This window comes from Sphaeramia orbicularis, chromosome 15, assembly GCF_902148855.1.
Source record: "Sphaeramia orbicularis chromosome 15, fSphaOr1.1, whole genome shotgun sequence".
Lineage (NCBI taxonomy): Eukaryota > Metazoa > Chordata > Actinopteri > Kurtiformes > Apogonidae > Sphaeramia > Sphaeramia orbicularis.
The window spans coordinates 18182654-18246818 of record NC_043971.1 but is presented as its reverse complement, the minus strand read 5'-3'; the positions used below and the strand labels follow the sequence as shown (position 1 = coordinate 18246818).

The 64165-nt window shown below is 38.3% G+C and overlaps 1 protein-coding gene and 1 long non-coding RNA gene across 2 annotated transcripts; both read left to right on the top strand.

The window, feature by feature from the left end:
- The first annotated feature begins 22315 nt into the window (after positions 1-22315).
- On the top strand, positions 22316-33220 carry LOC115434728 (uncharacterized). The gene is made up of 3 exons (XR_003937586.1): positions 22316-22326; positions 24090-24095; positions 33162-33220. It is a non-coding gene; the product is annotated as an uncharacterized LOC115434728 (long non-coding RNA).
- Positions 33221-42902: 9682 nt separating this feature from the next.
- Positions 42903-56465, top strand: sfrp5 (secreted frizzled-related protein 5). The gene is made up of 3 exons (XM_030156749.1): positions 42903-43896; positions 50269-50346; positions 54890-56465. Exons 1-3 carry the CDS (start codon positions 43338-43340, stop codon positions 55216-55218), a joined length of 966 nt encoding a protein of 321 aa, XP_030012609.1. The 5' UTR covers positions 42903-43337; the 3' UTR covers positions 55219-56465.
- Positions 56466-64165: the final 7700 nt, after the last annotated feature.

The following is a 64165-nucleotide window of genomic DNA, read 5'->3' as shown; positions in this document are numbered from 1 at the left end:
AAGTGGTCATCCTGTGGTGACTCATAGCCCATATGTTGTTGCACTATTAGGAGGGGCTCGCATTAAACATTTACCAGAGCCCACTTGGATGCACTATCCTACCATTTTATTCCTTTCAAGGGGAGCAAATTCTCCCAGTTCACGAACAGATCAAGGACCAACTCAGTGTTAAATTTTTTACAAGGTTGCCTTAAAATTCAGAAATATGACACACACACACACATTAAATAAAGAATGCGTCTGCCAGATAAAAGCTTGCATATCTGCGCTCCTGACACTCCCAAGGACAGCAAGATGTTTTTGATTAGATACAAAAGAGTTGAAACATAGCAAGTGATGATGCTATTTCTGGGTGACACTTTTACTTCCCTTTACAGGCTTGACAACATGAGTCATGACATGCACTGAAATTAGTTGCTTTCTCTATCACTACAATACAGATTCCCTGAGGTATGCTTAGATCACACTGCTGGCAAAGACATTTGTATCCACAGTCACGTAAACAAACAAATATATCCACAAAGACACAGCAGCCTCCAACTCTTATGAATGGAAACAGAATCCAAAAATAAGATGGAAGAGCTTTAACAAAACGAGAATTATGCAGAACTAATGCTATTTGCCAAGATCCTGCTGCTTTGCTCCAGATTGCTAGAAAAGATGCGTATCTAATCACACACTGGCACAGATTCCTTTAGGGTGTGCGTATTCACGTTTGTGTGTACGTTTTATGCATGCTGTTATATGTGTGTGAGCGTGTGTGTGTGTGTGTGTGTGTGTGTGTGTGTGTTTCCCCCATGGCTTTCTCTCTAGCACATCGCATAAACCTCAGCCTATGGAACCAATCAGCCGATAAAAAAAAAACAACAACATAGTGTGCAGTGAATGTTACATGTGCAGGACTGTAACTGTGCAATAAGACTATATATAGAGTATGAACACGATGTGAGCACTTTATGGTCTAATGGTTGTCAAAGCCTTATTTGTCACTGTTTCATTCCAGAACAACCCTGTTATGGTCAAACTTAAAGACTGTGACACTCAAAAAAATGTGTTTCCATGTTCTCTATATTGTGCAGAGTTTGATACCGTCAGGATGGTTTTACAGTCTTCTGCTGAAGGTTTAAAATGTTTGAACTTGAAACCTCTGGAGAATTGTCATCATATGCAGCTTTACAAATGCAACGTGGAAACCAGAAAGTATCACTGCTCATAAACTGAAAACTGACTTGAGAAGAGAACCTCTTATGTACTAAAGGTAGCCTCGAAATGAACAATATCTGGAGATTTGGAAGTTCTCATTCCTGGTGTTTGAGGAGATGTCACTTCGTTATTTAATATAGCATGTTTTATTATGTCTTAACCCATAAAGACCCAAACATCCACCAACGACAAAAACTATCTACTGATCTAAAATATTTAATAACTTCTGATTGACTAATCCTATCAATACATGTAAATATTTGTTGTAAAATACAGTTTTTCATCTTTTCATGGTCATCAGATATGACCCATTTGGACGTTCAGAGGCTCTGTAGTGAATGTTGAAACACCATCATCTTCTACAATATTGATTCCCCAGTATAACCCACAGAGTTGGATCAATGACAGTGGATGGAGACACTTGATTTTATGTTCAGTTAATGATATCTTAGCTGAAAAAGTCACTTTTCTTGAGTTTTTGCTGTTTTTGATATAATAACCCTCAACTTTTCTCTGATCTTTAATGAACAGCTACATGGGAAGTAAATTAATAATAGGAAAATATATGATTTACATGGAAAAAATGCAAAATAAGGAGGATAATATCACAATCAATGTTAATAAATCACTTAAGAAAGGTTAAATATACAGGGTGTCCCATAAGTCTCCATACATAGGAGACATAATACACTCCATATGGTTCTAACATGTATTTCTTTATATTTCTTCTTTATAGTTCTTCAGCAGACACGCATTGAAATGTGTTCCCGACAAAATGGCAGTCATATAGAGCATATTATATAAATAAAAATGGTTTATGTCAAGAAACATTTATTTTTCCTATGTATGGAGACTTACGGGACACCCTGTAGACAAAAAATTTATTTGGGAACTGCCACAAAAGTAGCACTGGTTCTTTATGGGTTAAACGTGTTTACAGTGGTGGGTGGGGTTAAAGTAAAGCTTTTTTGTTGTGATCGAATGATATTCTTGGTTAAACTTTGGAAAAACACTTAGATGATAATAATAGAAGACGTTTGCGCCTAATCCTAACCAAAAGTTCCATGAAAAGACTGGATATTGAAAAATTACCTGAAGCACTCAAGAAGGTGTCAGAAAATATCAATACATTTAACTGTAGTAATAATAATGGATTTATATAGTGCTTTTCCTTTATTCATTTACTCACACATTCACACTCTAATAGTGCTACATCTGTAGCTGGGGCAGGCTGACAGAAGCATGGTTACCAATCTGCACCAACGGCCCCTAACATTTAACTCTTTGTTCAGACAATAAAGGATTTACTTTGTTAATTTTCTTGTGTTTTACACCAGGTTTCATTCAACATGTCAGATGTTTCATGTTGCGTGGACTACTTTTTGTTAAGTGAATACAGATCAAATTAAACACTGACTGTAATCTGTAGAAACCATTTAGTTCTGATTTGTGTGTGTTTTGTATGCTGTGCACAAATTTCCAGTATTTGACAAAAAGAAACTGAGAATTAAATTTGTATGATCATTACAACCCTGTAAGAACAACAAAACTAAGGGTGGCTTAAGAGTTTAGCATCTGAAAGTACCTGTTAATAATAGATATTTTTTGGTAGATGAGTTAATGTGTTTTATTTATTGTTGGAAAACTCTTGAGAATAGACTGCAGCGTTATAATTTATCTCCTGCCATTGTACTTAAGTATTGCTACATATCACAGTATATTTAATTGTAACCATTGCGGCATGATATTTCTCTTCAAATTCTTAAAAATAGTTTATATTTACTCAGAGGCATCAGTGTCTGTATAGTATAGTTTAAAGCCTTTGCAGATTAATGCCATAAATGTCTGTATTTACATTCATAGCAGCATTCAATATGTGTAGATATATTTGATTCTGAGCAAACAGATGAACATTTGTAACTATAAACCTATGTTTAAAGTGGAATAATGTACACAGTGGTGTAGGAGTGGTACGACAAAGATTCAATTCAATTCAGTTCAATTCAATTTTATTTGTAGAGCCTTATATCACATCAAGGTTGCCTCACAGGGCTTTACAGAATTAGTTGGATATGAAACGAAACAACAGTCAAATAAACGCTAGATGAAGGAAATGGATTAATGTCCCAGCATCCCCCATCCTTAGACCGTCCTTTTCAGCAAAGAAAAACTCCAAAAGCCCAGTGGGAAAAGAGAAACCTCAGAGAAACACAGTGAAGGAGAGATCCACTCCCATCAACAGACAGGCTGTAGATGAAACCAGGACTGATGGACGTCCTGTAGTTCCAGTGTGTAAAGATGCAAGATTTAAATGGGGGCTAGCTAATTTTGTGCTTGTTAGTTAAAATATGTAGATTTATGAAGACTATGTCTTCGTGTGTGGGTGAGTGGTAAAAAATGTCACAAGATTGACACAGAAATCTATATTTGGTTATATGTTGACTGACGTAAGACAAAATTTTGGTTTGGATATAATTTCTGTTAGGAAACGGATTTAAACAGACACCATTTGGACTAGATTTGTAAGAAGACTGAAGAAAATTGTTGGGTTATTACATTAACATTTCCATCGTGGCTGAACATATGCATTCCTATTCATATTGAGGATGTAATAAAAGGAGATGCTTTCATATTACATCTCATTCTGGTCTTGCAGTGCGACTGAATCTGCTCTTCAGCAGAAAATAATAACTTCACCACAGGCTTAAATTATCATAATAACACGTAGCACTGTCCGGACACATACACACACCACATGAATATTGCCTTTTTCACGTTTCATACTTCATAAAATATTTATTTCATGAAACATTATTGGTTTCCGCTTCACTCCAAAACTGCCAGTTTCTATTTGAAGCCTGTGCTGTGAAATGTTGAAGATGGTATTACTGACCCTGCAATGATTAGGAAAAAAAGAACTAAAGAAAACAGTAACTATTACTGTGGCTTCTTTTCTCTCATGTCCTTAGACTTCAGAATCTTGAGGTAGCATTTAACACTTTTTCCGGACTCCTTGGTTTGGGATTTAACTTGGCAGGTTTATCAAATCATCACCTGAGCTGTGAAAGAGCGTCCACTTTAACAGTCCTTACACTTCATAAAACACATAATACATCATACTACAGTTCCATTTATCAGTTATGTAATGGGGATTCTGTAAAAATAAAATACACCAATGCCTAAAAAGTCAAAAAATCAGCAATATTTGCAGCAATAAGATCAAATTCCCAAACTCAAGGACTTTGGCTCGTGCTTCACCACAAACCTTTGTATGCTGGAAACTGGCATAAACACGTGTGGAAATAATTTATTCCTGTTCAATGTCAATGTAGTTTTGTATTTGCTGTTTGTGATTTTAAACAACAGATCCCAGACTCTTTGGCCCCTTGCAAAGTGGAAAAATTGCTGTCATAACCACAGTTTGGATGTTTCTACACCTACAGTATGCTAACGGTCTGTGAATATGTGTGTGTGATTGCATGTTGGAATGTTGATCTTTGCCCTTTTTCTTCACGAACAAACCAGAAATGAAAACTTTTTGAGTGCTTTGCATTCCCTTAGTAACTAAACTGTCCTCTTGCTGGTAAAATCTGAGTTGAATTGTTTGTGCAGTGCATGGATCGTATGCGACTTTTAGCATTGTTAGCGTCTGCTTGCACATGCTACCTGTAGAAACGGGCAGTGCATGAGATTTTTTCATGTTCATGTTCATGTTCGGCACTGAATCTACAAGTCGTCTGGGCATTGTGCCACGGCAAACACTCCCTCTCCTATTGACTTAACCACAAGTTGAGAATCTCTTTTACACACAACTACACAGATACTGTCAGAGGAGCACACTGAGAGAGATCTTATTTCTCTCCAACATGACAGGAAATGAGAACTCTTAAACCAAAAAAATATATTAACTTGGAATCTTTAAAAGCAAATAAACATCTCCTCAAATGCCTTCAATGTATTGGATACCGGAGTCGAACTAAATAAAACTCCAACTTATTTTCAGCGAGTCTGGACTTGAATGTCTGTAACACATCCACCATGTTTTAAAGGCCGGTGTGTGTGTGTGTTTGTGTGTCTGTGTGTCCCTTGCATGGTCAGGCAGGAATGCGCTGTGATCTTTCCCTTTTGTGGGCAATCAAATCTGAATGAAAGACTTCATTTTAGAACTGCAGATGTTCTGATATTTGATATCAATGCCAGCTAAATACTGTATACCAGCTGGGATGTTGGTTAAGTTTGCACAAGAAACTGTCAAGGCGGCTTCATTATCTTGATTCAGACGTCACCGTAGGAACAAAGTCACCTCGCAGAACAAATGAGAGGAAGATGTTTTGAGGATGAAAAAAAAAAAAAAAACTCATTATGACTGAGGTGTTACATCCACAGCTGTGCAAAAAAAAAGCTCCAGAAAGAAAAAAAACAAAGGAGCTGATGAAATGGATGAATAAATAACGAGAAATAAAGATTCTAATTATAGGATATTTGGATGAGACAGGCTCACAAAGAGCAACAAGGCGGGTGTTTAGGAAGCAAAACTTAACTCATTAAAGGAGTGATATTTAGCTTTTTTAGATGGAATTATTATTATTATTATTTTAATTATTTTAAAACATTTCCCTGTGGTCTACATAAACTGTAAATGCTATGCTTGGGTCTGAATTCTTCATTAATTCAACTCCACAGGTCCATCTTCAACCTTATTTGAATTTCCCTCGAGATTCTTTAATTTCCCTTGGGATTAATAAAGTATCTATCTATCTATCTATCTATCTATCTATCTATCTATCTATCTATCTATCTATCTATCTATCTATCTATCTATCTATCTATCTATCTATCTATCTATCTATCTATCTATCTATCTATCTATCTATCTATCTATCTATCTATCTATCTATCTATCTATCTATTTATTTCTGACAAATGACACAACAAAGCTCGTTTTGAGCACTGGCCCTTTAAATACAAATGAGCCACTTCAGCTCTGTCCCCTCCAGGTTATTGACTGTGCTTTCTGTCCTGTTTACCCACTTGTGTTTGTTAACACAGCCAACAACTGAACATTTTAGGTAATCATCTCCAAGTTCGGACATATTTTCAGTTTTTACTACAACCACTGTTGCTCATAAATGGTTATGTCGTACTTGGAGAAATGTTCATCAGAAGTCTTGACCTTATATGTGCAAATTTTGTGACGTAACTAGGTATAAAACGTAACAATTTAAGCAGGAATTGAAAGAGTTTGTAGAAATTCACTCGCTTTTTGCCAAAATGAATATAAAGATAGCTTGGCGGCACCTGGAGGGTTGAAATTCAAACTTTTTGAACTATTAGGGTCCAGATACACAAACAAATGTACTAAAGACTAATAAAAGTGGGTTTAGCAAAATATGACCCCTTTAAAACCTGATGTGTTATCGCTGACACACTGTGTGCATATGCATTTTGGATGACTCTAGCTGTTTCACTGTTTGTGCAATTGGAAAAATTCCAATAGTTTCTGAAAATACTCTGGAAAAATGGGCAAAAGGATTCACTCACAGCATATTTTTTAACCTTTTTATGATCAAAATACAAAAACTAGTCCAGATGGACCATTTTAGGCTTAGGGCTTAAAGGGTTAACATTTGAGTGCTTGTTTGGGAAGATCCAACTGCAGCTAAAGAAGACATATAACATTAAAAAAAAGGGTCTGACATTGTGTATGTTTCCTATTATGTCTTCCACAGGCCAAAACACAATCAGAACTGATGAAAACCTTCCTCTTTGTAAAACCCAACACACAATTTCATGGCCAGAAATCGAAAAGAGATCACTTCTTAGAGATAAAAACCAACTTAAATGCCAATTAGCTGCACTGAGAATATGCGTTCGTTTCATGTGATGCTAAAAATATGAGAACTGTATTGAGTAGTCCAGCTGGAATGGCAGAGTGACACACCGGAGGCAAAAACAGACATTCCTCTAATAAATTTCAGATCATAGGAGAGACATCAGCAGGATTATTTCCTTTGAGCTATCAGAGGATGGGGTTGAAGAAGACGAAGAGGAGAGGGGGGAGGGGGGAGCAAGATATAAACAGGAATACAGAAAGACGGAGAGGATATGATTCGTGCGTGCTTAATCCCCTGTGAATGACAATATTGTTAATTTAGCAGTGCGCAGCTTTAATATGCAACAAATGAAAATCCCATGCCAGTTTGAGGTAGACTGTGGCTTCAAGAAGAATTGATATTATGCAAATTTTATGGATGTAAATGCATTAAATTAAATGGAACGCATGACACTGACTTCTATTCTTTGTTGAAAACTGACCTCAGTTATGAGCGTAGAAGTGTCAAGAAAGAACATGATTGGTCCCTGCTGCAGCACGAGGGTATAATTTATAAGCCTGACATTCTAGCTTTAATAATGACAAATGACAAGCGATGGTTAAGACTGAATATTTTGATGAAGACTGACACAAACATCTATCTTGCTCCACTTTCAAATGCCATCCTTTGTGTTTTTGCAGCCCCATTAAAGTGATGCTTCACAGGCTTTTCACTATCTAACAAACTAGTAATATTTTCACTGTACGCTATCGTGTGGCGACAAATGTGGTTGTATACCCACTGCCAGAGGGAAGAGGATGAGAGAAATGAGATGAGCCAACAGATTCCTGCCTAGATTGTTCATGTGCACACTGCTGCACTGCCATATAAAGACACATCTAGCTTTGTTTAAAGAGACTCACAGGAAGAAGAGCTGTCCCTCCCTGCTGAAACACACACTTACAATGTTAACATGTCTGTTTTGTGCTTTTAATCTACAGCTACATCTGTAAACTGGCTTTCAAGTGCAGTAAAAACCCAAAACCACAGGACTTGTCTTCTCACTTTTGCTTCCAATTGAAGGCTGACCTGGCCTGAGCTGCAGAGATTACACGATTTCTCTTTTCCCCCGGTGTGACTGTGTTCAGAAAGCAGCTCTGTGAAAATGGTCGACGGGTCTCTCAGCTCCTGCAGGTTTGAGGTGGACACATGTGGAAAGGCTTTTATGGCAGAGAAAACATCCCAGTCTGCTGGTGCATTGAGACTCACATAGCTTCCCATTGAGCTAGTGGAACTCATGCTTACATACGTATATGTCTGGTTTGTTGCCATGGTTTCACTCACCTTAGCGGTTGCTACTGTGTCTTGTAAAAAAAAAAAAAAAAAAAAAAAAAGAAAAGAAAAAGGAAAAAAGGCCTCAGAAATAAAACTTATTACTAAGCCATGAGGTGAATTTTCCCTTTAAAAATACGTCTGATTGCAGTGGAAACATGTTTATGAATAATCAATGAGTTAACTTTTCAGAAAACTGTGCTCTCTTGTGTTGCTCCCTGCTTCACAAATACAGTATTGTCTAGTTCTCTATTATGTTGCACTATTTTCAGCACAGTTTGATTCGAGCAACAAGAGCTAAAAAATTGTCTGAGTCGCTGTTTGAATAAATGTAACAGCCGACATCCCTCTGAGCCAAACATCAAAACCATCGAGCATGATTATTAAACAGCACCCATGGGCTCACAAAAAGCTATATTAAGAGAAATAACACAATGAGATTTTGTGCATTGGTTAAGGAATTCTTATGCCTGTAGATGATGTAATAGACGTTTCATCTAAACTAGCTTTCAGCTTGGGTGACATCGGCAAAATCTGCATGCTGTTCCAAGAAATATGTGATCTTTTAAAGCAGCCTGGGTAGATAATGTTGGATGTACTTTGGTTCACATAACTACAGCAAATGATACCACTTTATGGAATGCTACTGTAAAGGGTGCATTAAATGGTTAGGCTGTAAACAACTGCCACACACTGAGGTTCGCTATTTGGAAATTTCAACTTACTGCTGCACTTTACTGCCAAGGCAAAGACATGTTTAACCATTTCCTAATGAGCTGCTGCCATGTGTGCTATTATTAATCCATACAGACCCAAACATCCCCTGTCGACCAAAAGCATCTACTGATCCAACATGGTTTAATACCTGTTGATCCATTAATCATATGAATACATGTAAATAACACCGGGTTACAAAAAAATGTTTTTTGCAAGTTGTCTAGGTTTTTTCAACTGAATTAGGACCATTTTGCACCGCTAAATCCAAAAATGACATCTGTTTTTCTCAATCAGGTCAGGTTTTTTTGCTAATTTGATTTTGAAAAATTTGATCTTCTCACAAAATATAATAATTAATACCAAAATAAGACTGGTAAGCACACTTTATGAAACTTGTGACTTGATTCCTGTTAGGTACAATGGTGTATTCACCGCAGATCTAGCAGAATACGTCAGGCTTATTTTTGCAAGATCTTCTAGTCGAAGCCGTTTCATTCACCTGTAATATTAAAAAAAACATTAATCATAAATTGGCAAAAGTAAAATCTTCAGAACTCATTTATTGCAAGAAATATGAAAGAATTTTGTATCATATGATGTGAAAATGCCCATAAATGTAAGCAAAAATGTTAAAAGCCAATATGTAGCATAGTTCAGAAAGTTGACCTGATTGAGCAAAATTAATGTGATTTTTGGATTCAGCACACCAAAATTACCCTAAATCAGCTCAAAAAACTTAAACAATAAATTTGTTGTTGACCAGTGTATTTGGTGTAAAATGCAGTTCATCATTTTTTCATAGCCATCAGATATGACCCATTTGGACGTTCAGAGGTTCCATAGTGAACATGGAAACCAGTAATTCACCAGTAAAACCCATGGAGTTTAATAAATGACTGTGGATGGAGATACTTGGTTTATGTTCAGTTAATGATATATTTTACTGAAAAAGTCACTGTTTCTTCAGTTTTCCCTGTTTTTGATATAATAAACCTTGACTTGAAAACACATCTCAAACTCACATTTGAAACTATGGTTGAGACAATCAAGAATGTGACCATGAAATAAGATGAGATCGAGCCTTGTGCAATATATTTATATGAATGTACAGAGATTGTTTAGATTAAGTGTATCCTTAAAATAGAGCACTTGGGTGTTTCTGCTCTATATTTTGTGTAGGCTAATGGTGCGTGCAATACAGATGAATTTTAAATTATTGTGACATGTTTGCTACAGTGCATTATAGGTAGTGGGTATTTTGTTGTAAATGTGCTATTTTTATGTGCAAGGCTTCAGCGGGGTTGTTGTGTTAGTATTAGTTTTGACTTAATATATGTATGGAAATGTTTATTGGTCTTTTTGTTTATTTATTTTTTTTTGTATTTTTGTAACTTGTAAAGTTGCGCCCTGAGTGAGAGCCGTAGGCAGAGCAATAGCTATCCTGTTGCGATTATATCATTATTGATCTTCCTGCTAGTCAAATTTAAAGCACAATTTATACTCAAATGTAATGCAGGCAACTTCCTGTCTAACTTCAACTTGTGCTATGTCAGTTTGTAGTAACTGTCTGTGCTAACATGGTCTATGTTGTATGTTATGGTATTTGTACTTGTCCCTATATGTGTTTTGTGTGTTTTTGTGTAACATCAGCTTGCCAGGAGGTCTACAGATGGAAATTAGCCTTAGGCTATAATTTAATAATAATAATAATAATAATAATAATAATAATAATAATAATAATAATAATACATTTTATTTGTATAGAGCTTTTCATGGAACTCAAAGACACTTTACATACAGCAGATAAAAACAAAAATAGAACACATTAAAAACAGCAGGTGCAGAAAGCAGGTATATAAATATAAAACAGTTAAACATTAAAAGCAATCTTAAATAAGTGAGTTTTTAAAAGGGATTTGAAGGTGTTGAGGTTGGAAGCAGTGTCGGATGATAGGTGGGAGAGGGTTCCAGAGGGTTGGGGCAGCAATAGAGAAAGCTCTGTCCCCCCAAGTTCGGTGCTTGGCTTTAAATGGTGGGGCGAGGAGATGAGGAGAGGAGGATCTGGCATATTTCCTTTGTTTTTAAAATGTTCATAAAATATGCATTGTTCCTCCTTTTCTTAAATAATGAATTAAATAACTTTAATCTAGGCTTTAATGAAAATCTACATGATCAATGAATTAAATGTAGAAAAATACCAGATTTTCACTTCAAAATGCAAAATACAGAGGATAATATAGTGACAAATGGTGATAAATTACTTAAGAAAGATTAAATGTAGAGAACAAAAAAGTCATTTGAGAACTGCCACAAAAGTAGCACTGGGTCTTTATGGGTTAAAAACACTCGCAATGGAAAAGACAAATACAGGGTGTCCCATAAGTCTCCATACATAGGAAAAATAAACGTTTCTTGACATAAACCATTTTTATTTATATAATATGCTCTATATGACTGTCATTTTGTCGGGAACACATTTCAATGCGTGTCCTCCACTGCTGAAGAACTATAAAGAAGAAATATAAAGAAATACATGTTAGAACCATATATGTATGGAATGTATTATGTCTCCTATGTATGGAGACTTATGGGACATCCTGTACATCAAAGTCAGGCACAAAAAGTGGACTCAAAAGCACATCTCCAAAAACTGGGTGTCAAAAACTAAGTGATCTTTAATGGAAAGCAGCAGTAAGCACAAGTCATTCAAAATCTGGAAGATGTATGGAAAAATGATGGGTTATCACAGTGTCACAAAAAAATGTTAAAGTAGGGAAAAGACACCAGGAATGTTTGACACAGCAGGACAAAGACAACCTGTCAGTGACAAAGAAGAACACAAACTAACACACCATCCACACTAACAAAGACATTTGTGTCCACATAGTGATCATTATCCAAAATATCTCAAACACTATTTGTTCAGTTTTCTCTGTTTTAATATAATAACATCTGAATTTACTCTGAGCTTTTATGAACATCTACATGATCAGTAAATTAAATATAGGATAATACATTATTTTCAATGAAAATGTTAAAGACAAAATAATAAATATTGATAAATCATTTAGGAATGGTTTGATATAGATAAAAAAAAAACAAAAAAAAAAAACATTTGGAAGCCACAACAAAAATATATGAATAAAATCTTGGTTTTAAGGGGTTAAATGTACTGTCACTGTGTATTTTATTCATTTCTAGCAATCAGTAAAAAAAAAAACCCTGAAAGAAAACACCTTATTAATGATTTTATAATGTTATAACCTAATTATGAACCATTTATAAATTCTTTATGAAGCAGTAATACTTACTGTAATGTGGTGTCCAATGAATATTAGCTCAGTAAGAGTTCAGCTCTGTTCATTTGAGGTTTCACTGATATTAATATTTCTATTTTTAATAATGCACCATGCAGCTTGATCCCTCATGTCAAGCCTTCGTAAGTATTAAATTAAAGTTCATTTTGAGGAATACTTATGAATAGCCTAAAAATGCAGCATTTCACACAGTTAGAGTGTTAATATGATCGTGTTTTCATCTTTGTTTCCAGTTGTATTTTTACAGATTCAAAGCAGTAAGAGACTGTTAATGAACTCTATGATTATCCCCCTGCTGGTATTAACCCAGATTATACCCAGCAGTATTGATTGCGATGAGAGGAAGCCAATAAATTAGACACACGTAGCCTTCTTACAGCGTAGTGAAAGCATGACAGGAAAAACAGGGCCCTATTTCCAATAATGAAGAGCGAGGGTCCTGCCAGGAGGAAGATGACGCTGCATTAGTCCTCACTGCCAGGATACAGAGATAGGAAAAGGAGGGAGCAGGAAAAAGAAAGACTCTGTTCTTCTTACATAAGAGGAGATTTTAAAAGTATTGAGGCTGCTGCGTCCAGTCGGTCTCTGAATGAATGCTAGGGCGAGTATAGGTCACAAAGCTGAAATAAAATAGCTCTCACTCAGATGATGACATCCATGGCTTTTAAGTGTTTTGTATACATAGAACCCCTGTCCTCGCATGGTGCTTTGAAAATATTGGCAGACGCAGCGCGCAGCAAGACACCAGACACAAAAGGTTGACTTGTTAAACATACAGAATTTATGAGCTTTCTGGTCTCTGCCCAGTGGAGGCCTGTCAATGATACTGACAGCAACAACATGAAAGCTGCTGGATTGAGCCCCATGATAAAGTGCTCTGTAATGTAGTGGAGTGTAATGACACAACCACCGGCAGACGTCTGACTGAGGGAAGAAAAATGAGCCTGTCAGGAGAAAGAAAAGAAAAAGACAGGAGAGGAAGATGAAGAAAAAAAAAAAAAATCCCCCTTCAAAGTTCTGATTTTGGCTGTAGATCGGCTTTTGGCAGCCAAGTCTCTGTTCAGATTAAAACGAACTCACTCCATCATGCATCCACTAAAGCACTCTGCCAGTTAAGTAGCTCCTGTTTATTTACCAGTGGTTGAATGTAACTTCACATATACTCACATGCTGTCTTGAGGCTTAAAATGTACTTTTAATTACCCCGTCCACCAAAGGGGAGGCAAGGGGGATTGTTTTTGGTTCGGTTTGTTTGTTTCTTTGTTTGTTAACACTCTAGCAGCAAGACTATTGGTTAAATTCATACCAAATTAGGTTTATAAATTGCCAGTGACCCAGAATAAATCTGATTACATTTTGGGAAAAGTAGGTTGAAGATGAAATTTTTTATGAATTTTAAAATCTTTTCTTTTTCCCCCATTTACTTATAATGGGTGAAATTTCAAATGTCAGTAGCAGCAAAACTTATTTGTTGAATTAATACCAAACTGGGTTTATAGATTGCCAGTGACCCAGAACAGATGTCATTCAATTTTGGGAAAAGGAGGTCAAAGTTAAAATTTTTAATGAATTTTTAAAATCTTTTTTCGTCTTCAATTTACTTATAATGGGCAGAATTTCATATGTCTGTAGCAGCAAAACTATTGGTTGAATTCAAACCAAACTAAGTTTATAAATTGAGTTTTAAATAATTTTATAAATCTTTTTTTCTTCTCTCATTTACTTATACTGGGCGAAATTTCAAATGTCTATAAAACATCAATTTTTTTTCAATTTACTTCATACTTGGCACATATATCGAGACAGTTGATATGCTGACATCAGCACAGGCATAGACATGATGACATCAGCTGGAACCATGCCAAAATATGCTGCAATACGTGCGAGGGGCGGGGTTTGTTGTACCTGGCACCACTTGTTTAGCATGAATCTGAGCATAGGTTTATAATAACGTACTGCATGTGTTTGGATGAAAGTGATGTTGTTCTACATTGCATTTGTATATGTTATTTATTACAAAAAATGTTTGCTATAACTGTGTAACAGCACCACAGGAAAGAGAAAAACTAAGGATCAGGTTCTCAGGTTGTGTGACGCTATGCTTTCATTGGCTGGCGTTCTGTGACGCTCCACTCTTATTGGTTGATGTTCTGTGACGCTGCGCTCTCATTGGCTGGTGTTCTGTGACGGTGTGGTCTCATTGGCTGACGTTCCGTGATGCTGCGTTCTCATTGGCTGACATTCCGTGATGGTGCACTGTCATTGGCTGATGTTCTGTGACACTCCGCTTTCATTGGCTGATGTTCTGTGATCCTCCACTCTCATTGGCTGTGTAACAGCACCACAGGAAAGAGAAAAACTAAGGATCAGGTTCTCAGGTTGTGTGACGCTATGCTTTCATTGGCTGGCGTTCTGTGACGCTCCACTCTTATTGGTTGATGTTCTGTGACGCTGCGCTCTCATTGGCTGGTGTTCTGTGACGGTGTGGTCTCATTGGCTGACGTTCTGTGATGCTGCGTTCTCATTGGCTGACATTCCGTGACGGTGCACTGTCATTGGCTGATGTTCTGTGACACTCCGCTCTCATTGGCTGATGTTCTGTGATCCTCCACTCTCATTGGCTGGCGTTCTGTGATGCTGCACTCTCATTGGTTGACGTTCTGTGCCACTCCAGTCTGATTGGCTGGCATTCTGTGATGCTCTGCTCTCATTGGCTGCTCAAAGCAAATAAATGAATGAATGAAAAAAAGCCTGTTTTGTTTAAAATCATTGCTTCCTGGTGCTTTTTAAGGCTAAAAACTCAAAAAAGACTGTTCTAGGTAATTTGCAAATGCCCATGTTCTTGTGACTTTAATAAAAGAAGCCTCAAATCACTGCAACTTTCACTGCAATTTTTTTTGAAAAAGCTGCCGCAAAATCAGGTATTTTAGGCCGCAATAATCCCAAAAATAATCCTGCGAAATCCTGGAGGGACTGACATACACAGTATGGACAAAAATAGTCTTACCAATATTAGAACAACCCACTTGCATTATCTTATTGTGATGAAGTAGTCTATCTAAGCATGTAAACTACTCATATAGGAATAACTGGTGTTTTCACTGCACTGAAGTTCATCTATATCACTGCCTTCTGTACTTTCTAATTCAACCACCAGATTAAAGGAAAGACATCAGGAGATTTTTCATCACCAACAGTATCACTGGCAGGTAATAAACTAATGGATCACAAGTCCCATCATTACCCACTGTCCCACTGTGGAAAATAATGATCAAGATAACTCTGAATTCTCTTTAGTTAAGCTGGAGTGAACATAAAACAGGTGGGAGATAAATTTTAGTCTGTAAACCCTGTGAAAATATTACTATCAAAGGGGATATATGGGGTATTGATATTCCAAACAGATGGAAGTTTTGCACAGGATGCGTTACAGCTGTTAAAATCATCAATGATTCAACACTATGTCTCCACACTAACGCTCACTGAATAAAGTGTGAACTCAAATGCTGCTGCGTGGAACCGGCTCGACTTGCCTCGACTCGTGTACCCGGTATTCTTCCTGGAGACCATTTCTATTGCAGGATACTACCGACTTTAGAGTACCTGGTCGTCATAGCAACACTGTGTGTAACTTCTGTGACGTCTACTCAGAGTTGCTGATAAACGCGCTTGATGCGTGTTGCCCCGTCAAGCTCACGCTGAATCTTTTCATTGGCCACCAAGGACAGAAATGTCTCAACCCCCTCACACGACCATGGTGTCGTTTTGCGGGCTGCCATCATGGATTAGCCTAACGATATATTTACTGTAAACATCAGAATCAGTTTTTTAACCCTTTATAGGTCACTCATAGAAATACTCGGAAATTTGTAATGTCAACCTTAGTGTGCTATTGGAGGACATAACAAGACTTTATTACCTCCGCTAAGGAGGTTATGTTTTTGCTGGCGTAGGTTTGTTTGTCTGTCTGTCCGTGTGCAAGATAACTCAAAAAGTCATGGATGGATTTGGATGAAAATTTCAGGAAATGTTGATACTGGCACAAGGAACAAATGATTAAATTTTGGTGGTGATCGGGGGGGGGGGGACTGATCTGCCTTGGTGGAGGTCTGCGCTGTCCGAGTGCTTTTCTAGTTACTTCTGTGAAAATGTTCAAAATGTTTTACTGTCATGTAGAAAATCAAGGTCAGTGAAGTTACCATATTTGGTTCCTTGCCTATAAGTGACAAATTTAAAAAAAATCCAAGAAGTATGAAAAAGACTAGAAGCACGCGGAGAGCGCAGACCTCCGCCAAGGCAGATCAGTGGCCCCCCCCGCCCCTGATCACCACCAAAATTTATTCATTTGTTCCTTGTGCCAGTATCAACATTTCCTGAAATTTTCATCCAAATCCATCCATAACTTTTTGAGTTATCTTGCACACAGACAGACAGACAAACAGACAAACCAAAGCCGACAAAACATAACCTCCTTGGCGGAGGTAAAAAGAAAAACACATGTAACGTGAAAGAAACATGTATTTTAGAACATTAGCCCAACATAAGTGCTGATCCAGACCCCTGTCCACATCCACATTCTCCCTTTGAACATCATTCCTTACATTAGTACCATTACTTCATGGTACCTAACAAAGCAGGTACACTCACTGTTCATGCAGAGGCGGACCTTACAGACCCTGTAGACCACACTGGACCTGAGACTGTTACCTCACTGTCCTCACTGGAACTGGTGGTGTCACTGTCTTGTAATGTGTGCAGAAATTACCAAAAATAGTCACTTGCCCGATTAAGGGTTAAAAATGGCGTGCCGCGCATTGATGACTCAATGATGCAGGGCCAACTCTCTGACCAATCAGTGGTCTGCAGTGCTTACACGTCAAATTTTTGTATCTCTTCACCCGTTTTGGAATCTCAGCCATAAGTACTAAAACAGTAGTACCAGGAAAGAGATTCCAGGTTCTTTTACGTAACATACATAATGTATCGTACGAAACGCAAAAAGGCTGAGTCAAGTCAAGTCAAGCCGGTACCATTTAGTGGAAATGTGGCACTAGAGATGTCTGTGTAAATGCAGCATCGGGTTTTCTGCTTCAAACACAAACTTATTTGATCAAATAACACTGTGTCGTATAATAATACATCAGCTGATAGTTTACATTATAGCTCTGTTAGCTTAGCTCTGTTTTCAGACACATGCAAAAGCTAATGCAAAACCACAAATCACCTCAGTTTTCTATAGTTTGTGTTGTCAGTAACTGCAGTTCAGATCTGTTTGGAATCGTCCTATCTCAGTCAGAAGTTTAATCAGAACATAGAAGTAACTTCAAAGCGAACTTCATTATTTCACTTTGGAGCTGAGTGTAGTGGTGAAAACAATGTCAATGCTTCTTTATTTTTATTTTTTTAATCATTGTCTCACCTTCTTTGACTCATCCTCGCTCATCCCCAACTTAGCCTCGGTGCTTTTTTTTTTAAACTTACTACTCCCTCTAGTGGTCACGTACATGCTGGCTGTGAATAAGTTTATATCTCTATATTACCGCATAATAAATGTTTGGTTTAATGTCTCTTCTCTCTTGTTGTTTTTCTAACACTAATATTACTTTAAGGTGGCCTTTTGAGTATATTTATTGAATAATAAAAGTAGAAATAATACATAAAAACCCTTTAATGAGTGTTCCGTCCTCCGGAAACACATTAGCACAATAGAGAAGTGGAGCAGACTAATGAGGAAACAGCCATCAAACATCAAATAAAGAGGATCTTTAGGGTTTCAGGTCAGCTCCTATTTATCATTTATAAAGGCTTCATTTTTTTAAGATGTCAATGTCAAATTGAAGCATTTGATCTGGTGTTTATTTTCCAAGAACTTCAGAACAACTTAGTTTAACAAACTTAAAATTTCACGAAACGTAAATGGAGCCATGGGTTGTATAAATGGTCTATTATTCATTAGTGCATCATTTTGTTACACAGAAAACTGAGAAATCAATTAAGTAGAGATGGTGTGGGGCAAGGTGAGTGATTATGGGATGCCCTTTAGAGCTTCAGATGAGGTTGGTTCATGTTATTCTAACGCAAAACGCAATCAAATTTTAATTTTTGGAGTTAATTGTGAAGGGTTATGCCCCTGTCAGTGTTACATTCAGACGTACACAACTAAGTTTAAGGTACTTTATGTATTTTAAGTATTTTCTTTCCATGCTTCTTTATACTCCATTATATCTCAGTGGAAAACATTAACACAAAACATATGAAAAGACTAGTTGATAGTTTTATATATGTAAGCATAGTAAGTAAAAGCTGAAAAAAAATCAACAAGCTGATTGATGGAAAACTAATCAGCAACTATTTTAATAATGTATTTTGCAAATTTTCACGATCACAGCATGTCAAATGTGAAGATTTAATGTATTTGGACTCTTTGCTGGACAAACAAGCATGATCAAAGTGTTACACTGGCTCTTTTGTGTCATTGTGATGACATCTGTCACTATTTTCAGACTTTGTACAAACCAAATAATGAACTCATTAATGGAAATAAATACATAAAAATATCACATCTTCAATGGTAGCACTATGCAAAATAGTTTGCAATGGTTAGGTCTGAGGGGGCAGCTGTGGCCAAATGGCTGGAGAGTCAGCTAGAGAGTCAGCTTGTGACTGAAGGGTCGTGTGCTTGATTCCCTGGAGAACTGTTGGCTGATGTGCCCTTGAGCAAGGCACTTAACCCCCCATTTGGTCCTGATATGGCGATTCTACTGCTCCTAGTATGCAGTGTGTGATGCATGCATGATCTAGTGATGGGTTAAAGGCAGAGGACAAATTTCAGTGTGTTGCATGTAGGGATGTAACGATATGAAAATTTCATATCATGGTTATTGTGACCAGAATTGTCACGGTTATCATTATTATCGCGGTATTGTTGAAATGTGGCCAAAATGTTCAAAAAGTACTGATACACACAATGAAATACTTTGAAAAAAAAAAACAAAAAAAAACAACAACAACAACAAAGAAAATAAATGAAATAATCGGCACAATGTACTTTCAAATATTAACATGTAAACATCAAACATACAAATGTGCATTTAATATATGTATTTATGTGTATTTTTGCACATCTTTTGTCTACTTTAGTATGTTTTTAGTGTATTTTTGCAATTTTTGTATATTTTAGTGTATTTTTGCTTATTTTTAGTATACTTCAGTATATTTTTAGTGTATTTTTGCATATTTTTTGTATACTTTGGTGTATTTTTGTTTATTTTTAGTATACTTCAGTATGTTTTTAGTGCATTTTTGCATATTTTTTGTAGACTTTAATGTATGTTTGCGTATTTTTAGTATACTTTAGTACATTTTTAGTGTATTATTGCATATTTTTAGTGTAGTTTAGTATAGTTTTTAGTGTATTTTTGTATATTTTTTGTATACTTTAGTGTATTTTTGCTTATTTTTAGTATACTTTAATATGTTTTTAGTGCATTTTTGCATATTTTTTGTAAACTTTAATGTATGTTTACGTATTTTTAGTATACTTTAGTGCATTTTTAGTGTATTATTGCATATTTTTAGTGTAGTTTAGAATAGTTTTTAGTGTATTTTTGCATATTTTTGTATACTTTAGTGTATTTTTGCATACTTTTAGTATACTTTAGTACGTTTTTAGTGTATTTTTGCATATTTTTAGTGTAGTTTAGTATAGTTTTTAGGATATTTTTGCATATTTTTTGTATACTTTAGTGTATTTTCAGTGTAATGGTGTGAGAAACATTTGTATTTGTCATTATTTCTAGTTTATTCTGTTCTTACTTGACTGATTCTGATCCACTTTAGCTCATACTGGTCTAAATGTGGAACCTGAACCAACATGAGTCTAAAACAGTGAATGCCATGCCAAACATACAAATGTGCATTAACGATGGCACCTTATGGCCATTGTTTGACCATTTTCCAGATCAAGTTTGCGTTCAAAGTGTGGTAATCAACCACAGTTATCATGATAATTAGAATTTAAACGGTAATACTAACCTTCGGGAATTTTACCGCGGTTTATCATTAAACCGGTAATCGTTACATCCCTAGTTGCATGTTTACATGTGTGAACCTACTGACAAAATAAAGATTCTTCTTCTTCTTCAATGAGCTCCCCCTCAACTAGCTACGACAATAAATCCTGCTTTTATATTAATGCAACAGTAAAAATAATCCAACTTTTTCCACTACTTTTGTCTACAGTGTGGAATAACAACAGAAGATCAGGAGCTACAGGCGACTCCAAACAATGCTTTTACATCTGGCCAACCAGGAGACATTTTGCATTACTATCACATCTATGTCATTAACGTCTACAAAATAACCATCAAAAATAAAAGTATTTTGCTTCTGGAGACACAGATTCGCCTTAATAGACATACCCTTCATTAAATCAGACAGAAACAGTGCTTGCTATATTAAAAGGATGATAACATTTGAGTGATGTGCCTAGAGTGCCTTGGTCTAACTAGCCTACGGAGCGAGCAGAATTTGAGGCTGTTGGGAAGCTTATTTCTTGCTGTGGAAGTACAGAGCAGGCTGGTGCGTTTATAGTCGAAGCTCAGATGCAGGCGGCCAGTTTCCTGCCTTCAGATGGCAGAGCAGATGGCAGAGTCCTGGGGGCCGATGCTGGAGTCTGTCATCCAACTCTCCGTCAGCATCACATCCCCATCATCTAACGGCAGCAGGTATGACTTAGCACCGTCACAGCACAAGGCATCTTTATGAGCGGGTCAAAAATATATGAATGCTGCTCTTATAAAAGCATAACATTAGGCAGGAGATGTATGCTTCATAAAATACAAGGTGAGGAAAAGCCTTTTGCAGAGTAGAGCAAGAAAGAGAAACACCTGCCAGATTGGACAGGTCAACCAGAGGCCAAAGATCACCTGTGTCCACTGCCCCCTCTAGTGGACAACCTGGGGAAAAGTCAGTGCAATGGAAAAGGGGCAAATCTTGAAAAAAAAAAAAAAAAAAGTGGACAAAAAAATCCTATACTACAAGTTTATCCCTTTTCCATTAGTATTTAGAGCTCTCCTGATCTTTATGTTTGTGAAAAAGGGTTCAGATAAAGAGAAACTTAATCAGTGATTGATTATCTGATACACAATATCTGTAATTCCTTTTCCATGCATCAGCATTTGGGAAATGAACAACATAAAAAGTGCAGAACTTGAAACTAATAACGGAAAACACAGAAGGGCTTGTATTATTCCATCATCCGGCCAAAAATGCAGAAGGAACCTAATATATCCAAGACGATTGTTTTTGCCTGTTGTTAATAAACCTCACTCTTCAGTTTCAAAGTCACAATTAATAGTTTAATGATTGAACCAAAACATATAGTCTGAGGAACAAAAATAAGTAAGTTGTGTGTTTCTGACCTACACCTGCACAGTTTCAATTCTCAACCAAAAGAAACTGCTATGAAAACAATCAGAAACAAAAACTGGATCAATGTTATAGACGAGAACAATGAAAAAAAATTACAAGCCAGAAAAGACAAGCAAAGGAACGGCAGCTCCAGACAGCTTTAAGCCTTTAAAAAACCCTTTAATAACAAAATAATAAACATCACTGCACTCTTTGTTGGAAGCTCTACAAAGCAAGCAGTTATTCATACAATGAAGTGCACACTCACACAAACAACTGCATACACAAACCCACAATTGGTTTGTATTATCACAGATCGTTGAGAGCAGCCAGATTGAAAAGAAGTCTGCCCACTTCTTCCCAGAACTGCTGGCGACTTTATTCAGACTTAATCAGAGCAGTTGAAGAGTGTGAGCGCAAGAGAGACAGACCCAAAGGCAATGAGGAGGACAGACCATGGATGTTTACGGTCATTTCACTCATTTTTAGAAAGTTACCTGTCAGTCTCCTCTGACTGCCTCTTCCAAAAATCTGTCAAGTGGAAATCTGAAGTAGACACAGACTGTGTGTATAAATAGTGGGTGAAACCTCAGTAATGTCACCCAGCAGTTTGTGGATAAAGAGCAAGAGGTGAAAGGGAAATTTACTGAAAACTCTGACCACATAGACTGACTTCAACACATTTAGTTACATTGGATGATTCAAAAAAACAATGACCATCCATCCATCCATCCATCCATCCATCCATCCATTAATTCATCGGTACCGGTTAAGGCTTGGCACACCCTTAACAACCCATCAGTGCACTGAGGGGCTTTTAACCGATCATATAATCCAATTCATGATCCTAACACAGGGGTGTCAAACTCATTTTAGTTCAGGGGCCACATTCAGCTAAATTTGATCTGCAGTGGGCCGAACCTGTAAAATAATAACATAATAATATAGAAATAATGTCAACTCCAAACTTTTCTCTTTGTTTAAGAGCGAAAAAAGTTAATTTACATTATGAAGAGGTTTACATCTGCAAACTATCCTTTCAAACAAAGTGAATAACATGAATAAACTGAAAAAAATAAGTGTAATTTTAATAACATTATGCCTCAGTTTATCAATTACACATTTACATTTTAATATAAAAAATATCCAAAACATTTTGTAACAGGCAGAATCTTGTTAAAACTGTACTTACTTCCCTTAAAACATTTCAGGTTTTTCATATTTGTTCAGGTTATTTAATTTTTTTTGCGAAATTATGCTTTGTTTTAGTGTAAATACATGAAAATATTTACATTTACAAAGAGAAAAATTTGGAGTTGACATTGTTTTTATGTTATTATGATGGTATTTTACAGGTCCCACCCACTTAAGATTGAATTGGTCTGAATGTGGAACCTGAACTAAAAGGCTTGTTAATATCTTAGTGTAATTTTTGCTTTTCACAAATTCATTCCAAGGGCCGGACTGGACCCTCTAGCGGGCTGGATTTGGCCCCCGGGCCGTATGTTTGACACCTACGAGGGCTGTTCAATAAGTTCATGGCCTCACCCAGAAATACTGGTTGTTATAATGTTGATACATTGATGTTACATTCTTTCGTGATGGGATAGTGATGCTTGAACATCGATGGACCAAGTGCATTGCTGTAAATGGAGATTATGTTGAAAAATAAAATATAAATTATCAGTCTGTGTTGTTCTGTTCTGGGTGAGGCCATGAATTTATTGAACGGCCCTCGTATGTCCTAACAGTAGTTACAGTTATGACCAAGCTGAATATTGTTTTATGGATATTTTTGCTTTTATTAGGGATATGGCACACTGTGGAGAGAGAGAGAGAGAGAGAGAGAGAGAGAGAGAGAGAGAGAGAGAGAGCAAATGGCATGTGACAAACCTGTGACAGACCTGTGCTGGGAATTGGACCCATTTCGCTGTGACAAGATCACAAGCCATGTAGGATGTGCATCACCAGGTGACCCCAGGCCACCCCACAGGGTGAAAACTGTAACTGAGTGTCTGTAAACTTCATGATAGAATCCTACTTAGAATAACTTTTCAACCATAACTACACCTGTGGCTGAGAGGTTTGGGAATGATACTAATGACTTCTTCGCTTCAGTGTCCTTTATTACCCCACCACCACCACCACCCGAAGGGGAGGCAAGGGGTATTGTTTTTGGTTTGGTTTGGTTGGTTGGTTGTTAACACTCTAGCAGCAAAACTGTTGGTTGAATTCATACCAAATTTGGTTTGTAGATTGCCAGTGACCCAGAATATATCTCATTACATTTTTGGAGCAGTAGGTCAAAGTTCAAATTTTTATGAATTTTTAAAATCTATTTTTTTTCCATTTACTTATAATGGGCAAAATGTCAAATGTCTATAAAAATATAAATTTTGTTTCAATTTACATCAAACTTGGTATATATATATATATATAGAGGGAACTGATACACTGACATGAGCACACACATAAACATGATGACATCAGCTGGATCGATGCCAAAATAAGCTACAATACATGTGAGGGGTGGGGTTTGATGCACCTAGCACCACTTTTTTGTCATTAAAATACCTTCAAACCAATGTAATGCTTGTAATTGTTCTTCAATAAACCTCAGAAACATGTGGAAAAAAAACATAGGCAGCAAATTTTGCAAAAATATAACGAGTTTACATTAGCTAATTAACAGGGGGAAAAATATGTTTTAGTCAATAAACAGAAGCTCCAAATCTCCATCAGCAGCCAATCTAACTGTCAGCCAAAGCCCAAATAGTAGTCACAAACACTCACCATGCATCAATGGTAAACTTCATATAAAAATGACCTTATGTTGCTGTCACAAAGTTAAAAAAAAAAAAAAAAAAAAGCTGTTTTTTGCTCCAGGTTGAAAACTTTGTATTGTGAACTTTCTGCTGTGAAATCACTCATTGTAACATGGAGGTCTACAGGGATCGCTCACTTTTGGAACTAGCATCAAGTGGCCAATCAAGGAACTGTAGTTTTTTGTTTTGTTTTGTTTTTTTTAGTTCTGCACTGGCTTCGCTTTTCACCTCTGAAAGTTGCAGCTTGGAAGAAACATGATGATGATATAGGAGGAGGAGGTAGAGTTGGAAAGATTGCACTAAAAGAATTTAGAAAAAAAAAAAAGAATGTTCCTCCTCTTTATTTACTGCACTGTCTTTCTCCAGAGTCCAATTTGGGAATTCTTCTTCTGGTTTTATTTCAAGTACAGCCTCTCCCTTCCTATCTCCACAGTCATCTTGCTGTCTTTGCCAGTCTTTTGGTGCTTTGAAGTGCTTTATGCTTCCCACAATCAGACAGCCTTCCCACCCTGCGCTCAGCTCTGGCTCAGGTCTGACAGGGAGGAGCCAAACGTCGCAATCCCACTAATTACAGCAGTGCGTATGTGTGTGTGTGTATGTGTGTGTGTGTACTGTAGCTGTACATGTGTCTGAATGTTAATTCCCTTTGAGATGCCTGCACCTCGTAATTACACCATGTCATGTCTTCTCCTGTCACTCTGGCTACATCACCATCCTCACAATATCCAGCGCAGTAACACAGAGAAGAGAGTAATTCCAATATTCTTGTGCCGTTTTTATCCGGATCATTTTTCTGGGGTAGTTTCTGAGATTTTATGATGATCCTTAAACCTGTGCTGTACTCCTGCCATGGCTACACAGGGTGGCCCCAGATCAGATCAGAGAATTTCTTGGCTCGTGCGCCTTTAATCAACCAAGTCATTTTCCAAACTTTAAACGAGTGAGCCCACATTATTTTTAGAGCCAACCTGGGTCTTCTACTCAGGAAATTGCACCTTCTCCGGTTCTCTGACTCAAAGCAACATGAGCTCTAACTGTCCTCCAAATGTCCCGTCACCTCCTAACAGTGATGGAGACAAACTAGCGTACTTGTCAGCCATCTGGAGAAATCTGCCTGACATTTTCAGAGGGGGGTAAGGAAAAGAGAGGTGAGCCTTTAAAAGGAGAGAGAGACACACACACACACACACTAAGGAAGAGAAGTTCAATGTTCTGGCTAAATTTATTCTCATAGTCATAGTTAATGTGTAAGAAAACCTTGTTTGCATTTGACGGACAGGTGGGATAAAGCACAGGAACAGGGATGGGGAGCCAATGTCTAGACCTTTTGTTCTGAGTTCATAGACACAAATACACACACAGACTAATGCATTTGTCTGGGATCTGTCAAAAAATGAATAGAAGGTATTAATAGGGTTCTTTTAATAACCCGTGAGAGTCATTTATTTCTGCAACCGGGACAAATGAACCCATATTCAGATGTATTTGTAATTTAGTTCCTTAACCCATAAAGATCCAGTGCTACTTTTGGGTCTGTTCCCAAATGAAAATTTCCTCTATTTTTAACCTTTTTTATCTGATTTATCACTATTTTTTCAAATATTATGTTCTGCATTTTGCATTTTTACATATAAATCAGGTGTTTTCCTATATTTAATTCACTGAGCGTATAGATGTCCATAAAAGCTCAGATTAAAGTTGAGGGTTATTATATCGAAAAACAGAGAAACCTAAAGAAAATGTGACTTTTTTAGTAAAATATATTATTAACAAGTGTCTTCATCCACAGTCAGAGATCAAACTCCATGGGTTTTACTGGTGAATCAATGTTGTGGAAGATGGTGATTCATTACGTAGCCTTGAACGTCCAAATGGGTCATATCTGATGGCCATGAAAAGACAAAAAACTATATTTTTCACCATTTACTTACATGTATTGATGGGATTAATGGATCAGAAGTTATTAAACCTTTTAGATCAGTTCAAGATTCAAAGATTCAAACATTTTATTTGCCATTTGTGCATACATAGGAACTTTTGTGCGGTTGTTCAGGGAGTCAGATAAAAGATACTAGAAAAAAAAACATAATTCTGTAAAAAAAAGTCCACGTACATCTATAAATATATATATACATAAACATGCATAAAAACCAATAAAAGTGCATAAAAACCAACCCAGGAGACGATAAAATGAAATAAATAAATAAATACACCACAAGGAGGTTGTCAGTCTACAACACAGGTGTCAAACATGTGGCCCGGGGGCCAAATTTGTGATGAATTTGTGAAATGCAAAAATGACACAAAGATGTTAACCATCATTTTCGTTTAGGTTCCACATTCAGACCAATTCAGCCTCAGGTGGATCATAGTAATCTATAAATACTCACAACTCCAAATTTTTCTCTTTGTAAATATAAATATTTTCATGTATTTACACTAAAACAAAGTATAATTTCGCAAAAATATCTGAATAACCTGAACAAATGTGACCAACCTGAAATGTCTTAAGAGAAGTAAGTGCAATTTTAATAATATTCCACCTGTTACTAAATGTTTTGTTTATCTGTAGATCCACTGTGATTTATAAGTTATAATGTACATGTGTAAATGATAAACTGAGGCATAATATTGTTAAAATTACACTTTTTTTCAGTTTGTTCATATTATTCACATTGTTTGAAAGGATATTTTGTAGATGCAAACATTTTCATAATGTCATTTTACTTTTTTCACTCCAAAACATTGAGAAAAGTTTGGAGTTGACATTATTTATATATTATTATATTATAATTTTACTGGTCCGCCCCCCTTCAGATCAAATTTAATTGAATGTGGCCCCTGAACTAAAATGAGTTTGACACCCCTGGTCTACAACAAGCTCATATATAAACACACACACACGTACATACAAGCATATATATACGTACATGTACACATACATTATATTGCACTATGATGATTTTGATCACTAGTGTCTGTTTGGGTCTTTATGGGTTAATTCACGACTGGACACACCAATTCCGAGCTCAAAATCTGTACGTTTGAGGCTCTATAATACCATGTACCAAAAAGTTCTACAATTCTCAAGATGACAGTGAAATACAGGAAGTAAGGGAAGTAACCAGACTGAAACAATCAAAACACGGAACAAAGGAATCAACAATGAGACCAGACAATCAGCGAGAAAGACTCAGTAAAAAAAAAAAAAGGTGAAGAAAAAGATCAAGAGAGCTCTTCAGCGCCTGCCAGTAGAAAAGGATAAGGAGATACAGAGGGACAGTGAAACAGAGAGAGAATCTGTCAGCACCCAGAAAGGACGTTCAAAAAAAAAAAAAAAAAGGGAAGGAGGAGAACAGCTGTCTGGTGAATCAGTGAATCAGAGCCCATCCTCAAGCCCGCTGTCAGGAGAAGGACACTTGTGCTGTCACCAAAAAGAAAGGGAGAAGCAGAGAAACGACCCAAAGGATACAATATCTAATAGCTCTTCCTTGTAGTTGTGTTTAGCGGATGAAACCGAAACCATTCCCCATCTGGATGGGTTTAGATTAATTACAGAAACTGCCGAGTTTAGCCCGCTAATCTAAAACGACACAGCCAGAGAGACACAGAGACACAGAGTTACAGAAAACTTCTTTTACATCAGCAGAGCCACAATAGGATCCAAAAACAGCTTATTTAGTATGATCTTTGGAGCTTTAGAGAGTCTGTTTTTACTGTAGGAAAACCACAGCTGCTCAGGTTGTTTTCTCACCTTGCTCACACAGATCTGTTTACAACGAAACCCACTGGCTCGGATACATTAGAGCCTGCGGCGTCTCTGCATTTACACATTGTATATGGACACACCGCAAAGACCCTCATGACCCCAGGATCAGTAGTGAATATACTGGAAATGTGTCACAGTAATGTTTGGTTATGCAAAAAAAAAAAAAAAAAATCTGCTTGCATTTTCACATAAAAGAAATATTTTCATGCATGTGCAAACACAAGTTTTCTTTCCAAGCAATACTTTTAGGGGGTTATTTCTTATACTGATGTCTTATACAGATGCTCATAGACCAAAATGAGTAAAGGAAAAGGAGAATGTTCTTTATTCGTATCTGTGTGAAAACAGGGCAGTATGAGTCACTGCACACAATAGTCTGCACTGTTATTGTTGCAGACACACAGAAATCTCTATTACAAATGTGAAAATAAGTCCCATGCATTTATAATTCCTAAAATGTGAGTCAAAGCTTTAAAGTGAGAAACCATTCAACCTTACTGTTCATTCTGTCCTTTTCTGTTTCTGTTATTACACATATATATTAGGTAATGTGCATTTATTCAATACATTTATAAATCTTCCAATACAAAGAATCTGAAAAGTGAATATATTGTAATGTGCAGACAGTGTTTCAAAGTAGATCTGGTAGCAAACATTACTTTTGATTAAAAATCAGTCTTGGAAACTAAAGCCAACCAGCATTTTTGACTTAAAGGAGTGATATTTTGCTTTTGTATGTTTATGTTTATGCATTTGGCAGACACTTTTTTCCAAAGCGACTTACAGGGGAAAACCAATCAAATCACTCAGTCAATCAAATTGTATTTATATAGTGCCAGATCACAACAAAAAAGTTATTTCATGACACTTTATATATAGAGTTGGTCAAAACCAGACTCTAAGCCAATTTACAGAAACCCAACAGAATTTTTAAATGGAATTATGCATTTTAAAACATTTCCCTGTGGTCTACATAAACTGTAAATGCGATGCTTGGGTCTGAATTCTTCATTAATTCAACTCCACAGGTCCATCTTCAACCCTATTTCTGAGTAATGACACCAGAAAGGTCGTTTTGAGCGCTGGCCCTTTAAATGCACATGAGCCACTTCATCCCTCACCCCCTCCAGGTTGTTGGTTCTGCTGCTGTGTCCCATTCAGCCAACAACTGAACATTTTAGGTAATGGGCTAAAAGTTTGGACATATTTTCAGTTTTTACTACAACCACTGCTGCTGACAAACAATTATGGCGTACTCTGAGAAATTTCGTCGGAAGTCTTGACCTTATATGTGCAAATGTCGTGATATAACTATTCATAAAATGTAACAAATTAAGAAGGAATTAAAACAGGTTGTAGAAATTAACTCGATTTTTGCCGGAATTAATATAAAGATAGCTTTGCAGCACCTGGAGGGTTCAAATTCGAACTTTATGAACTATTAGGGTCCAAATACACAAATAAATGAACCAAAGAATAATAAAAGTCGGTTTAGCTAAATATGACCCCTTTAAAACCTGATGCGTCATCACTGACTCACCCTGCGCATATGCATTTTATTGGTGTCTCAAACTTAAATTTTCACTACATTTATTCAGGTTTTTTTTTTTTTTTTGCTCATAGATCACTGTAACCTGTTCATATTGTTTTTATTGACATGCTCTTTAATTTTATTGAGTTGTTTTTATTTTATTGTGTTTTTACTGGTACAGTGGTAGAAAAAAGTTTATGGACACTCCATGTATTTGTGATATATCATATTAAGAATCACTTTAAAGTCATTGAACTCTACCAAATATTGTTCCATTCTCCAAAAAAACATGCTCCCTTCTGCACATGCTCTGTTCCATCGAGGTCAAAATTGGATGTTTGAACAAGATAATGAAACACATCCAGGGCATGACATGTTGAAACTGTCAGTAATTTTGTTTTGTGGTTTTTCTTGTCAACAATAAACAAACAAAAAAAAATCATTTGCATTTAGTTGTGTCCGATGCAGCCACACCTTTTGAAACACAAAAAAGATTATGTTTCATGATAATATTTAAGATTGTGTAAAATTTCAAGGGTGTCCAGGAACTTTTTTCCCACTACTGTATATCTGAATGAGTATAAGAGCCTGGAAAGTTTTAATTAATTGCGTTATTATACCTGAAACAACAGCTTTTTGGTGTAACGTGGAGCAAGGCTTGTGAAACAGACCTTTCTGCACCGCTGAATTCACCCAAGGATCATCTAAACAGCGCAATAATGTTTCAAGTTCTCCTTGTTACACATTTTTGCACCTGTGAAATTGGTTGGATTGGTGTAGATTACCCTGAATGGGACTTCAGTGAGCGGAGCAGCAGGCACTGCCCTGGATCCGGCCCAACACATGCCTGTCTAATGGCTGTGATATGTGAGTGGGACAGAGCACGCACTACACACTGCAGCTCATTGATGAAGACGGGAAGATTTTCCTCTGACCAGGCATGGAACAGCCAGGTGGTCTGCCCTTGACATTTTTCATCTGTGCAAATTGGTATGTGTGGGGTAATGTGCATAAGAGACAGAGAGGCAGAGAGGGAGACGCAGAGTAAAGACAGAACGAGAGGGGAGAGAATTATGCTTTTCTTATTCCAAAGTTTGTGTTGTCCAAAACTAGCATAGGTGTATGGTAACCAGGCTGGAAGAGGACAGATGAAGTGGTTTGGAACAGTGGCCTCGCTGCCAATGTGAGACTGCTGTTCTTCCATTAACACAGTACAGTAGCATGTCTGCCTGCAGGATTACTGAAAAGCACCATTGTACTTAACAATTAACTAGTTTGTTCTTACCTTCATTTATCTGGGCAGAGCTTGGTCAGGATACACGGTCTTATGCAACATGTCACATTCCCACCATTATGCACAATTCACTTGCATTTCTCCTACTGCTGGCCACTAACAGCCCCACTTATGTACTTTACTGCAGGATTGTTTAAATATACAGCTATGGAAGAGTAAGCATTTGTAACGGATTAATCCCACTCAAGATTTCCAACTGCGTACTTTAGAAACCTTTCACCCTTTATTTCAGATTTCTGTAATATTAAAGAATTATACCAAGATAAATTAACTAAACTTAACTTTGTGTGCCACCAAAGCATTAAACAGAACACGTTATAACTTTGGTTTACATTTTTTTCCAGCCAAAACTGCCTTCATCTTGTCCTGAAATAACCCCAAATGCTGTCGGTGCACCCATTAAATTGATTACTGGAGAGCATTCAGAACTTTTATTGCGATGGCACCAGAAAATGCTCCGTACTCTCTCCCGTTTTTAACTTTGTGTCACAATTGCTCACGTTGATGAATGTGAATAGCTTTAGAACTGCCCTGCAGAAGGCTTACAATTTAAATAATAAAACTACTCATAAAATTGTGCAGGAGGAAGGTAGAAGAATGCAGTTGCACAAAGTCACTGGCCTGAATAATGTAGTTTCCCATTATTCCGTCGCAGGAACGCATTATAATACAGAAATCTGATGTGAACTTTGGCTTGTAAGAGTCATTTCAACCAACATTTGCCAGTGTTTCCCATTCTTATAAGAAAAAGATGAATTTCCTAGTTGTGTTATAACAGGCTCCAGTTGCACAGAAGGGATAATAAATCTCAGGATAATCAGCAAATCTGTGATAAAGCCAGTTTGGCACCAGTAGGTCAGCGAGTAGGCGACCTTTCTAAAAGCTTCAAAATAATGACTTGTGAAGTCTGACTTAAATGCCATCAGCCAAATATGTTATCATGTGATCTTTCCTCAGATATGGAAAAGTCTGTCTTTGTTTGTTGAAACTCCTATCAGTCTATTTCTCAACAGAGGTGAGGTCTGATCTTTACACTGATGACCCCAGCCATTACCGGAGAGAGACAGACTGAGAGAAGAGGGCATGTGGACATACACACATAAAAAAAAAGATGAAGAGATAGCGTGAAGAGGAAAAATGGGTTCCCACTGCCCTCGCTGACACACTCTCGCTGACATACTTGGGATTATATGTCGAAACACAAGCAGATGGATTGATACACACTCACACATGCACACAAACAGCAAACAGATCAGATGACAGGGAAATGTTTAGCGATGAAGTCTACAGCTCATAAATCACTCACGATTTTTTGGAGTCGACCCCGCTCACACTACAGTTCATTTAACAAACACAAACAGAAATACTTGGATCAACACCAAAAAGACTGAAAATCTGTGCTAAAATAACTATCAGGTAGCTAACACGCAGTTTGTAAGTCTAAAGGATAGGTTTAACAGATGGTCCTGGTGTGCTTCAAAACACTCAACATCCTCCATTAAACTCCCTCAACCCTCATGTATTTATTCTATATCATCAGTGTTGGGAGTAATCCGTTACAAAAGTAATGCATTATAGTAACAGATTACTTTTTTTGCTGTAACGCAGTAGTGTAAGGCATTACTAATCAATTTTGAGTATTTTACTTAGTACATGTTCAGTAGCGCTTGCATTACAACACATTTTTCACCCATAATTTAACTGCTAAAATGAAAACAAAACAAAACAATAAGACCACAAGACCTTAAGAAATAAAAAAAAAAAAAAAAAAGGCGGGAAAGTTCTATTTCCTGTTGGTGTTCAGCCGATGGGTGAAGACGGCAGAAGACAGTGCATCGGCCACATGGATGTATGCTCATTACAAACCCTAACCCTGCTTTACAGAAGCTAGTTAGCATTAGCATGATCCCTGTGATCAGCAAAGACAAGGTAAGCTAACGTTTCTATAGTCACTTTTCCATTGACCCTCAAATTGTGCGACTATAACTTGCGCAGAAAAATTTGCTAACGCTAACCAAAAAGCTAATGTTTTTATGACTAGTTTGAATTCTTTATCGATTGTGGATTTATCTACCGGTGTTCTTGGCGCTGTGCCCCCTGTTTTAACATGTAAAATGTTGAAAAAATGCAAGCGTTCAGATTACAGGCTGTAATCTGTATTTCAATCCTTATTTTTGAATCACGTAAACAACCGACAACAGTTGTAAAGAGATTTGCGGACTTGGAACTGACTTTGAATCATGATTAAAAAGAAGTTGGTGCATATGACGCATTGCGATACACCCGCCCCCCAGACTTGTGATTGGTCAGTATAGAATCGACCTTGCATATTTCACAGTGACTGGCCCGATTCCAGAATGTTTTCTCAGTATTAAATACACTGAGGAAACAGCACAATCCATTTATGATGAGAGTCTGTATGTAACTCAAAAGTAATGCAGGAGTCATATAACACATTACAATTCTGAGACAGTAATATTGTAAGGTAAGGACTTACTTTTAAATAACAGTAACAACTAATCTGTAATATATTACAGTTTGGAAGTAACCTGCACAACACTGTAAGCCATTTATGTGAACGTGGCTGGAACTGGTAACTTTTCAGATATATCCATCTGAAAAAACTCCATTACAGTATGGTTTAGCTGCCAGGCATCCGCTGAACATCACTTTGAATCTTCAAAACAAGTCAAATCTCAACTTTGAACCAATCCCATCTCATTTTCTTTAAAACATACAGATCAAGTAAGAAAAGCGTCACAAGGGGAAAGGTTACTCTCAACTTCATCCAAACCGTAATGAATTTAAATGAAGTTAGCGAAATCGGTCAATGAGACTTTTCATTTTTTGACGAGTTAAATTGACCAAATATGCTGCGGCTGTGCTTTGTCAAGTACATTCTGTGAAAAATGATTTTCTCCAGGGGATGCTCTCATTGTTCTGTTCACCCTTTTCACCTTCCCCTCTATTTCCTCCGTATTGCATTCCATTGACAGGGTCTCCGACTACTCAGACTAACAGTGCGCCACTCCATAGGCGCCTAAGAAATGGAGCGAATGAATCCCTATTATTCAATTAGGGGAAGCAACGTTAGAGTTTTGCTACCCTACTTTTGTCTTTTTAAAAATAAACCATACATTCCCTGCAATCAAGTGCTTATTTTTAAGGAGCGTATATCGCAGATCATTTTACTCTTTTCAGGACAACTATGACTACATACTTACAGAAAAAATAAGAATTCTTACTGTACCTACAGTAGAGAAATTCCAGAGTAAAAGTCGAACTTTTTTTTCTTTTTTTTAACCTTCCAGTAGCTATATTACAGTTCAGAGGGGCTATAAAAACACATTGCTGGAATGATAGATTTCACTTCAGAGCAAAAATAACTACATACACGCTTTACCATTCTTCTATCTATCTATCATTTCCTTCCATTATCGACACACTTTTTCGCAGATTGCAGTTTCTAGCCTTAATCCAAGCACACAATTGAAGCACCCCAGATCACCCCGAAATTCTGTAACTCTCCAAGTTTTCTTAACCATAACCAGGCGGGAATGCAGTTCAGCTATTCTGTACTTCAGCTGTGTCAGAATCTGAGGATCAAACATCATATGTTGCTCAGAACGAACTGAGTGACAGGGTCGAAGCTGGCACTTACGTACCCCTAGTTGGCGGAAAAGTTTTTTCCATGTAGAGATATTGAACTCACACTTACACACATGTACCAATTGTGTGAATTCTAGCACCATGGTAGCAAAATTTACCCAAAACGCTGAGTAGAGTCATCATCTCTGGCCCTGCTACAATAACAGTCTGTTGGCGGTAGCCTGCTGTTGCATGTGTTTATAAGAGGTGTGTACATGTACGTTTGTGTCACAAGATTTTCTGGACCCGTCAGAAAAAAAAGTCTCCCATCACTCCGAGCTTTTTACTGGAAGCTTGCCAGATGTTGGCCACACACACACGCACACACATAAACCCCTCCACCTCAGTTTGGGTTTTCCTTTCTCCGATCTGTCTCTTTACATTGGGTTCCATGACGGTGATCTGGTCAAAGCTCCTTCACAAAGACTCAGACCGGGGAAAGCTGAAGCCAGTTGCAAGGGTTTAAGTTGACACTGAAAGGAGTGCGTCTGAGTGTGTGTGGCAGCGAGAGGGAGGAGAAATTGTCTCTTTGATTGTGCGACTAAACGTACCGTCTAACCCCGTGTGTGAGCCTCTGACGTCTGAAGGCGCCCAAGAACAACAGAGGCAGGAACAGGAGTGGAGATGGAAACAGACGGACAGAGAAAAAGAGCAAACGTCAAGCAACAAATACTTGGAGTAGTAGTGAGTTTGTGAACACGATGGCCAAAGACAGGCAGAGCAAACACTTGTCAGCATATCTGTTCGCTACAGCCTGGTCTGACAGCCATCTAGGGTTTTAACACTATCTGACTGTGTGGTGCTAAAAGCTTCTGACATAATTTCACCACATTTCAGCAACTATGTGCAACAGTCCACCCTGACAAAGTGGTTCCTGGAGGTAGGCTCAGTGAAACAACCTGAACCTGTGGCAGAAATCAGTCGTACAATAAAGGCCTGATCATTTCTAAAGCTGACTGTCGTGCAAGTCTGTGACAGTTGAGGAAGTAATTTATTTTGTTTGTTTGTATGTTTGCATGTGTGGGATTAAGGACCTTTATCCATCATGTGGACTGACTGACCCCATCAACAATGTTTGCAAACAAGCAGTTTAAAAGGACAGATTACCCTAGAAGCGTTTTTACAGATTCTACATTATAGATTTTACAGTTTATACAGTAACTTTATCTGATTTGGGACTATTAAAGGAACATTTCTGAAGTGACAATCTTTAATTTTGTTTTTCAAGAGCAATATCCATGAAATAAATGTCTCTTAAAATGCAAAAAAAGTGCATTCATTAAACAGATGCATGTAAAAATAGATTGTAACTTACTGCTCTTTACTCATGACAGTGAATAAAACAAAAAATAATGTCTCTCTATGGGATAAAGTGAGTGTTAAATTCTTTAACTTAGATGGTATTAAATATATATTTTGTATAATAGTATACATTTATTTTTTGTTTTGTTTTTCTGGTGATGATTTGCATCAGGCATTTGCTTTTTTTTTTTTTTTTGGTGTTTGTATTCTTCACGTCTGAAATAAAACGTTCATTCATTCATACTCAAACAGTCTTAATACTTGTACACACTGTGCTTTTAAACAATATACTATTTTAAAACAAGATTAATAAGACTTTATGACTGGATATAATATTACAAAGGACAGAACAGTAAGTGCTTTTGCAGCATCAGATAGTCAAATTTAAAAAAAAAAAAAAAAAAAAAATCTAAATTACTTCTCCTGAGGCACCATTGCAAAGGTAACTTTATCCATTATACCGCTGTATTTTGCACTTATAATCCAATTATTTGTGTGTGAGAGGCAACGAAAAAGGGTTAGAAGAGACTGTTTGTGAGAGACGTTACTCTGTGTGATTCACACATGTTTTGACAGTTCTGCAAGCTAATCCCTTTTGTTGCATTGCAAAGCAAGGAGGTGTGTGTATGTGTGTGGTGAGGAGGTGTGTGTTTGGGGGTGGGGGATTACTTTTAGAGGAAACCTGGTGATGTATGGTTAAGTCCTCAGTGCAGCCCTCACACGTACATAGCTTTACATTCATACAGTACTGTGCAAAAGTTTCAGGCTTTGTTGTTTTTGTAGGGTTGAATTGAGCGTACGTTTTTATTTATAATTCTTCAGATACAAGAAAATACACAAAATATTTGCACAGGGTTAAAAGACACACAAAAATCTGATCTGAATGATTTCTAAATGTTAAAGTCAGTATTTAATGTGGCCCCTGACCCCATGACAGGAAGCAGCACAAACACTCAGAAACAAATGAAACCTCGTATGAAACATTTGAAAATGAATGCAATAAATCTCATATTGTCTGAACAAAAAAGGTTAAAGACATATCCTCCTGAGACGAGGCAATTCCTTTTTGTCCTCTGTAGGGGACAAGGGTTTCAAAGCTTTACTTAAAAAAAAAAAAGTATCAGAAAAAGCTGTTGCATCAATCTGTTTCCAATCAGGGCACATATTTCATCAACTATTTAATTTTTTTAAAGTACAAAAAAGCCAAAACTTACTTTCCTGGGTCTCAGGAGGATATTGTATGCAAAAGCAAGGTCACACTAAATACTTTACTTTTTACTTTGGTCTATAAAAGCTTTTAGTTTTTACTGGTGTTTGTAACTCCCATATTTCCAAATTAATACAGAGACTGAGACATGCATGTTTGTGGTCGTCAGAACTTTACTAAACCAACAAATCTAATGTTGGACTAGGAGTTTTGCACAGGACTGTATGTCACATTTACAAAGATTTAAAGTTCAAGATTGTAATCAATTTTTTTCTTGCACACACATATTTACTTAATACCATAAGAGGTGCAGAGATTTCACTTGATCCCCCTTTAACTTGAATAATATGAGAGTGATTACAGGGATGCTTAGATTATACATTAAGCTGTACATGTTCTGGTATAATGAGGGATTGAAGACACTTATCTACAATCTGTGTATGTATGACTCAGTCAGATCTCATGCGTCTGTTGAGCTTCACTTCGTGGTCTCCATCTTCTTGTGTGGTTTGGAATTTAACCCCGCTTGGAGGGCATGTGTAAGCGGCCGGCCGCCTCACCCACACCCTCCAGCCTTTTCCTCTTTAGAAACTCTTTGACACTCACACACATACAAATGTTGAGACACTCTTTTCAAACCATGCTAAACCTGTAGGACTAACAATGCAGGCTGGACCTAATCTTATAGTCCTCATCCAATCAGAGGGCTGGAAAGTGAAAAGTGGAATTGATTGGCTAGTGGCCACAGGGGCCAGTTAGGGGAAGGAGAACAAGAGGAGACAACCATTGTTGATTGATTACCATGAAAGACACTTTTGTTAGCGACTTGAAGGCAGTACACTGTGCCCGTATCTGGAGGAAACGCTAGTAGTCTTAAAATAGGTCACCACCACACTAACATGTACACATGATACGCAGATCGTAAGGTGTGCATGTGCGACAAGGCAACCCTTCACGAAAGAGTAAGGTTCACAGATTATTAGCAGTGAGTATTATTGATTAGTTGTGGTGCAAAGGTTAGCGGAACAGTTTGCGTCTGGGAATAACACAACACTCTGGAGAACAGAGCAGGAGCAGAGTGATGGAAGAGAGGAGGTGAGGAAGTGTATTCAATTAGCCTCGCCTATAAACTTATCAAAACCAAAACAGGGCTGCAGCGTTGGCAATAGTGATGACGACATCTGGAGTAACCTCAGCCCACCGTCATCTCATCTGTCTACGGCGAGGCGTATATAAAATGGACGGCTCTTGTTTGCTCTGCTGGCGGCACTTCCATTCCCAGAAAAATCACTCCGCAGCGTCTGAACACAACAATAAGTCAAAAGGGATTTGAACTGGAACTTGGGAAGATAAGGTTGAAACGACTTGATTCGCAAGTAAAAAAAAAAAGATCCAGTGGTGCAGTAATCTTACAATCCTCTGGCATTAGAAATAAGTGAGAGTGTGGTTAAGATATAAAACTATATGATGGACTTCAGGTTTTATTGACGGGCCTGGTTGCCTGATATTAAACCACATTTTTATCGATTTGATTTCATCTTAGTGAATTAAATTTTGTACACCGACTGCTGTTTCTGGAATTTTATCTTCTACGCTACAGGCAAAGAACAATACCGTCCGTGATTCTGATCCAAGTACCTCCAACAGTTTGCAAAACACATACACTCTCACAGACACACTACCCTTTCCTGCTTGTTTGGGCTGGCAGATATTAGTGATAACAATAATGAGCCAAAATCACATGCCTGTTAACTTCATATCTTAGTCGTATCCAGCCACAGTTTAACATAGACTGCGACCTGATGAACACAGGACATACAAACACTTTTCACAATATAAGCCTTTACCCTGGAATTTACAGCACATGCACATCATTCTCTTCTCTTCAGATACAACAAGAAAATACAAGAAATAGTCGCGGAAAATGTTATTAGACCTCCCCTTGTTTTCATCAATTTCTTGTTCATTTTAATGCCTGGCACGACTAAAGGTACATTTGTTTGGACAAATATAATAATAACAACAAAAATAGCTCATAAGAGTTTAATTTCAGAGCTGATATCTATCCATTTTCCATGTTTTCTTGATAATAACCAAAATCACTTCAGTTCTTACATTGATAGCTATGGCATTGTACTGCCAAAAACAGTGCTTTTAGGCATTCCATGTTTTCTTTTCTGTCTGTTTTAATTACATGAGACACACAGGAGTTAGTACTTGATTGCATAACCATTGTTTTTGATGACTTTTGATGGGCTAATAATTTCTGCGACTGTATGTGCACAAGCTTAAAAGACCCCAGACCCGATGACAAGCAGCACAAACAGTTGGAAATATCTGGCACATGTTGAATGAAACTTGGTATAAAACATCAGAAAAGTAATGCACTAAACCTCATATTGTCTGAACAAAAGGGTTAAAGACATGTTACTTGCAAAGGGAGGTCACAATAATGTTACTGTTTTGGTCTAAAAAAAAAGTTGTTTTTTTTCCTGCTGTACTTACTTCTCATATAATTCAAATTGCATCTCAAAGGAGTGATATTTTGCTTTTTTAAATGGAATTATGCACTTTAAAACATTTCTCTGTGGTCTACATAAACTGTAAATGCTATGCTTGGGTCTGAAGTCTTCATTAATTCAACTCCACAGGTCCATCTTCAACCCTATTTCTGAGTAATGACACAAAAAAGGTAGTTTTGAGCGCTTGCCCTTTAAATGCAAATGAGCCACTTCATGCCCCGCCCCCTCCAGGTTGTTGACTGTGCTGCTCTGTCCTGTTCAACCAACAACTGAACATTTTAGGTAATTGGCTCAAAGTTTGGACATATTTTCAGTATGGACTACAACCATTGCTGCTGACAAACAATTATGTCGTACTTGGAGAAATGTTCGTCGGAAGTCTTGACCTTATTTGTGCAAATGTCGTGACATAGCTAGTTATAAAACGTAACAAATTAAGCAGGAATTGAAATGGGTTGTAGAAATCCACTCGATTTTTGCTGGAATCAATATAAAGATAGCTTTGTGGCATCTGGAGGGTTCAAATTCGAACTTTATGAACTATTAGGGTCCAAATACACAAATAAAAGAAACAAAGACTAGCAAAATATGACCCCTTTAATACACATACTGAAAAATTCATGTGGGGTCATTGTAACTTTACTAAACCAATTGACCTAATGTTGGCCTAGGACTTTTGCACAATACCATATACAGGGCGGGGAAGCAAAATTTACAATATTTTGAGGCAGGGATTGAAAGACAGTGTATGACCATTTAGGTTATTGAAGGTCATGAGAATTTATTTGCCATGAGAAAATTTACATAATAGAAAATGTTTTTATTCTATGTGTCCTCCTTCTTTCTCAATAACTGCCTTCATACACTTCCTGAAACTTGCGCAAGTGTTCCTCAGATATTCAGGTGACAACTTCTCCCATTCTTCTTTAATAGTATCTTCCAGACTTTCTCGTAATAGTTTTGCTCATAGTCATTCTCTTCTTTACATTATAAACAGTCTTTATGGACACTCCAACTATTTTTGAAATCTCCTTTGGTGTGACGAGTGCATTCAGCAAATCACACACTCTTTGACGTTTGCTTTCCTGATTACTCATATAGGCAAAAGTTTCTGAAAAGGTATGGATAATAGTGTTAGGTATGATTATGACATCAATATATGTTTGGTTTCAAAACAATTGACGTAGTGCCTGCTGAGAAAAAAACAACTAAATGTTCATTGTAAATTTTGCTTCCCCACCCTGTATGTGAGTAAAAGCATAATGCGTAACACAGATCAAATGATAGATGCAACAGCAGCCTCTGTTCTGCACCCTGCTCACAATGCTCCAGCCCTTTGAATATGAATGTGACCCTTCTGGTGAATTTGCTGCCAAGGTGAAGCCCTCACAATGTCAGTGGCACTGATAAAAAGAGACAGAGCGGCAGCGTGCCTCTATTCACAGCCAACAGACACATTAGCATAACACACATACCACGGGTAAACCACCTAGCCACCTGTAGCCGCAAATCCTCTCCAAGTGTCCCTCATGAATCTTGCCTTTCCCACACTGCAGCTCATTCAGTTCCCATTTCAGTCAAATTGTTGTCTTAAATTTCTATTTATCACAATATATTATGTGTTTTTGCTTGTGTATTTGTTTGTGTGATTAAGTTTTTATACTCTAGGTGCCAGCACAGGCTGTTAAAAATAAAAACAGTAGAACACAGACATAAGTTATGTTTGGAGTAAAGTGCTTGATTGTAAAATAAGAATAATGAGTGTAAAAAATAATAACTCATGCACTTTAGTCACTTTCACACCTGTATGTATATAGACTATATTTACTTCCATTTCCTGTAGATCTGTACATTTGTTCCGGTTTATTAACCCTTTCATGCATAGTGGTCACTACAGTGAACAGTTATTCTACAGCTGTTCTCTCGTATTTTCATGGATTTTGTTGTTTTAGTTCCATATCAGCCAACACAGTGGACACTTATGCATCATCACATACACTGTAATCCATATCATTACTGTAACTTTACCATTCTAGATAAACGTGATCTGCACTAACATGTTTGAGTGTAAAACAAATAAATAAATAAATAAATTGTAATTGTGATTAGACTGTAATTAACAAGTTTTTTTTTTTTTTTTTTTAAGTTTTTGGGTTTTTTGCATATCATCTCCATGAAGTGAGTCATAACTAGTATTAGAGTATGTTAAAATGTGAGAAAAGATCAGATTAGCGGCACTAAAAATGTTTTTATTTCATAGTTCTCACACAGTATGTCAAAAAATTCATGTTTCTTTGCTTCTAAAATTAAATGCATGATGTCCAGCTGAGTGGACATTTTTGTAACTCCATGAAAAATAAGTTAATAAAAAAAAAATTCAATCACTTTTTTTTTCATACTTAAAGAGGAATAAAAACACTCTGTAAAAAAAAAATCTTAATTAGGGTTCTCATAATTCATGCATGAAATGGTTAATATATTCTATTTATATTATTTATTGCTTTCATCTCTTCACACTTACAATCCTTTTGTTTGCTTTTTGCTAGTGTTGTTGTTTTTTTCCCAAGAGAATTTTTGTATGCAACTGAGCTATTGTGACCAAGTAATTTCCCTTGTGGATCAATAAAGCTTGTCTAAGTCTAATAAGTTGAGTAGTTTTAAATGTTTGACAGTAATAGTATGACTAAGTGTGTGACAATGTGGTATTAAGAACTGTGGATTTGCTTCCAACTTCAAGTGGGAGAGACGAATAAAAAAAATAAATAGCTGAAAAACTTGCCACAGTTTTCTCCCACTCCCTTTCTCTCATGTTAACTTGTTTAAGAGGAGGGGTTTTTTTGAGAATAAGGGGCAGGGGGAGTGTCCTGAGGAGCAGTAGGAACCTCCCACTGGGCTATGATTGGCTGAGGAGGTTGTGAGTGAGTCCAGGGGAGGCCAGTAGGAAGGTGAGTGGTCTGAGTGGCTGCTAGGGGGCAGGCAGCCACAGAGAGCAGCCACCACTGCCTCTTAAAACCTAGGTACTCCTCATTAGAGCTACAGACTGATGGACAGAGAGCAAAGGAGGGCTGGAGACATTATTAAGAGGAGAGGCAAGGAGAGTGAGAAATTGTGAAACAGGGAAAGTTAGAACATAACCAGTCTTATACTTGTGTTTACCCTTCGTTCACTTCTGCCTTCCCTCTCCACTACCTGAGGCACACACACATACACACACACAGGGAGGTGTTTCAGGGAGGCTTAGAGGGCTGACTCTCCAGGGAAGAAGGGAATTAAACACTTTTGTTTTCAATCTGCTGCGCTCATACTCAGGAGGAAAAAAAAGGGATTACAGCTTGTGCGTCTGTCCCACTTGTTACTCTCTTCTCCCTGCATTTTGTTTTCACTGAGTTACTTTTGGAGACTTTGGATACAGCCTTCTTGAATTGTTGGTCCAGGCTCAGAGAGACATGGCGCACGGACAAAAGAGCCCCAGGTGGGCATTAACCCAGGGCTCCTTCAGCTTGGCACTGGGCCTGTCGCTCTTCTCCCTCCTCCTCCTCCTCCTCACCGTCTCGGCCGCAGACGAGTACGACTACTACAGCTGGCAGTCAGACAACTTCCACAACGGCCGCTTCTACACCAAGCAGCCCCAGTGTGTGGACATTCCAGCTGACCTGCGCCTGTGCCACAATGTGGGCTACAAGAAAATGAGGCTGCCCAATCTCCTGGACCATGAGACCATGCCAGAGGTGAAGCAACAGGCGGGCAGCTGGGTGCCTCTCCTTGCCAAACGGTGCCATGCTGATACCCAGGTCTTCCTATGCTCTCTGTTTGCACCGGTGTGTCTGGACAGGCCCATCTATCCATGCCGTTCCCTGTGTGAAGCAGTGAGGGATAGCTGTGCTCCGGTGATGGAGACCTACGGCTTCCCCTGGCCTGAGATGTTGACCTGCGATAAGTTCCCCATCGATAATGACCTCTGCATCCCAATGCAGTTCACAGGGAACCATGCAACCCAGCCACCAGGTAGGATGCAACCCACACGTGCATACATGTAGTAAAGGAACATAGAACAAAAGTGTCATATTGTTAATAACTTTGATTTTAGTGAGATCACAACATCAGGTGTCACTTTGTCAGTATGATCTATGACATTTTGAACAGACTTAAAGATGCAATGTTTAATATGAGATATAAAAATGTAGCAAGAGAAGAGAGCAGAAATATAATGATGATCATGATAAGTATACTCTGCAGTGCAAATGTCAGGATGTGTCTCACTCACAACATTTCAAAGATAGATGAGTGCTCAAAAACCTGAAGAGACTGAAACAGTGAGGATCAGAAAACGGCTCTGAGGCCCATATGTTTTCCCCGCATTGTGCTGATGACAGATGAAACTTTAAGTGAGGGATTCTCCAGAGGAGGTCAGTAAGAGAGGCAGCAGCAGGACGAAGCTACAGGGGGAAAGTTTCTTGCTTAAGTGGACAGTTCAAGACAGTTCCCTGCCATCTGCTGTTGCGCCTCAGGGAGGGACAGAGACGGACTGCAAGACGAGAGAGACGGGAGACTGAAAGACTCCGGCAGCTAGATCAGTCACAAAGTTAAGATAAATGGACTGCGATGTTAAACACCATCTGAACTGGGAAGGAGACACACTTGCGTACATGCACACCTTTATCAGCAGACGTCTATCAAAGTCTAATCAATCAACATGTAACCAGTGAGTAAATGGAGAGTGTCTTGTTTCAACCTGCCATGCATGCACGTTGGTCTGCAGAATGTCAGGAAATAAAAAAAAAAAAAGATGGATGGATGGATGGATGGATGGTATAAGAAGAACCGCATTCCAGTGTTTTCTGCAAAATTAAACTAACAAAACTTGAGCCTATTATAGCATTTTCCCAGACAGCATGTAAGAGGACAGATGGGTTGTCTAATGGTGAGCTGTGGGAAATAAAGAGAGAAATATTGTGTGCGTAACGTGTGTGTGTGTGTGTGTGTGTGTGTGTATTCAATGTGACTACTTAAGCAGCCTTTTCACAAAAGCAGTCAGGGCACAGTGGAGGAGAGAGGGATTTGATGAGAGTCTTTAGGCAGCGGAGGGGGACAGTCACCACTGTGTCCCAGCCTGCTCTGCTTTTGTTGGGTCTGGCAGCCAGCAGGCCAATTAGCTAGGAGGCCAATTACTGAGCTTCCACTAATTAGTCGACATGACAGGACAAGAGAGGCAGGCAAGAATGGGAATGGCTGAAGTGTGATTGTCCCTAAAGAGAGCAGAATAGAAAAGAGTGAAAGGAGAGGGAAGAGAGAGGCAGACAGTCCTTAGAGGAGGAGAAAAGCTGCTTCCTGCTGTAGAAGAAGTGACCGCCTCTCTGCTTTCACCAGCGAATTGGAGAAAATGGTTTATTATTCCTATTATCCCACTGCTTGCCTTGAACCGTTCATTTCTCATTTACATTTGTTCACCATAATGTTCATTTAATTTGACATACTGTATTCTGTTAAAAGTGCTTTACTTGATATATTTGCAAATCTTGACAGACTTCTTGTATACATGCTTTCGACACGGTGCAAATTAAGCTAAAACATCTTCTCAGTCCTGTCAGTCATAACTTTAAAAGTGATATGTATCTAAACTAATAAAAATGGGCAGTATTGTCAGAGGATTCTGTGGTGTATTCATACAGAGCTGATTTGTTCCATTAGGGAAAATGGCTGTGCTGTTTTTGTAGGCCTGGTATCAACTATGTGACATTTTGGCTTTGCAGAGGCATAACTCATTCTTTTACATGCTCCCTGAGAAGCAGACAGCTTAAACTTCATCTGTCACCTCCTCACACGCACAGGAAAATGTTTGTTGATTTTATCTAATCAAGTAAAGATAAGAGATGAGAAGATTACAGTTTGTGGTGTGGGATCAGTTGAAAAATGCGAAGATGGTCACTGTTATTCAGCAGTTTAAGGCTAAAAAAAAAAGGGACAGTATTGTGAATAGAATTTTTAAACAATAAATCAAAGTTTAAGGGAGTTTAACATCTGAAATTAAATGGATTCTGGTGTATGTGTGTGTGGGTATGAGTGTGTGTTTTTGAAACTGAGAGTGAACCCATATCACTTCTAGCCCGAAGGCGCAGGCACTGACATTTTGTTAAGAAACAGAGATTCTCAGATGTGCCGATGAGGCCATCCTGAGGACAAGCTTTTGGCTCTCGAACACACACACACACACACACACACACATACACACACACACACACACACACACACACACACACACACACACACATACATACGCACACAAACACAGCCAGCAATAATAAAAAGGAATTTCAGCTAAGCACTCTTAGAAGTGAGTTTCCTGGGAACCCCGAGTGTCAAAGGACACCGGATCATACGAGGTCTCGTGGTAATCCAGGTGAATCTAAGGGATCGATCACAAGAATCAAGTGCTTTTCTACCTGCTGCTCTCTCTGTGCAGGAGGCCCCTACACTATCCAAGCTATTCTGCAATTACATGATATAGCACGGTTCATGTGCTCCTGTGGAAACTAACAGTACAGAGTGAGATTCACTTTCCACCTGTGTGTCACAGCCAAAACTTAGAGGAACACCACCACCTGAGCTCAGGTTGTGTGTGTTAATGAGTTTGGGCATTGTGTGTGTATGTGAATGTGCTGGAGCTCATGTCTGTGTGTATTTGCCAGCTTGCCTGTATGTATGTGTGTGTGTGTATAACAGGGGCCCATGGGGTGTTATTATTTGAAATATAAGTCTTTAGATATTATACCAGGGAAGACAAGCAGACTGCTGACAAAAGAGAGCGCAGGCATCCAGGGAGCAAAAAAAGCCAGAGTTAAAGCCACACATCAGCTTTATGTCATGGATTTAATGATGCTGCCTACTGTCAGCATCAGTAAATCAACAGGTAAGATAAATTTAGGCACTGTGTCTATTTTAGTGCACGGGGTAAACTGCATGTTTCTGCAAATTACCTCGGGACAATATGCACGTTGTCCGGTGAAAGTCGTTAAAATTGCATGGTGTGAAAGATATTGTCTGTCCTCGCTGTCCTCACTGATGTGGCTAGTGTAAGTTACAACCATGCCAAAGAAGACAGGCAGCACTGTCAGGTCCCTAGCAGCACAATGGGCGCTACTCATGTGGCCCTGGCTGCTATATGAAAGGGAAAATGTGATCCAATGCTCCGTGCATAGAAGACTGCCAAGGCCTTTTGAGAATGTTTTTTCTCTTCTGTATAGGATTCCTACAGATGCAAGGAGCTTGCTGTGTTTTAGGGGCCCCAGGGGCTGCCCGTGGGCCATGTTTAGGTCCTTCTCTGTCTGTCTGCATGCCGCATTTAAACAGATGTTAGACCCTCCGACATAAATCACACGCCGCATTTCATCCCCAGCACAGTACCGTTTTATGTCATAAGTGTTGCTGCTCGTAACTTAAAGGGTCCAAATGAGGCATGAGATGGTGACCTGCACATACTTTAACAAGAACGTACTCCCAATAAAAGCCACCATGGTGCTCAGGCTACAGGGATATGAGGTACAAGACATGTCAGGGGATCAGGTGACGATATTGTTGGATGTGTTTGGCTTTTGTACGATGATCTGAATGTGCAACATAAGTGAGAAAAGATGAGCCCAAGCATGAAAATACGTGTACCTCCACTTAACAGGTAGGGATTATATCAATGTGATGCTATTTTGCTCAATAAATAACAGTTAAAAATGAAACTACAGGTACACGTGACCTTTTATTTTAAAAGTAGGGTTCAGAATTTTATTATAAGCTTTAAAAAGCACAGGTCTTCTCCAGCAAGTTTAAGGCAGAGATTTGTTTTATTATACTCAAGATTTTATAGTATCTTTCTGTTTTCATTCAACCTGACTAATTTGTTAAAAATACCAAGGCAAAGAGAGAAATAAAGGCAAAAAGAGTGAAAATACATCAGGGGAGAAAAGAGGAATGGAGAAAGTGATATTAACCTCAGAACTATGACTAAGTGAAGTTGTGCAGTTAAATTACTGGACTCTTGCCGTACATCGTTTCCACTCTGGCTTTCTGTTTGAAGATTAACAGCAGGCCTTTCCAACAGACCACCTCCTCACCTTCTCTGCTCCAATCATCTCTTTCCTCTTATTCCCAATGACTCCCCATCTCCTCATTTGTCTTTCACAGCTCAGCGAAACAATATTATTGTATTTGTCACAGTTTAAGGGAAAATGAATATATCTGCCTTTAACTATATAACCCAGCATGCAAATGACAAAAAGTAACACATAAATGGCAGTCAAGTGCAAAGTCAAACAAAGCTAGAACATAATTTGCGCAATATAATTGCACGGCAGGATAAAAATTCCAAAACTGCTTTGAGGTGATGGCAAAGTACATTTATGATCTAATGTCAAAATATTTGCTGAGCAGAAATGTGTCCAGGAAAAAAAAAAAAAAAAAAAAAAAAAAGAAAGACGTCAAGCCACGCAGCAGTGATTCCCATTAGAACATGACGGTGATTCCCCGATGGAGACCAGACCGTGATGAGGGCAGTCGTCGCTTAATTGATTTCTCAGCAGCATCCAAATGGTGGTTTTCTGTCCAAGCTCAACTAAGTTTAACAGAGGGACTGCTTTCTCCTGACACATGCTCTGGCATCAGCACAACTGGGCCTCCTGCCAACATACCACCCCTGCGAAACCAGAATGAATAACCATGGAGCCTGAATAAGACACAACATTTTCAAGGAAATCATTCCAAACACACAAATCTAGATGAGTTTTGGCACCTCTTGATCTCTGCGTGTGCGCATAGACGTATGCGCGTTTCTATGCTCATGTCTCCGTCCTCATGTCAGCACCAAACAATTAAATCCTGACCCCCTTCATAGGTCTCACAGGTCTCCCGCCAGTGAAAGCACGGGAACCCTCTGAGGAGAAAAAACTGGCAGTTGCTCCACAAGAACATGGTTCAGCTCCTTTGGACACACATGCACACATACATACACTCAGGAGCGGTTAGGGGGGTTCACCTCCCCACAACCTGAGCAGCAAAGCATAAAGCTAAACTTTGACCCATCTCATTATCTGCCGAGACACTGAGGTTTGGGCTGTGTGATAACCTCTGAACCTTGACTCTTAACCCATGTGCTCAGGCTGGAAGATGAGTGTGTATGTGTGTGTGTGTGTGTGTGTGTGTGTCTAAATATGTAAGACAGAGGAAAAAAGACAGAACAGGAAGCTTTTGGGGGGAGAGACTTGAAAATATTTGGGATATTGTGGTGAGTGAACGACAGAAAAATGTAGCTCCCCTATAAGGAGTCATCCGGCTAGCCTGAAAAGTCTGCTTACTCAGCACAAGGCCTGTGTTGTTTTCCCCATCTAATCATAATACTCTGCCCTGTAGATGTACACAGTGTGTGGAATAGGCAGGATTTCTCCTACCTGCTGCAACCACCTCCTTGCTGCCCCCTTTCTATTATTAAACCTCGTTCTCCCATTTGGCCTGTGTGGATTTGAGGATAAGTGGACTTATATTACATGTGCACAGCTCTTCTAGGATTACATGGAGTTTTTGATGTAATTGTCATAATAAAGTTTGATATTGAAGAGCCTTTTGAGAAAAATCACAAAGTGGTGCATTGTATGTCTAAGAGATTGAGAGTTTTGAGAGGACTTTTTGTGGTAACACTGACAATTTTTATACAAAGCTGTGAAGTTACCTGTGAGAGAGTATCTGATAAGTTTACATGTCATAATAGTACTCCTAAAGTAATTTTTCTGGTTACGTTTTGATGAGATGCACTGCAAAGGAGTATGTCTTATCTCTAGTTTTACATCTCCGCTCACAATACAACTGTCACAAAATCGCGTATCAAAGCTGGTGAGGCCGAACATGCTTTTGAGTAAAGGAGGCACGAGCATAAATTTTGAGTTAAAAATAAACTAAACTTGTTGCATTGGTTTCCACTTGCTGTTTCACAATGTGTGGTTGCTGTGTGGCCTAAGTGCTGGCTGTGTCTGTGTACTGAATCACTTTTCACCATGTTCAGCCGCTTCTGCTGTGGCGTTTATGCTTCTGCACAGCCAAGACCACGCCTGCACCACCAAAATATACAACGGCCAGAATAAAAACATTTTCTCCGGTGTAATTGCAGGGCAAACATCAGTCAGTCTGCTGGTCTATATATTCCCTCCACAGCAAATAGACTCCGACAAGGGAAGGGGGGCTTCAAATAAGTGCCTCAAAAGTGCTCAGGAGTTAATCATTTTATAGTGAAACAGCCTGGGTTTTACACACCGCATTTGCTGACCCCACTTCAACTGTTAGATATTTGCATAGGCTGTATATTAGAAAATCTATTTGCTTATTGTTTTTCTTTCCCCTCAGTCTCCAAGGTGTGCCCTCCATGTGACAATGAGCTGAAAACAGATAACATCATGGAGCATTACTGCGCCAGTGACTTTGGTAAGTACCAATAATTAAAATGTATGAGGTCTAAATATGTGCAAAGTGAGACCGACAGCAGGTATAATTATGAGAAGGGTTATCCTGTATGAAGCGTTAGACACAAAACAGCGGTTACTCAAGTCTTTGTCCGTAATGGCAAATAAATCATGAAATCTACAAGTCTGAACTGCTGATGGATTTCCTGAAGTAACATAAAGTACTTTCTGAAAGGCTCACCTCTTTCACAGTTTGCAGCACAATAAACATAAATTAGTCTGTGAAAAAAGCATAGAAGGCCAGGGAAATAGATGTACAAATGCTAATGATTCAAACCAGCAGTCAAGACTATTTTTTTCATTATACACAGTGCAATGCTGTATAAAAATGTGACAGGTGATTTGCACAAACTTGCACCTTTCACAAGTGGAATTTTGTCTTAATTAAAATAAATTACAAAATGACCTGCAAGAAAAAGGTGATGAAACGCAGAGCAATGTCTGGAGGCAGAGGAGCACGACTCAGCCCTGGTACAAAGTGACTAAAGGATATACACATTCATACATCATTATATATTTATAGAGTGAGCATGACCGTATTACATGTAGTCCTGCTACTATTTGTAAAAGTTGTGAAGTTGTGAAATGAACACACATAAGTAGGCTACATATTCATTTTTGCACCACTCTCCCTGCTTTTATAACCCTGTTTTTCTTATAAATTGATAAATTAACAGACTCTACTCCCTAATGTCCATTCAACACCATTTTCTAAACTTTCTACTTCCCGGCATTCCAGTTCTTCACCACCACAGTAATGACCTGCACATGAAGCCAGAATATAATTATTCCATTATTTCTGCTCATTGCAGCTTTTGGCCCATGGTCCTCTGCTGCAGCTGAATTCCCACTTGCATAGACTATTGCCCCAGTCTTCACAGTAAATGATATGCTGTTCACTATTTTCTCCAGTCATAAGATTATGAGCACTGAGTTAGAAATAGTGACCAAAAATCTCAAGAAGAACATGGGTTTTGTTTTTGTACTGATTAGTGAGAATAGTGTAATTCGAAATGATGTGCAGCTTTAAAACCATATTTCTTTGTGAGAAATGATGACTACAGTTTAAAGAAACCAAGATTCCTAATCCATCTTCTGGAAACTACCCACACCTTTAAAGTGGCATGAATGTAGTCTATAAGACATGACCCATTATAAATCATAAATTAATAAACACCCACGAATCATAACCTGAAACAAAATGCATCTTTGTGCACATTGCTCACACTTTGAGCTGCAGCCAAAACATAAGACTCATCCTCCATGATTAATTAACTACCAAATCACCTTCATTTGTCTGATTCATTACTACATTACACATCTCAGTCTTCTAACAGCAGGGCGTTTTCTGGATCGGAAAGAAGACAAATTCTTTGTGTTCATTAAAATGAAACATGATTACATATGTAACAAGATAGCCGGCCATAGACAGACACTTTATTGGCCATGAATGCATGTCACTGAATGAGACACAGAGATGAAGAGAAGAGAAGTCAAGATAACTGTGACATATGGACTTGGAGATCAAGGCAGGAATGCCTTTACAATGTTATTCTATAAGGCGATCTCACGCCTTGTTACCTATTTGTCTTCGGACACTTTTCACCCTAGAAGCATTTTGATCTTCGTGTTTTATTACAGACTACTTTTGATGTCTGATCCCATATCTCCTCTTGCATTCCTTTATGTACCATCCAGCTGCATGGCACAGACGACAAGAGTAGAAAACACACAGAGAGGGTAGGGTCACTGGAATCCAGTTAGAAATAGGGAGTAGAGCACAACAAGATGCAAACTGTGAAACCCAGATTACACAATACACAGCAATACTAGTGAGGCCTTCAACATTTAAAAGAATTATGAATATTAAATAAAGAAAAATATCTAACTTCCTATGACAATTAGTGAACACTGTTAACATCAGTACACAAATAACACACAGGAAAGAGAGAGGAAGAACAGAATTTGCACTGCTTTGGGGAAGCCTCATCACAATTTGCATGGGAAAAACATAAAATATCCACCATGCAGGTAACCAAAACATAAAAAGTACCATCAGATGTTGATGGGGGAGGGAAATGAGTCTCCGTGGTTACAGGCGTTCAGCCTACACCTGGCTGATAGAAGAGGCTGCTGCTTTAGCATAAAGAAAACCTGTTTCTCCTCAAAATGACAGCACACTTCTCGCTCCTTCACTTTCCATCTGCTTCTACCCCTACATCCCCTCAACTCACTTTAAAAAGAAAGAGTTTGTATAAAGACGTTGGCACAGCTTGTCACAGGGACACTGGCCAGGCTACAGAGTGGGCCCCTCTGCATCACTTGTGACTGAATATGATTGAATATGGGTGGGCATTCAAAGCGCAGCAGGTGGGGGTGGTTATTTTATCCTTCCTATCTTTGCTCAAAATACACACATACATGAATGCGTTCATTCACAAATGTATACACACTCTTAGACTTGTAGGCACGCAAATGCATTAAATACACACACCCAGGGAAGGAATTGGATGTGATTTAAGATATGGGTGTGGGGTAACTCAACACACACATTCCTTCTTGAACATGCTATCACCTCGCATGTACTGTATACCCATCGGAGTGAACCGAGGGATGTTTATGCAACAGTAGACAAGCAGGCGAGAAGTGAAATGGCGATCTTCCAACAGGCCCGGGTACATAGCGATGCTTCACACTGACCTTGTGCTTTTGCCCGGTCTATGATTAATTTCACCTGTCAAAATGTTCACCCAGAGAATTCCTCTCTCAAATGTTTGGCAGTTCAATTTTAATCTCTCACATGTAAAAATATGGATATATAAACCTCAGGCACGACAGGAGATACGAGTCAGTGCTTCGTGGTTTGATGTATCAGAGATTGGTGTAACGGAACTCCTCATGTACAATCTTAAAAACTGTACCCAGAGGAAACCTGTTCCGTACCTTTGAGGTAAAATATAAAAAGGAAGTATCAAGGTAACAGTGAGACTGGCAAAACAAAGAATTAAGTCATGATTCCAAAAATGTCCCAAAACATCTGATTCTTTAACCCAGAAAAGACCCAAATGTCCACCGTTAACCAAAAACATCTACTGATTTAAACTGTTCATCCTCTAATCCTATCAATACATGTAAATAATTGGTGTAAAATGCAGTTTGTCATCTTTTCATGATTATCAGATATGACCCATTTGGATGTTCAGAGGCTCTGTAGTGAACATGGAAACACCGTCATCTTCTACAACACTGATTCACCGACAAAACCCATGGAGTTGGATCAATGACAGTGGATGGACACACTTAGTTTATGTTCAGTTAATGAAGTATTTTACTGAAAATGTCACTTTTTCTTCAGTTTTTTCTGTTTTGATACAATAACCTTTGACTTGGCTGAGCTTTTATGAACTTCTGCATAATCAATCAATTAAACATAGCAAAATAGATGATTTTCACTAGTCGCTTTCTTGTTGACCCACAAATTGCGCAAATATAACTTGCACATAAAAATTGACCTCATGAAAAAACGACAATTTCACCAAAACTCCCGTCTTTTCAATTAAAAGTTTTTGCACTGGCAAGAGGTGGTTTTCCATGCATAGCGCAATTGGTATATCACACAAAACTGCAATGGAAAGACTTTTTTCTGCAACTAGAGTCACATGAATAAAAAAAACGGATGTTGACGGACGTTACAACAAGCGAAGAAGAACAGTTTTAAAAGAAACATGGTGCAGTATGTGTGGACACACCAGGAAACCTAATCATTTTTAATTCAGTACGGGATAGAGGGGTAATATATAATAATAATTAATATATCTGTAAATCAACACAATATTTACATTCATTGCCATGTTCATGGAACGACTTCTCGTGTCAACTCGTGATAATATACAAATCATTGCATTTGTGATTTAATGGAAAACCCAACATTACACACTTCTGTTTTTTCGACATTTAGTAAATATCGGTAAAGTTTTGCACAGATGTCCAATGGAAAGCCACTACTCAGAAAAAAATGCAAAATTCAGAGGATAATATTATAATAAATGGTGATAATTCATTAGGAAAGGTTAAATAGAGAGAAAAATTCATTTGGGAACTGCCATAAAAGTCACACTGGATCCTTATGTGTTAATTTCAATCTTTTCTAGACTTGCAATTTTCTTATAAAACCTCATTTTAACTTTGTAAACCAATTCCAACTATTAATAACCTCCCGAAAAGTTCTACCGAGGTCTGATTCACAAAAACACACACAGTGGGATGGAGTTTTTGCACACCGCTGAAAATGTTAAACAATCACACTGCAGAGAGAATAGACCAGACACTTCCTCAGCACAGGAGGATTCAGCGCTGTTCTTCCCAAAAAAAAAAAAAAAATGTCAAAGCTGTTAAAAGCAGAAATAAGCAGCGGAAGTCAGTTGACAAGAGCAGCTGTCAGTGACTTATGCAAAATCCGTGTGTTTGACTTAAAATATCTCTCCTCCTCCTCTCTTCTCCCTCAGCCCTCAAGATGAAAATCAAGGAGGTGAAAAAGGAGAAGGGTGACAGGAAGCTGATCGCAGCACAAAAGAAGAAGAAGGTGCTGAAACAAGGCGTACTCAGGAAGAAGGACCTGAAGAAGCTGACCCTGTACATCAAAAACGGTGCCAACTGTCCGTGCTCTCAACTCGACAGCCTGGGCTCCAACTTCCTCATCATGGGCCGCAAAGTGGACCAACAACTGCTGCTCATGTCCATTCACAAGTGGGATAAGAAGAGCAAGGAGCTTAAGTTCGCCATCAAGTACATGAAGTCCCATCAGTGTCCCACCTACCACACCGTCTTCCAGTGATGCAGGACTGACTTCGCCACGGCTCCCTACATTCCATCCCGTTCCGCAAAATCCAGATTCTCATTTAAACAATACATCCTTGAATCCTATGTGCCTGCAACATCTCTTATCAGGGTGGTCAAGCTTTTATTTTTTCCGCTTTAACACGAATCAGGTTGTAAAAGAGATAGTTCTGATCCACTTAGAGGGATCAGAAATATTAACTAAAAGAGGAAAAGCTTCACATTCCATAACTTTATCTAAATGTTTAATTTATACAGCTATTGGTTTGAATTTTTTTGGGAGATCTTTGTAAAGAAAACAATCTCCCATCAGTTTAATAGAAACATCCTGTATTTTCCTCTTCTGATAATAGTCGAGCTAATCAACCGATCAATCCAGATCAATTAGAGAGCAGCACAGATAAATAAAAATGGGAGGTTAAAGATCTGAGGCAGGAAAATATGTCTGATTATGTAATGATTTGAGTGGAAATGGAGCCAAGTGGAAGGGGAGGGTTTCTTTCTAAGTAAAAAGAGCTGAGAAAAATGATATGCTACATGTGGGCTGTGCAATGGGCCAGTACACATGCTGGCACAGAGCTCCCAGGAACGACATCAAAGCAGAAAAAATGTAGATGATCCACTTAACTGTATGTTTTAATAATGTAAAAAGTAGGTAATTCAGAAGAATACTAGATCATTAGAAACAGGGCTTTTTTTCTTTTATCCCTGCTGGGAAAGAAGGCCGATGGAGTGAGACGCAGCGAAGAGAGGCAGACTGATGGACTGGATGGTGCTTCCACTGACTTTGTTCAGCACCACTTCGTGACCTGACAGAGGGAAACTTGAATATTTGTTTATTTTTTGCTTTTTGAAATGGAGAGAGAATGAAATAAGGCAGAGATGAAAACCAGTGGAGAGAAGAAAGAAAGACATAAAGAGAGAGAGAAAGAGACTCTGGACAGAACCAACAATGTTGGGTTGATAAGTCTCTGGTACTCACTATTTTTCACTATCACTCTTCACATGTTTCTTTTTTTTTTTACTTAATTTTTTAATTGTCTTCAGTTAAACTCCTATGGTATGAAAACAGAAATCTTACATACAGACATAGCAATTGAATTCACATTAGCAATAAGAGATAAGATTTAACTTTGACAATATTTTCTAATCAGTTAACCTGTAAGTAGTCCTGTTACTGAAATACATCTTTGTTTTACAAAAAAGTAAATGAATAAAATATATTTGAAATTTTTATAAAGAAAACCTGTTCAAAATGTGCCATTTCTTTATTACTATCATGTTCATCTGCACATGCATGCATTCATAGGGTGAATTACTGCACTGGCATCCATATCATGGGTCAATGTGGACAGTGGTGTAGTGGTCCCTGAACAAGTGGGTATACTCTCAATTTTTGTCTGTTTTGTTTTAAAGGTGCTGGAGACTTTCGTGACCAATTTTTCATCAAATCTGTAAAACCTCAGTCATAGTCTAAGTATCACAAATCTGTAAGTCTTTCCGGGATTACTCACCTGAATGTCTTGCATTACGGTGAACAATTTCGAAGTGCCATCCACCATAAACAGTCTATGGGTTTACAAACAAGCCAGGAGGTCACTCAGGCATCTTTGGAATTTTGTCATGAGGTGCATGGTAGGAAACGGAGGCTCGCGCAGTCACATGACCGCGGCAGCAGCAGCACGACCATATGGTATTATATGGATGAAACAAACATGCGGAAACGGCTGGAGGAATATGCATAGAAGGAAGGGAGTTCCTGTCGTTTCCGATCGTGTCTTTTCCAGCTGCCACTGTATGGTGGCTGCGTGAGCCTTCGCTTCCCACAATACACGTCGCAACAAAATTCCGAAGATGCCCAAGTGACCTCCCGGCTCGTTTGTAAACACATGGACTGTTTATGGTGGATGACTCTTCGAAATTGTTCACCGTAATGCAAGAGATTCAGGTGAGTAATCCCAGAAAGACTTACAGATTCATGATATTTATGCTGAGGTTTTACAGATTTGATGAAAAATTGGTCACAAAAGTCTCCAGCACCTTTAAATACTCCAGAAAAATGCCCTGTTTTAGAATCAGTAACATGTAAGACTACTCTATTTAGTTTACTCAAAAACCTGTTGGTAGTATTTGCTCACTATTATAAAATTATCATGGCTTGATCAGGAGCTGTTTGTAGATATTACTGGTCGCGCAAGCAGCTGCATGAATGTAAAATGACTCATTCTGAAACCACCTTAAAACTTACTTCAGAATTATGTCTTCCATGAAAGTATTTTATCTCGATAGGTGCCACTCACTCGAAAGATGTTTATTTGGCCTTTCTCATTGGCATTTCCAATTATCGTGCCTCTTTCAGTGTGACATGCCATGACCTGTCAATCAACTGGGGTGACAATTTCACCCGAGGTATCCAGTCAGGTTCCAGAGGTGGCCAGCGCTAGTTAGCAATATTTTCCTCTGCATGACCTCCCCTACTCTGGCTCTGATTGGCTCATCAGTCCTCATGCCTAAAGTTAACCAATTTAATCAGTGAAGGCAGCGAGTACTAGCAAATTAGAGGCAGAGTGAGAGTGGGTCATGGCTTCACCATCCTTGGGGGAAAAATAGACAATTTAGTTCAGATACAACTGAATGGTGCGCATCAGGGGGGATTTAGAAATGGGTATATGCAGTGCTGACTGGAAAATAAGTAGGACTACACTAGTGAATTTGGAGCTTATTAGTGTATTCTATCAGTTTAGAATCATAACAGAAGACCCTCTGAAATTATAATTTTCCGTCTTTTACCAATCATATTGTTCCTGCAGGCCAAACAATGCCGTCAGCCCATGGCAGGGACGTAAATGGAAACAGTTTTCTTCAATTTTTTCCAAATTTTTCACATTTCGATCCAACTTTGTGGCAGAGCAAAATGGAAAAAAACAAAGCCAATATCTTAATTTTGCTCTGATGTGATTACAGAAATATTTACTTTCACCTAAAAAATTATATGTGAAAAATGAAACTGATCTAAGCCTTACGCAGACAGCATCTCGAGCCATAGTATTTAAGAGCGAAAGAGTAACTGTGGGATCATAGGAAGCCATGTGGAACCGCTAGCTTAATGTTTTTAAAAAAGAAGGGGTGACGCAGGCAGACGGCAGACGGCAACATAACTGACCAACTTTATCAAACCCACCCAGAGTTTAAACACTGCAGACGCTCATATAACTAATCTCCTGTAATAAAAAAGATTTGGCACCCTTATACACCGCAACGCAGGATGGATCGACTGTGACACTGTGCTGTTTCACTGTCTTCCACCCATATTTCCCGGAATGTGGAGACTTTGGAGACCGCTCGAAGCGTGAACGCCAGTGAAAGGGTGACCTGTTTCCAACTGATTTTGGAGATAGTGCATGCACCGCCTGTGGAATGACATTAAAAAGCGAGGGAAGAGGGATAATTGGTCAAATCATGTAGGACTTGAGTGCCTTTAGAGGAGACATCAGAACTTACAAATTTTCAACGATGTGTGCGATCAAAAAGGCAGATACGCATCAAGGAAAATCCATATATGTGCTTTGAAAGTGCTGAATAAACTGTCAGGAGAGAAATGTAGAGTCCATGTAGCTTGGAAGGAATGGCAAGAGTTAGTTAAGCCCAAAGTGAAGAAAGACAAAAATGAAAGTAGCTGAAAGAGGAGGAGGAGAAAACTGGCGGGGTCCCACATCCACTCATCAGCACCTTCTCAAAGGTCACTTAGTGTAGTTAATAAGGGCCTGATGAGGGACCAGTGACACACAAAGAACACACATACACACAGGGACGGACTGCCACGTTGGGAAAATATGACTATACACTCACATTGGCTCACTTTCCTACAATGAGACTTTAATTTCAACAATTACATCAAACAAACACCCTCCCTGACCCTTTTGCCATAGTCGTACATCTCTCTCACTCACTCTTTTTCACAGACTCACACTTGCTCCAATAAATATATCCCACTCTTTAGACAGACACACACATCAGCAAGAGAAGAATAGCCTCATTGTCCATTTTTATTGCGCTGCGCTGATAAGTGGCACCTTTTTCACAGTCGAGCGCTCGTCCGTCTGGCTGTCACCTGCACATACACATCCACGTACACGCCAGGGAATGTTCGCACATAATGTAAAACATTATGGGAGTTAATTTGCAGTGTGGTGAAGTAATATCTCCTTGAACCAGCTTTCTGAAACAGACTAGTTTAACTCTTTATAGGGCACTCATATAAATACTCTGAAGTTCAACATTTCAGCCTTAGTGTGTTATTGGAAGAGAAAGCAAGACTTTATTACCTTTGGGAAATTTTTCAACATTTTTTATTGTTATGTAGAAAATCAAAGTTCATGAAGTTACTATATTTGGTTCCTTACCCTTAAGTAGCAAAATTAAAAATCCAAGAAGTATTTTTCTCGGTTCAAGTGGACTGGTTTAGCTCTTTTGAAAACGTTCCGTCCCTCTGACTGAAAAATTCTGATATCATCTAAGAACCAAGACAGAGTCACTGGATTCTGGAATCAGAAGACTTTACTTGCAACACGGTGTCAAGTACATACAACAAGATGCAGCAGTTGACTGCCTAACACCAGGAAGTCTAAGTCCTTATGAATGAATATGGATAATACAACCACTGGTCCAAATGTCCAAACATAATGACATTGATCAAGTTCATCCGAGAGACTTCCTCAGTTGAGGGACGAAAATTTTTCAAAAGAGCTAAACCAGTCCAGTTGAACCTAAAAGAACTACCAAGAAGAACGATTACCTGGGCAAAGGAGAACCTACACAGACATCCAAGAAGTAAATATAAATATTATAAGAAAAACACACGTAATGTGAAAGGAACATTTATTTTAGAACATTAGAACATCACTTTTAGAACATTAGAAGAACATAAGTGCTGATCCAGACACCTGCCCACATCCACATTATCCCTTTGAACATCATTCTTTACATTAGTACCATTACTTCATGGTACCTAACAAAGCAGGTACACTCACTGTTCATGCAGAGGTAGACCTTACAGACCCTGTAGACCACATTAGACCTGAGATTGTTGACTCACTGTCCTCACTGGAACTGTTGTTGTTACCCTCAGTCCTCACTACAGGGTGTTGTCATTAGTTTGTCATCCGTCCGTCCATGTGTGCAAAAACTTGGGCGTGGTCTGAAGGACGAGGGTTTTCAATAGTTGCGATTTCTCATAGACTGCAAGGGAAGCTCGGATTCCCCTACAATTATGAAAATTAAACGGTCAAATATGTACGGTTGCATTGACATTTCATTGACTACAAATGTGTTAGAACACGTTCATCTCAAAGACGAGTTCAGAATCAGCTTTATCACAAACCAACGGACTCGATGTTGTTCACTTCTCATACATTCCCGTTGCGCTGTTTTCTCATACGATCTCTGCTCAGTGCATTTGCCCGTAGACGCTCAACATCCATGCACTTCAATGGGACTGAGTGGAAGAGTTTTTTTCATTGCCTCAAAACTGGATGGTAATTGGAAATGGAAATGCCATGATGTTGTCCTGCCCCCGGACGCTCGGCGTCTCTGGGGGTGGATGGAGCTGTGGGTGGAGCTCAGCTGGGCTTGGACGCCAGTCTTCCACGTGCTGATTGGAGGATCAGTCGAAAGGCTGAATCCCGTTTGATTGACAGCTATTTTGAGATCCACTCCTTCACTTGACGGAGTTCAGTTTAATACAGTTGTGCATTCTGCTGTGAAATCGAGAGAGAAACCACTACGAAATTACTTGTTCATTTCTTGCACTGTAAATAAAACACACTCATTGTACTTCCTTGTTTCAATTTAACATAATTTCAACGTTTTCTTGTTTACTTGGTACGATAAGGTCACTGACCATTTTCTTAAAAAGGAACGGAGGGACGAATTTATGTTTAAATAACTTGACTTTTTTTTTTTTTATGTAAGCCGACAATGAGCTTCCCCTCTCTGAAAGACGAGCAGCCGCCACTGGTTTTCAAGTGCAGGCACGTTATGTTCACTATCTTGTAATGCATGCTGAAATTACCAAAAATAGTCACTTGCCCAATATAGGGTTAAACTTAGTGTGGTGATTCTGCAAAACTGACATAAAAGCTTGACATTTACTTCTCCCAGCTCCCTTATCTTACCTTATTTACCTTATCTATCTAACTGTACACTGGCTACATTTGTTTCATAGTAAATACATAAAATTGTAATTAACTGAAATTAAATCACTGTGTTAAGCTTTCAAGTTAGTCTTCCTTTATTTAAGAAATGTTGGAATAACTTAACATATTTATATATTTGACTTTCAAGCAGAATTAAACACACACATGCGTGCACATGCATGCTCACATGCGAATAACCACACGTTAATCAGATTTGACTGGTCTGCCCCAACAGAAAGAGGCCATTATATAACGTCCCGGAGAGTCAAAAGAATTTCTATTAGTTGCAACATGCCTCTCTGCCCACCACACAAGGTACCATTAAAACAGCATTACACAGTAAGCCAACATCCTTCTGGTCTGAACCACTAGACCACCTGTCTGCAGGAAGGGAGGACAGAGAGAGTCGTGCATTCATTTTGAGAGAAAGAAAGTGAGAGAGGGTGGAAACGGCAGCGCACAGACAGGAGGTCTGCACTGGCTCCGAGCTCTGAGCCTCTGCCTGCCTTCATCAGTCAAACGTATTAAAGATGTCACATTACAAAACAAAGTGCATGATTCTCAGTGTGTTTGCTGATGAACATAAAGTGTGCTGAGAAAACTCCCCTTCAAAAGGCCTACAGCGAGTCAGGGAATCATTTTCTCTCGAGAAAACTTTTAACATATGCTGCACACAGTCTCTACTGTCCACAACATTCACTCATTTACATGCATATTTGCTGGAGCTTACAGCCAGTTTGATCTCGCTGAGTCATTTGAATGAATATGTATGACAGAGGGATTGTTCCAGTAATGTTATTTTCGAACCTCTGCAACATGGACAATGTGTGTGGAATATAAAAAGACTCCATTTTGCAAAAAATGGGAGAGTCTGCTGTGGCTTCATCATAGTCATATGATGATAATGTGGTTTCTAATATCTTGTAAGATAAGAGGCAATAGGTAATGTGCGTGTGGAGGGGTGGGAAAGGGAGAAATAGTTTGCTACGACAGTTTTTGAATCAGTTTACATGATTTCGCTGCAATTATTCTGATGCAATAAATTGTCTAGACAAGGTAATGTGCTGTCTGTATTTAGAAGAGTGTCTATACGTGATGAAGAATGAACGAAATCTAGCTGCAACTTGGTAAAATCTTTAATGCTTAATTTAACCAAGACTCACTGCCACATGTGACATCGTAATTACAGTGATCAGAGATAAGATAGATTATATGAACAGCATGTGTCGCCTTCTGTTTGTGTTAAAATCAGTGAAGCAGGGTCTTATTCCTGTCATATGTCTAATATCTGTCCGAGTGGCATCTCAGCAGCAGCTTACCCAGACAGTGTCACAGAAGTGGAGATGACATCCTGTATATGTGAACAGTTACACATGTTTTACATCTGGGTTGAATGAGATTTGTAAAGATATAGGTGGTACTTAAAGGATTATCAATGTACCATTTATATCGATCATATCATCACTTGTACTCAATATGAATGATAAAGATATAACATTTAATTGTATTATGTTTCAGCCTCTACAACACAGGTAATAAATGCAGAATATAACTCCCCACTAATCAAGAGAGTCATTTGTTTGGTGTGACATGATATTTAGTTCATTGTGGATTCCTTATTGATTCCAGATCAGTTTTCTATGTAGAAAAACCAGCCTAGGCCTACACAGGTTTTCACCCCCAACACTGATATTTTATTACCAAGTCTGAACACAATGTAGAAACACTGAAGAGAAAAGGGTTTCTAGCTTCCAGACACATGAGTTTGATGTCATTCTTTTGCAATGTACAAAAAAAATTGTTACTGAATTGATTCTGATGGATTGAACCCATTTAAAACTAACTGTCAGTTCTTGATCCCCATCCCTAGTCAGACCATGCATCCTATTTAACCACTTCTAAGATTTAGTGATCAGATCAGTTTCAGTTTGTCTGACAGTTGACCTTTTAAAATACATATATTTACCTGATTTAGGAGCGTGGTGCAGAGGGACAGGCTCTAAATCAGGGATGTCAAATATTAGGCCCGCTGGCCAAAACGGGCCCGCCAAAGTGTCCAATCCAACCTGTTGGATGAATTTGTGAAATACAAAAATGACACTGATCTTAACAGTCAAGGATGTCAAACTCTTTTCGTTCAGGAGCTACACAGAGCCCAAATGGATCTCAAGAGAGTCGGACCACTAAAATACAATTATAATAACTGATAAATAATGACAACTGCACATTTTTCTCTGAGCTTTAGTATAAAAAAGTAAAATTACATGAAATTATTTACATTTACAAACAATTCTTCCACAAAAAATGTGAATAACCTGAACAAAGTAAACAAGTAAGTGCAATTTTAGCAGTATTATTCCTGTTAATGAATGTTTTGTGCATTTGTTGATCAACTGAAATCTGTAAGTTGTAATGCACATGTGTAAATGATAAACTGAGGCATAATATTGTTAATACTGCCTGCGTTTTTCTTCAGGTTGTTCATGGTTGTTTGTGTTATTCACATTTTGAAAGGATAGTTTGTAGATGGAAACATTTCTATAATGTAGTTTTAATTTTTCACTTTAAAACAGGGGTGTCAAATATACAGACCAATATGATCTGAAGTGGGGTGGACCAATAAAATAATTACGATGAAAAAAAACGTCAAATTACATGTATGTGAAAATGTTTACATCTACGAAGCTTCCTTAAAAATGTGAATAACATAAACAACCTGAAATGTCTTTATATAAATAATTGCAATTTTTT

Coding starts and splice junctions, on each gene's coding strand:
- sfrp5 (XM_030156749.1), top strand. CDS start 43,338: ATGGCGCACGGACAAAAGAGCCCCAGGTGGGCATTAACCCAGGGCTCC. Junction 43,897..50,268: donor CCATGCAACCCAGCCACCAG/GTAGGATGCAAC, acceptor CTTTCCCCTCAG/TCTCCAAGGTGTGCCCTCCA. Junction 50,347..54,889: donor TTACTGCGCCAGTGACTTTG/GTAAGTACCAAT, acceptor CTTCTCCCTCAG/CCCTCAAGATGAAAATCAAG.